General features: G+C 35.5%; 3 protein-coding genes, 1 non-coding gene and 1 pseudogene across 4 annotated transcripts; 1 reads left to right on the plus strand and 4 right to left on the minus strand.

The window, feature by feature from the left end:
- The first annotated feature begins 3759 nt into the window (after positions 1-3759).
- On the plus strand, positions 3760-23535 carry LOC107894048 (thioredoxin-like protein YLS8; annotated as a pseudogene).
- Positions 23536-27350: 3815 nt separating this feature from the next.
- LOC121213433 (small nucleolar RNA R71) lies at positions 27351-27457 on the minus strand. Its single transcript, XR_005908815.1, has one exon. It is a non-coding gene; the product is annotated as a small nucleolar RNA R71 (small nucleolar RNA).
- A 14874-nt stretch (positions 27458-42331) lies between these two features.
- LOC107894652 (receptor-like protein EIX2) lies at positions 42332-46252 on the minus strand. The gene is made up of 4 exons (XM_016819906.2): positions 44865-46252; positions 42926-43307; positions 42665-42868; positions 42332-42568 (listed from the first exon to the last, which is right to left on the minus strand). The coding sequence occupies exons 1-4, from the start codon at positions 46250-46252 to the stop codon at positions 42332-42334; spliced, it is 2211 nt and encodes a 736-aa protein (XP_016675395.2).
- Positions 46253-54620: 8368 nt separating this feature from the next.
- On the minus strand, positions 54621-57537 carry LOC107894653 (receptor-like protein 15). Its single transcript, XM_041084932.1, has 2 exons — positions 57115-57537; positions 54621-56407 (listed from the first exon to the last, which is right to left on the minus strand). The coding sequence occupies exons 1-2, from the start codon at positions 57473-57475 to the stop codon at positions 54657-54659; spliced, it is 2112 nt and encodes a 703-aa protein (XP_040940866.1). The 5' UTR covers positions 57476-57537; the 3' UTR covers positions 54621-54656.
- A 3776-nt stretch (positions 57538-61313) lies between these two features.
- Positions 61314-62354, minus strand: LOC107894654 (receptor-like protein 15). Its single transcript, XM_016819909.1, has one exon. It carries the CDS (start codon positions 62352-62354, stop codon positions 61314-61316), a length of 1041 nt encoding a protein of 346 aa, XP_016675398.1.
- Positions 62355-69235: the final 6881 nt, after the last annotated feature.

Raw genomic sequence — 69235 nt, forward strand, 5'->3', positions numbered from 1 at the left:
CGTCATCTTCCAATTTGGTATTACGAGAAGATTGGTCGGGAATATAGACACGATGTGGGCAAGTGGATCAGTTGCGGCCTGATGTTCGGCATACCATACACTGTTTAGGTTTGCTTGTCTCCCTGAGATCCATGTCATTTTGAATCCTCATTGATTGTGGTTGACCTTTAGGATATCTATAGAGACTGTGGTTCGGCAACATCTCAAAAGCAAGTGGCAGAGCTTCCCAGTTAGAGACATCTGGCATTACTGGAAATTTATTGCCTTAGATATGCAATGTGCGTTGTAGTGTGTAAACCTCGTCTATGAATTGTTTGACGTCTAGATTTGCACGCGCACACGCTGCATGAACATGCGCATACGAATGTCAAAGAGTCTAGAATAATCAGCACTCACAACGCCTATTTCACAGATCAACTGAATACGACTTAGGCAGAAGACTCGAGCGACGGCTGACGTGCTCTTGAACCCGGAAAGTCTCCAAGTCATGTGAATACAGTTCTGCGTTCATCCTCCGCGCCTTATTCACGTTGACTTTCATTGCCTTTTGGACGCCCTCAATGTACACGTGCCGGGCATCTATCTGCTTTACTTATCTTAGCTCCATCCTTGGCATTAACGTGGCCAACTTATACAATGTTACCAAGAAAACAACAAAAATTGACAAATGACGTATATGCCTCAAGACCGAGTTAACAGCCTCTACAAGGTTGGTCATCATCTAACCATACCGGAACCCATCATCGTAACTTTGACTCCATTGTCAGTTCTCTATACTGCCCAACCATTGGCGAAGAGGACGATTTTTGGGTAATGCTGACATCTGAGCTTCAAGCCTTACGAACCTTTGCCCAAATCTTTGCGGTTCTAACTCGTACCCTATGTATGCAATTTCGAACAAATATTTTAAAAAAATTACACCGTTATAAATTTAGAAAAAATAAATTTAAAAATACAAATTGATAAATCTTGAAAAAAATACCAACATATTCAAAAAATAAAATATGATCAGATCAATTTTGGAACAATATTTTTTACAAATTCTTACAATTTCTCTGCACTATTCTTTATTTTTTTACTCCTTATGGAAGTTTGACACGATGTGTCGAATACGATAAGCGGACCTCCACGGAACCCCTGAATGCCTTACTGTAGCAAGTAGTCCATTCGATCTATCCGAGATTAGGTAAATGTTGTCCTGCTTGACATCGTGCCTCTGCATGTTTGACAAGAAAAATTCCTAAGACTCGAAGTTCTTACTTTCCACAATGGCAAAAGCGATATGAAGTACATTCCGGTTGCCGTCTTGTGTAACTGCAATCAGGAGTATTTGCGTGTATCTGCCGTAAAGCCAAGTTCCGTCCACCTGCACCATCAGCTTGTAGTGAGGGAAGGCCCTAACACATGGCTCGAACGTACAAAAAAATCGATGGAAAACTAGTTTTCCCGGTACTATCTTGTCGTTCGGGCCTCTATGCAGCAGTGTTTGCAAATCAATCACTGTTCCCGGCACAAGCTCCGCATTGCGACTACCCACTCTTGAAGTTCATTTTGTGATGCATCAAAGTCACCATACAACTATTGCATAACCATTTGTTTTACCCACCATGCCTTCTTGTAGGAAACATTGTACTTGAATCGAGCTTGCATGCCTGCAATAAGCGTAGATTTAGGGATGGTGGCCGATTCATTCACCAACAGGATGATGTAGTTGCATATGGTTTTTGCATCTAACTTTCGATGGTCTTGCGACATACGAGCAACCGAGCATGTGTGAGGACCTTTTATTTTTCCGATTGTCTACATCTGTGTCCATTGTATTAATGTAGCTTGAACTCGTCACTTACAGCCACTTGGGGATTTCCAGCATTCTCCAACATATAAAGATTCCGTTGACTTCTTGACTTTGTAGTTGACAGACAGTTTCAAGTTGTACTGCTTTATTACATGCAAGCAGTCGTTCTTGTTACCGAATTGTTGTCCTATGAATAATTCTTCATCTTCCGATTCTTCATCCAGTAGGTGAGCCGGCATTATATCTGGATATTCTTAGAACTTGTGCGCAAGCGCATCAGGATCTATATCAGTTATTAAGGCCCCTGGATTATTAAGGATAACTATATCGGATCTCGTGTTCATGCTTGAATGGAAATGTATATCTTCACCCTCCATGGGGTATTTATCGTCTATATCTTCAGGGATGTCCTCCAAATCTGGGTCACTCAAATCTTCACTATCAGACCCTTCATTATCAGACTTTTCATCACCATCTCCTATGGTGGTCAATACCTCCGAAAGAATCTCTAGACGATGACACATGATTTGGATGTTATACAAACATCCATTGTAGTTTGGATTTTTGGGAGTTTGCAATGACCCTCTACAATCTGACTGATCTTCCTAATAGACATTAAGATCAAAATTAATTCCAGAATGTTGACTTACTGGAATTACAACTTGAACAGGTTTCGGTTCAACTATCTCTACAAACAACTCAACCAGGCTAGGATTATCCATATCAGGGGGCAATAAATTGTTATCATTGTCCTAAGATCATCATCATCATCTTCAAACTCCATTTCTGAGAGCTTAAGCGGATCTATTGAAATTAAAAATTTGTAAAATAGTCCCAACATTTGCTTCCCGCAACGGGTAGCTATCTTTATATTGATCTTCTGTTTTAAATTCGCCAGCAAAACACGCTTGTTGAATCTCATTCAGATTTTCTACCAACTTTGAAAGACACAACCTTCTATAACTGTATTTATCATTTCACCATCAAAATGAACATAAACAAACATAATTTGGGAACTCATCTTCAACAATTTCTACTTCATCCTCAACAAACAAAACTGATATTATTAGTATTGATTTTCAACTGATAAAGCAAACAAAAAGCTCAAATAGAGGACAAAACAACTCTATATGTTAAAGGCGTGCCAGCCATCAGTGTCCCAGCACCCCAATTGTTTTTTTCAAATTTAGTAAAAGGGTGTCGGCCATCAGTGTCTCAGCACCCAAAATTTTTTTTCAGTTCCTGAAATAGCTGATGTCAGCCATCTAGTTCCCTCACCCAATTTTTTTATCTAATAAAGTGGGTGTCGACAATTATTTTGCCAGCACAAAAAAATATTTTTCAATATGAAAAAGGTGATTCCGATCGTCTAATACCCCTAACCCAAAAATTTTTTATCTAACAAAGTGGGTGCTGGTCATCAATATGTCAATACTCAAAAAAATTATTTTTTTAATATTATAAAGTGATGTCGGCCACTTATCCCCCAACTATTTTTTTTCAAATACTAGTATAAATATATACCAGTGTGCTATTGTATGAAAAAGAATACTCAGGTGTTGACCATTAAGTCTTCCAACCCCAAAAAATAATTTTTTTTAGCTTGGCACAATCATCAGCCAATGATTGAGTTAAAAATCATGGTGGTGCCGGCCATTAAGTCCCCCAACCTTATTTTATTGTTCATTTCAGATCACTTGAGTAATTATTTTTAAACTTGAGTTATTTTTATAATAATTTTTTTAGATCATTTTAGTAAAATAACCCAATTTTAGGCTCACTGTGAAATCTTATTCTATTTTGATAAAAAAAGTATTATTTTTAATATTTATTTATATATATAAATTTGTATTATTGGGATAAAAAAACATTTTTTTTCTTTTTGCACCGAAGATGCATTACTATCCAAAGGTAGCCCCAGTGGCAGTTGGTAGCTTGTGGTCAACGCATTGTCAAAACGTGTGGTTTATAACATACCGTTTTGAGATCGAAATTTCGAGATTGCAAACCAGTTAAAAGAAAAAAAAAGGTACCAGCAGGCGGAGAGAAAGAGCGGGTAACGATGTAACGCTTTAAACGATGTCGTATCTGCTACCACACTTGCATTCAGGGTAGGCTGTAGATCAAGCGATCTTGGCAGAGGAAGAGCGTCTCGTCGTCATCCGATTCGGTCACGATTGGGATGAAACATGTATGCAGGTACCTCCACTTGTTCTTCTTCTATCTCCCTTCACTCTCTTTTTTTTCTTCCTTTTGTAACTTTTCTCTTTTTATTGGAACTTTCCTTTACCGTCTGGGGAGATTTTCCCACTCCAATGGCGTTAGTTATTTCAGTTTTATCGGCAGGTTTGGGAATAATATCAAATGAACCCTATATTTGCCGTCCTTTGTAAATTTGAAAATTATCGTCAATTTTGGCATCGATGGTGAATTCGATGATAATTGCCTCCTTCGAAAGACTTTTGTTAAAAAAAATGTTGAAATTGGCATAGATGGTTGTAACGGGCCTATTTTTCCCGGGGCTAAACCAATAACCCAAAAACAAAAATAAAACCAAAATAAGTTAAGAGTCTGAGTCCAATTACAAAAAGAGCCCGAATGTAAAACATACTAGACCCAAATTTATAATCCAAATATAAAACCCAAAATTTTATAGGCCCAAAGCTAAAAAAACCTAGCCCAAGAATAGCCCAAAACCTAAAATCATTCAACCAAAAAAAACCTAGGCGCCGTTCCCCCCTTTGCGTGCCTCAAGTGCGTCGTACCCCTCCATGTGCGCCCTCGGCGCACACATCGCCAGATGGCTGCTCCTTCGCACCAAAATGGCATGTTTTCACGCTCGTTGACCCTCTTAGCCCTGCAAAACAATCCAAAAATGAGCAAGAACACAACAAAAGGAAACACGCAAAGACAAACAGTAGAGAACAGAGGCTTAAACAAAAATAAAAAAAATAGATTGTATTTTGGCTATAAAGCCAAGAACGAACATATTGTATTCTTTTTACAGACCATTAAGCAATCAAAACACAAAATGTTGAATCTCATCTTTTCTTCCCTATTTTTCTGTTTTCATTTTTATTTTTGTTCTTTTGTTTTCAAATTGGTTTAAACAAAACCAAAAAGAATAGAGAAAAATAGACTTACCCCAACTCCGAAGTCGCATCATCAGAGCTCCTGCTCTATCGGTGAAACCGACTAAAAAGGGTGTCTTTTCTCTCGGATTCACGGGCTAAGGGAATAGGGCCTTTGGGTGCTCCAAAATCGGGGTCAAAAGACCCCTTTTGTGCAACCCCGATCACCACCTACGGTGGCTTCATGGCAGCGGCGATGATGGGTGCATAAACCCTAGCAGAGCACAAACAGGGGGCTGCTCTTTGTTTCTGAGAAGAGAAAGAAAAAATGAAAAGTTTTTTTAAAAAAATTTGGCTTTAACAGGCATGCAAAGCGGTGACATTTGCAATCCCCCCACACGCCTCAAAACGGCATCGTTTAGGGGGGAACCCGTGCGACCCGACCCGTTTAGCAGATGATCCGCGTGTTTTAAAGCCAAATGGGCTATTTGTGCTGTGGGTCCTCCTGCTTTGTCATTTGTTTACGATTCGATCCTTTTGCTCTTTCTTTTGGGTTTTTAATTTGACCCCATAACTTTGTTGAGTTTTTCAATCGGATCCTCCGACCCATTGGCACACTGCGAGCGAACACGTGTCCAGAGGCTAGATATTTTACCCATTTACTCCTCAAACCTTGCGCATATTTTCATTTTTACCCCGTTCTTTTATTTTGTTATAGTTTTCACTTCTAATTTCGTTTTTTATTCCAATATAACCCCTAATCACTTTGATTTTGATCTTTTTTATTTTTCTTTATTTATTCATGTTTTATACATTATTTATTTTAAAGGATATCGTATTTCATTTGTTAAATATTTTTAAAACTATTCTATTATTTATTCTAAATCATTTTGTTGTTACTTCTTTTTACCTATTATGTATTGCAAACTATTGACCATTTTATACTTTATATATATTATTTATTTTAAAATATTATACACATTATTCATTTTGATTTATATATATATATATCTTCTATTTTAAACCATTTTATATAGATATTATCTATTTTTAAATTTTCTACATTTTATTTGATTATACTGTTGTATATGTTAATAGTTTTAAATCCCTTTTATTATCATTTATTTTAAATTTTTTATATATATTATTTGTTTAAAAATATTTTTTTACATACTCTTTATTCTAAACTATTTTATACATTATCTATTCAAAATTTTCATATAGTATTTAAATTAAACTGTTTTATACTTTATTCATTTTAAAATTTTTATATTATTTATTTTAAGCTCTTTATTATTTATTTCAAGTTTATACATTATTCATTTGAAACTATTTTGTTATATTATTTATTTATAGTTGTTTCATTTATTACTTTTTTTAAAACCATTTTATTTATTTTAAAATTTTTCATAAATGATGTTGTTTCATTTTTATTATTATGAATATTGATATTAAAAATATTATACATCGTGTGAACATTGCCATTACATGTCCTAGAAATTATTTGTTAACATCTTCATATTATTGTCATTCACCAACATTGTATCTAATTCGTGTTATTATTCCATACTCTGTTATATTTTTGTTTTATTTCATTTAAATCGTATCATGTTTGAAGTTCGAACGTATTCATCCAATATAGATCGTTTCGTTTTAATGCACATCGTTAAATGTCACGCTCGTTATTATTCAAAAGAAAAATTTTGAAATAAGGCAATGTTTCGCGTTTTGGAACATCGAGGAATTGTGCCCTAACTTACGGGGTTTCAGTTCTCTCGTCGATTCTAAATAGCCAAATATCCTTTTGAGTTTTAAAATACATGGAATTCTAATTAAAATTAAAGATAAACTTACGCTCGAGAATCATTGGTATCGTGTCCTAATTTACGGGATGAGATACTTCGATATCTCGAGACGATGAAATCTTTAGCAATCGTTTTGGTCTAATTCAAGCACGTTTAAACTCAACATTAATAAAAAAGGGATCATATTTTAAAATCCATTCCCGATTTTCAATTTTCGACATTAAGACACTAACTAATCAATTCGGTACCAATTTTTGGGTGTGTCGAGGGTGCTAATCCTTCCTCGCACGTAACCGACTCCCGAACTTGTTTTCTTGAATTTCGTAGACCAAAAATGCCATTTTAGTAAACTAAAATGTTTTATTAAAACAAAGCTGATCCGATCACACCTAATAAAGATCGGTGGCGACTCCCGTTTTTTATTTTCATTTTCAAACATAGTCAATTCCTACTTCTCAAAAAAATGGTTTCAACAGCTTGGCGACTTCGCTGGGGACTTGAGAGTCAAGTCATAAATTTATTGATCTTTTTCCTTTGCTGAAATTTGAAAATTCGTTTTAAACTTATGATCCCTTCACTGCATTTCAACCGTTTTTCTTACGGTTTTCATCATTTTATTCTATTTTCTTTATTGCGTCAAGTTTTTATGCATATATCCTCGCACATTGCATTGCATGACCGTTGTGGTCACACCCTTTAAGTGGAAGTGAGAAACTATTCCTTCGTGAGGTCTTCACCTCCGTATAGGATAGTGGATCGCTTTCGGGATACATCTGTACCTGCGTCTTCGTAAGATTTTCATCTCCGTATAGCCGTAGGGTCCGTATAGCCATAAGGAAATGTATTCCCCTGAATCGAACTTGGTCTATATGAGCCTATAATAGGTGAGGATCGAGGAATCTGCTGGTTCAGGTACCTTTACTTTAGAACCGAACCACTTGTAATGAGCCCTAAGAGCCTACCCTAGGTGGAAACACACCAAACCCTAGTGGTTACCCGATTAGGTGCTTGATTATTTCCTGTTTGCTTTGAGTTCTATTCTTTGTTTTAATACTGACTTGTTGTGTTTTGCTATTATTGCGTGGCATCTCATCATAAAAAGGTATTGATTCACGTTCGGTTACTAGATAGAAAAGCTTAGCATGAAAAAAGGATTTTTTGATAGAGTGGAGGATAATGCGGCCATTCGAGTGTGGTCCGAGAGAACGCAACAAGAGAAGGGAGATAGTTTGACCGAGGGATATGAATCGGAGTTGTGGGATTTCACTCACATCAGTGTGACTCAGAACGACCTGCAAGAATTAAGGGATATATGGAATAGTTGGAATAACGAGGTCAAGAAACTCTTTTACTGTAACTACGGTAACCTACCCTATTTGCTCGATGTAAAGGTGGACAAGTACTTGTTTCGAGCCCTCGCGCAGTTTTGGAATCCCGCCTACAGTTGCTTCACCTTCGGAGGAGTTGATTTAGTGCCTATTGTAGAAGAATACATGGCGTTACATAATTGCCCGAAGATTCAAGCCGACAGGGCCTATTCAAGACCTGTTAATGTTTCAACTTTTTTGAAGAAATTGATGAAGATCACGGGGATGAGCGAACAATGGGTTGCAGCTCGGATCAAGCAGAAAGGGGATAGTAAGTGTATTCCTTGGAGAAATTTGAGGGATTTAATCTTAGCACATCTGTATATGAAAAAGAGGGTTGACGTTTTCGCCTTAAGCCTCTACGGTTTGATCATCATTCTTAAGGCATTAGGGCATGTAGATGAAGCCGTCTCAGATTTATTCGATCGCCTTGATAAAGGAACCCCACCTGTCCCGGTAATCCTAGCAGAAACTTTTAGATCCTTGAATGCATGTCGGAGAGCGGGTGAAAGAAGATTTATTGGTTGTGCATAGCTTCATTGGCTTGGTTCCATAGCAATTTTTGGAAGGTAGAAAAGGTCTCTTATCGGGTTTTCTCTAAGGACTATTCCCCATTAAGAGAGTTAGTGGCTACATCGAGGCGAGACGACATCTCAGAAGGGAAATGGATAACCATTCTCTAGAATTTACGAGTCGAAGATATTGAATGGAGGGCTCCATGGTTGATCCCCGACGAGATCTTATATCGGTGCGGTGATTTTGACTGGGTCCCTCTGGCAGGAATATGGGGAGCCGTTGGATACGCTCCATTACTAGTGTTATGGCAATATTGATCAAGGCAGTTTATACCGGTGACACAAAGGTTGGCACAATGTGAGTTTTCCTATAAAGATAACAATTATAAGAAGAAGGTTCGTGAGATATCGGATGCTTGGAACCAAACACGAAGAATGAAAGGATTCACTACGGGCCCGATGGCGACCCCCGAGTATGATTAGTGGTGGGGTATGAGAGTCAACGACAATATCCCTATGTCGAATCAAGGGAACACCCAACCGATAGAGAAGCATTTATGAGTCATCCCGTCTGAGTTAGAAATCATCAAGCAAGACTTCACGAAAAGGATCTCGGAATTGGGAAAGAAGATAGAGTAATTAGAGGAAGAGAAGATGAAGTAGGGCTTAGACGTTAATATCCACAAGCTAGAGGCCGAGAAGCTAAGGAAAGGGAAGAATAAAGCTGAAGATGACTTGGATAGTCTGAAGATTGATTGTAAGAAGCTGCGTACGTCAATAAGAACTGCCAGTTTGGGTAAGACGTCGGATCAGTGGCGTCAAGAAATTGAAAAAGAAAAGGCTAGAGCTGGCCACTGGGAGAAGAAGTTCCAAGATGTTTGAGTGCGGGAAGATGTTTTGAAAAAGAGTTTGTCAGAAAGGCAAAGCGAAAAAGAGAAATTACAAGCTCGGATAGCTGAATTGGAAAAGTCGCTACATCTGCATCGTAGCCATAACTCCGTAATTGAGTTGAAGACCAGCTTAAACAAAATCGAAGAGTTGAAAGGAAAAATAGAGGAACTCGAGATGACACTAAAAGAGAGCAAAAGTCGAGTGGAATTCCTTGAGGCAAACAATGAACATTGCAAAGAACAACTTCACTACTCTCAAGATCAAATCAGAAATAGAGATTATGTTATGGGCGAAGTTGTGGCTCAAGTTCGAGAAGTAGCCGATCATTTGCAAACCTTGATAGTTCAGGCTGATGTATTAAGCCTAAAATACGAGTCAGAACCAGATCGAGGCCGAAACTTAGCTTGGCTTCTTAGCAAAGTCATATATGTAATCATCTGTTCTATGTAAAGAAAATTTTCTTCTAGTAAAGTTCTTCTAATGAAATTGAATTAGAATCAACGTCCCTTTTTGCATTCATGCATTTGCATTACATTACATTATATGCATTAAAGGCCATGAAAAGATTCTAATTAATTAAAAATGTTTCAGTAATCTAGAAACCGACGAAAATCTCCCGAATACACATCCCTACGGTACAAGAAGGAAAATTGAAGCAATGGATAAAAAACTAGAGAGACTGGAGTAAATGTAGAAAGAAATACAGGAGCAGATGCAAGCGCAAGTACAAGAACAGTTAGCAAAAATCAGCAGGAAATGAGGGACCAGATGCTGGAATCCCAAAAAAATATGATGGAAGAGCCCCGACTATTGACTAGTAGGCCAGACAAAGAAAAGGGCCCTATGACCGATATGGGAAATAACAATGGAGATTCACTTTACCCCCTGGTTTTACCCCGAAAAACGCTCAAACGTAGCATAAGGCACACACGCAGAGGCCATCCATTACTGAAGATCCGCTCTACCCCCTGGTTTCACCCCGATGAATGCTCAAACGCAACCCGAGCTACACATGCGAAGACCGTCCGTTACGATCAGGCCTCAACAATTTTAGGCCGATATCTCGATGCCAATCAATTATCAAACAGGCTCAGGCTCTAATCCCAGGGATAACTCTATTAATCCCACAATCCCTGATCTGGATAATATGGCAGAAGAATAAAGAGTGAGAACGGGGCTCTCGAAAGAATTGAAAGATCGATGCAAGTGGTTGGAGGAAAAGTTCAGAATGATGGAAAGTACTGACTATCATTATGGGATCGACGCTAAAGACTTGAGCTTGGTCCCAGACCTAGTCTTCCCTCCTAAGGCTCACATCACCATGTTTTTTCGAAGAATGGTAGGGTATGTTCATAATGATCAATTATTAATCCATTGCTTTCAAGACAGTTTGGTCGGGTCTACGGCCAAATGGTACAACCAACTAAGTCACGGGCAAATCCATTCATAGAAAGACTTGGCACAAGCTTTCATGAAGCAATACGGCCACGTGACAGACATAGCACCTGATCGAATCACGTTACAAAACATGGAAAAGAAACAAAATGAGAGCTTCAGGCAGTACACCTAAAGATGGACAGAGGTGGTGACGCAAGTCCAACCACCTCTACTGGAGAAAAAAACGGCTATGCTCTTTGTCAACACTCTGAAAACTTCAATTAGCAACCACATGTTGGGAAGCGCTACTAAGAGCTTCTCAAACATAGTAATGTCAGGAGAGATGATAGAGAATGCGATAAGATGCGGAAATATCGAAACAGGGGAAAATGCCAAGAAATTAGCTCCGAGAAGGAAAGAAAATGAAGTGAACAACGCGAGCATATACAATAAGAGTTATTCCAAGCTAGTCACTGTGAGCCAACCAAAGACAGTGACTACCAGCCATCAAGGTTCTGCAAGACAATATTCAAACTCGAGGTCTAACACGGAGAGAGTCCAGTTTACGCCTATCCCAATGTCATACAGGGAGTTGTATCAGAGTTTATTCGATGCCCATGTGGTGTCACCTTACTACTTGAAACCCCTGCAGCCTCCATTCCCTAAATGGTATGACGCAAATGCTCAATGCGAATACCATACAGGAATCTCGGGACATACGATTGAGAACTGCATTGCCTTCAAAAAAGTAGCCGAAAGGCTCATAGGCATGGGCGTTGTGAAGTTTGATGAGCCCGCAGGACCTAATGTGGCGGGGAACCCACTACTTAGTCATTCAGACAAAAGGGTGAACGTGATAATTGAAAATGGAAAGAGAAGAACCAAGATGGATGTATCAGAGGTAAAAACCCCAATGAAATGGGTTTGGAAGAAGATGGTGGAAGGAGGTTTAATCACACAAGATTCAAAGGAATGGCCTAGAGAAGCAAAAAGATACTGCGAGTTTCATGCTGATGAAGGCCATGACATCCAAGAGTGCAATAAATTCAGGTCCATAATGCAAAGTTTGATTGACAATAAGGAGATAGAATTTTACAAAGAAATCGAGGGATCAGAAGAAAGAGAGGTTTACGCCTCAGAGGAAGGAATAACAGAAGGGGTCTAAAGAGTTAATCATCCTGTGGTGATAATTTCGCTACCAAAGAACAATGAAGCAGGAGTACAAATGGTGCTGAGAGTCATAATCCAGAAGCCGGTATCCTTCCCTTACAAGGATAGTAAAAAGGTTCACTGGGATTACGACTGTAATGTGACGATCCTAGGTGGGGGAAAATCAGCTAGTACTTCAAAAGAAAACCAAGATATAGGTTTCTATACACGCAGTGGGAGACGTTGTGATCTTGCCAATACAAGAATTGAAATTGTTAAGGAAAAGACCCCAATAGACAAGCGAAGACAATCATACTTGAATCACCAATCCATGAGCCGGTGACTGAAAAGGAGGCCAAGGAGTTTTTAAAGTTCTTAAAGCACAGCGAATTTAGCATTGTAGAATAGCTACATAAGTAACCAGCTCGCATTTCAGTGCTAGCCTTACTTCTAAGCTCAGAGACACATCGGAGCGCGTTAATGAAGGTATTAAATGAAACCTACGTCACGGATGATATCCCTGTCAACAAGCTGGACCATCTCGTCAACAATATTAGCACCGATAATTTCATATTATTCAATGACGATGAAATACTACCGGGGGAAATGGGGTCAACAAAGGCGCTACACATCACCACCCGCTGTAAAGGACATACACTACCGGGAGTATTGATTGACAATGGGTCTGCACTAAATGTCCTACCCCTATCCACGTTGAATAGGTTGCTAGTGGACAGTTCCCACATGATGACATGCCAAAATGTAGTAAGGGCATTTGATGGCACTGAAAGGAAAGTAATGGGGAGGATTGAAATACCCCTTTTAATCGGTCCAAGCACATACAAGATAGATTTCTTAGTAATGGACATTAAGCCATCTTACAACTGCTTATTAGGGAGGCCATGGATTCATTCAGTAGGGGCAGTACCGTCATCACTGCATCAAAAGCTCAAATTGGTAACGGAAGGCCGATTGGTGACCATAAACGCAGAAGAATATATTATTGCATCCGTTACCAGCGACGCACCATATGTGGGGACAGATGATGAAGCAATAGAATGCTCTTTCCGATCATTAGAATTTGTGAACGCAACCTTTATTGTCGAAGGGAACAAGGTCCTAGTGCCCAAAATATCCAAAACTACCAGGATGAGCTTACAAATGACAGTTGGGAAAGGAGCTTTGCCCGGAAAAAGACTTGAGAGAAGCCTACAAGAAAGGATCGAGGCACCCATGCTCATGGATAAATGAGACCGTTTTGGCTTAGGGTACAAGCCAAATGCAAGGCAGAAGAAGAATGAGTTAGAGAAGAAACAAGAAAGGAGAAGAGCGCGTTTAAATGGAGAAGAGGTCAAATGGGAGTCAATGACCTTTCCTCACATATCTAGAACACTCGTGTCAGGAGGGACTACTTACTCTGAAGAAAAATCGACCAGGAAAGGGTCTGCCAAAGAAATGTTGGAAAATTTGAGCATTAACGCCATATCCGAGGAAGAAACAAGAGACGAAGGTCATGTAGGCATTTGCCCATGCGTGCCCGGGAGCATTTTAAAACTAATTCTGAGTAATGTCTAAAACAAGCTAATTGCTCTAAACTTAGGGGTAATAAGAATCCTTTTGTGAAATAGGCTCTTATCCAGTCTCGTTATTTAAATAAAAATGCATCTTTGCGTATCATCTTGAGCAAATATTCTTTTATTCTTTTCATTTCATTCATAATCATACCACCAATAAATATTCTTAGATTCTTTTATTCTTTGGACTTTTCTTCATCTCTATAACAGGTCTCTAGATATCAAAGACATGAGTAATGCTGCTACTGACTCAGAGCCTCATTTTGAGCAAGATGTGTGTACGGAGGATTCTTAGGATTTTGAGGATGGTAGAACAAAATGAGAAACAAATCCTACCTCACAAGGAGCCAGTAGAAATCATGAGCGTAGGAGAGGGAAAAGAGGTGAAGATTGGAGTTCGTATCGCTATAGAAATAAGGCAAGACCTCATTAAATTACTATAAGAATTCAATGATGTCTTCGCATGGTCATATCAAGACATGCCCGGGTTGAATACTAATATAGTGGTACATCGGCTCCCCATAAAGGAAGGATGCAAGCCAGTGCAGCAAAAGCTCCGAAGGATGAAACCTGATGTTCTTTTGAAAATAAAAGAAGAGGTCAAGAAACAATTTGATGCCGGCTTCTTACAAGTGGTTAAATATTCAAAATGGGTAGCTAATATAGTCTCTGTCCCTAAGAAAGATGAAAAGGTGCGAATATGTGTGGACTATCGAGACCTGAACAAAGCCAGCCCAAAAGATAATTTTTCGTTGCCTCATATTGATATATTAGTGGATAACACGACAGGTTACTTGCTTTTCTCCTTCATGGATGGTTTCTCGGGATACAACCAGATAAAGATGCACCTCGGAGACATGGAAAAAACCACATTCGTAACCATGTGGGGAACGTTTTGTTATAAGGTGATACCATTCGGACTGAAGAACACAGGAGCGACATATCAGAGAGCCATAATAACTCTGTTTCATGATATGATGCACAAGGAGATCGAAGTTTACGTCGATGACATGATTGAAAAATTCAAGAAAAAAAAAGAGCACATACAAGTCTTGAAGAAATTGTTCTTAAGGTTAAGAAAATTTCAATTAAAACTCAATCCCGCAAAATGTACCTTCGGGGCCAGGTTAGGAAAGCTGTTAGGATTCGTAGTCAGTGAAAAGGGGATCGAAATTGACCTAGAAAAAGTCAAAGCCATATAAGAACTACCTCCACCATGCATTCAAAAAGAAGTTCGAGGTTTCCTAGGAAGGCTAAATTACATCACTTGGTTCATTTCACAACTAACGGAGAAATGTGACCTGATATTCCGCCTCCTTAGGAAACACAATCCAGGTGTATGGGATGAGGAGTGCCAAAGAACTTTTGATAAAGTCAAGCATTACCTGTCTAATGCCCCGGTGCTAATGCCACTTTACCCAGATAAACCACTGATACTGTATTTAGCAGTGTTCGAGAACTCCATGGGGTGTGTGTTAGGCCAACATGATAAGTCAGGAAGAAAAGAAAAGGCGATATACTATCTGAGCAAGAAGTTCACTAAATACGAGACAAGATATTCGCCAATCGAAAAATTGTGTTGTGCTTTGATCTGGACAACCCGAAGACTGAGGCAGTACATGTTGTACCATACAACGTGGCTCATCTTAAAACTAGACCCTCTGAAGTACATGATGGAGTCAAATGCTTTGAACGGAAGAATGGCTTCTTGGCAAATTCTGCTTTCTGAATTTGACATAGTCTACGTGAACCAGAAGGCTATAAAAGAGAGTGCGATAGCAGATTTTTTGGCCAGTAGAGCTTTAGAAGATTATGAGCCTTTGAGTTTTGATTTCCCAAATGAAGACTTAATGTACGTTGTGACCATGGAAGAAGACTCTCAAAAAGATCATCCTTGGAGACTGAATTTTGACGGAGCCTCAAATGTTGTGGGTAATGGAATCGGGGCAGTTCTGGTACCCCCAAATAGAGATCATTATCCCTTTACTAGTAAATTGGATTTTGATTGCACAAATAACATGCGGAGTATGAAACATGCATCATGGGTATCCGTGCGGCTATTAAATGCAAAATCAAGGTGTTAGAAGTATATGGAGATTCTGCATTAGTGATCTATCAGCTTAAAGGTGAATGGGAGATGAGAGACCCTAAATTAATCAATTACCGAAAGCTGGTTCTGGAACTAATTGAGGAGTTCGATGATATCACTTTTTGCTATCTCCCACGAGATGAAAACCAGATGGCTGACGCCTTGGCAACTTTAGCTTCTATGATCAAAATAAACAAGCAAGAGGATGTGAAGCCTATCCAGATGAGTATCTACGAGGCCCCGGCTCATTGCTACAACATTGATGAAGAAGAGGAAAAAGACAATCATCCTTGGTATCAGGATATATTACGATATGTAAGAAATCGTGAATACCCTGACCAAGCAACAGAAAATGATAAAAAGACATTGAGAAGGATAGCCAGTAACTATGTCTTAGACGGAGAGATCCAATATAAAAGAAGAAAGGATCAGGTGCTCTTAAGATGCGTGGATGTTGTCGAGTCTAAGCAAATCTTAGAAGAGGTCCATGAGGGTGTCTGCGGAACATACGTTAACGGTTTCACAATGGCTAGACAAATCATGAGGTTCAGATATTATTGGTCCACTATGAAGGGCGATTGCATCAACTATGCCAAGAAGTGCCATAAATGTAAAATTTATGGAGATAAGATTCATGTACCGCCTTTACCTCTTCATGCCATGACTTCCCCATGGCCTTTTTCTATGTTGGGCGTGGATGTCATAGGGCCGATCTCACCAAAAGCATCTAATGGGAACCGATTCATCTTTGTGGTCATCGATTACTTCACCAAGTGGGTAGAAGCCACTTCTTATGCCAACGTCACGAAATCAGTAGTCAGCAAGTTCTTAAAAAAAGAGATCATATGTCGATATGGAGTGCCTGAGAGGATCATATCAGACAATGAGCTGAACTTGAATAACAGTACGATAGCGGAAGTCTGTAGCTAATTCAAGATCAAACACCATAACTCGTCGCCGTATCGCCCAAAAATGAATGGTGCAGTGGAAGCTGCCAATAACAAAATCAAGAAGATCGTGGGAAAAATGATTGAGACTTATAAAGATTGGCATGAGAAGTTACCATTCGCCCTTTACGCCTACCGAACATTAGTCAGAACCTCTATTGGGGCAACGCCTTTCTCCTTAGTCTACGGAATGGAAGCGGTTTTGCAAATCGAAGTTGAGATCCTGTCCCTTCGAGTGTTGTCAGAGTTAAAGTTAGATGAAGCAGAATGGATCCAGTTCTGATATGATCAGCTGAACTTAATTGAAGAAAAGAGGCTGAAAGCTATTCGTCATGGTCAAATGGACCAAAAGCGAATGATGCAGGCTTATAACAAGAAGGTTCATACTAGAGAATTTTATGAAGGAGACCTTGTTTTAAAAAGATTCTCCCCATACAAAAGGATTTCAGAGGAAAATGAATGCCAAATTGGGAAAGACCTTATGTGGTAAAGAAAGCCTTCTCTGGAGGGGCTTTGATTTTGACTGAGATGGATGGAAAAAGTTTGCCTAACCCCATGAATTCAGATTCGGTCAAGAGGTACTTTACTTATAAAAAAAAATAGGGAGAGGCTAAGGCGAAAACTCGCAAAAGGGCACTTTTAGACCAAAGGGGTTTTGAGTTGAAAACCCAGGAATGGGCAATTCAAATTTTGCTTGAAAATGAGGCATACAGTAATTTTGTCTTCTCTGAATTAAAAAGGAGGGATGCTACATATTGGGGCATCAACAAAGTACTCTTGGTCTTCTAAACATATATCAAGTTCAAAGGGTCCTCAAGAAGTTTTGGGCAAAGAAGCTCATGCTATGATATCTAGGGCACCTATTTTTATTCTTTTGTATCTTAGAAAAATTTGCTATATTGATTATCTTATTCATTTCGAGACTTTTCTCAATAGAATTCCATCTTGTCCATTGCGATAATCTTCTTCAAGCACTTTTCATTGAAATAACAATTAATGGACTAATGATATTCAAAAGAAGTTTTACATATTACTCTGAAATGATTTTAAAATGATACAAGGACCTGAAATGGGACTAATTAGTTTGAATTACCCAAATTTAAAGAAACATTGGAAAAGAATACCCCAAATTGTTATTATTCTTTAAAAGATACCAGCGAAAGGAAAAAGGAGTAATATGTCATTGATAAAACCTCGATGAACAGCGAATAATATCAAATTAGGCATTAAAAATAACATTTTTGCATTCACACTAACGTCATCCATGCGCATCTAGTTAGGAGCATTTGATTCATTCATAACATCCTAATCATTTAGCATATGCATAGGCTCAAGAAATCGATTCTACAGGTCATGTCCTTCAGAGGACGGTGTAGCAAGATCGATTGTAATTACAAATTTTGGCGAATCTTATCTTCCTGAAGTTGTAGTGAAGCAGATCGAAGCCACTAACCTTATCTCCCTAAAGTTGCAGTGGAGCAGACTGAAGATGACGAATCTTATCTTCCTGAAGTTGCAGTGAAGCAGATCGAAGTAACTAACCTTATCTCCCTGAAGTTGCAGTGGAGCAGACTAAAGATAGCAAGTCTTATTTCTCTGAAGTTGTAGTGGAACAGATTGAAGCTATGAATAAACAGATCTTATCTCTTTGAAGTTGCAGTAGAGTAGATCAAAACAAACCTTATCTCCCTAAAGTTGCAGTAGAGCAAGTTGAAGTAGCAAGTCTTATCTCCCTGAAGTTGCAGTGGAACAAACTAAAAATAGTGAATCTTATTTCCCTGAAGTTGCAGTGGAATAGATGGAAGCTGTGAATTACAGATCTTATCTATCTGAAGTTGCAGTAGAGTAGGTCAAAACAAGCCTTATTTCCCTGAAGTTACAGTGAAACAGATTGAAACTGTAGATCTTATCCCTCTGAAGTTGCAATAGAGCAGATCAAAACAAGTCTTATCTCCCTGAAGTTGCAGTGGAACAAATTGAAGCCATAAATTACAGATCTTATCTCTCTGAAGTTGCAGTAGAACAGATCAAAACAAACCTTGTCTCCCTGAAGTTGCAGTGGAGCAGATCGAAGTTACAAATCTTACCCCCTGAAGTTGCAATGGAGTAAATCGAAGCTATAGATCACAAACCTTGCCTCCCTGAAGTTGCAGTGGAACAGGTTGAAATAACAAGTCTTATCTCCCTGGAGTTGTAGTAGAGCCGATTGGAATGAGGCATATTGAAGCTACTCGAAGAAAAGAAGCGCCAGGAGAAGTCGAGACTCAGCAAGCCTAGGCAAAATTGGCCCTTTCATAGTCTTTGCTTTATTTTCGTTACACGACAATAAGCAAAGAGGGGCAGCTGTAACGGGCCTATTTTGCCCTGGGCTAAACCAATAACCCAAAAACAAAAATAAAACCAAAATAAGTTAAGAGTCTGAGTCCAATTACAAAAAGAGCCTGAATGTAAAACATACCAGACCCAAATTTACAATCCAAATATAAAACCCAAAATTTTATAGGCCCAAAGCTAAAAAAACCTAGCCCAAGAATAGCCCAAAACCTAAACTCATTCAGCCAAAAAAAACCTAGGCGCCGTTCCCCCCTTTGTGTGCCTCGAGTGCATCGTACCCCTCCATGTGTACCCTTGGCGCACACATCGCCTGATGGCTACTCCTTTGCACCAAAATGGCATGTTTTCACCCTTGTTGACCCTCTTAGCCCTGCAAAACAATCCAGAAACGAGCAAGAACACAACAAAAGGCAACACGCGAAGACAAACAGTGGAGAATAAAGGCTTAAACAAAAACAAAAAAAAAATAGATTGTATTTCGGCTATAAAGCCAAGAAAGAACATATTGTATTTTTTTTACAGACCATTAAGCAATCAAAAAACAAAAGGTTGAATCTCATCTTTTCTTCCCTATTTTTCTGTTTTCATTTTTATTTTTGTTCTTCTGTTTTCAAATTGGTTTAAACAAAAACAAAAAGAATAGAGAAAAAGAGACTTACCCCAAATCCGAAGTCGCATCATCGGAGCTCCTGCTCTATCGGTGAAACCGACTAAAAAGGGTGTCTTTTCTCTCGGATTCATGGGCTAAGGGAATAGGGCCTTCGGGCGCTCTAAAATCGAGGTCAAAAGACCCCTTTCGCGCAACCCCGATCACCACCTACGATGGCTTCATGGCGGCAGCGATGATGGGTGCATAAACGCTAGAAGAGCACAAACAGGGGGCTACTCTTTGTTTCTGAGAAGAGAAAGAAAAAATGAATTTTTTTAAAAAAAATTTAGCTTTAATAGGCTTGCAAAATGGTGACGTTTTGCAATCCCCCCACACACCTCAAAAAGGCGTCGTTTAGGGAGGAACCCGTGCGACCCGACCCGTTTAGCAGATGATCCGCGCGTTTTAAAGCCAAATGGGCTATTTTCGCTGTGGATCCTCCCACTTTGTCATTTGTTTACGATTTGATCCTTTTGCTCTTTCTTTTGGGTTTTTAATTTGACCCCATGACTTTGTTGAGTTTTTCAATTGGATCCTCCGACCCATTGGCACGCTGCGAGTGAACACGTGTCCAGAGGCTGGATATTTTACCCATTTAATCCTCAAACCTTGCGCATATTTTCATTTTTACCCCGTTGTTTTATTTTTTTATAGTTTTCACTTCTAATTTCGTTTTTACTCCAATATAACCCCTAATCAGTTTGATTTTGATCCTTTTTTATTTTTCTTTATTTATTCATGTTTTATACAGTATTTATTTTAAAGGATATCGTATTTCATTTATTAAATATTTTTAAAACTGTTCTATTATTTATTCTAAATCATTTTGTTGTTACTTTTTTTTTACCTATTATGTATTGCAAACTATTGACCATTTTAAACTTTATATATATTATTTATTTTAAAATATTATACACATTATTCATTTTGATTTATATATATATATATATCTTCTATTTTAAACCATTTTATATAGATATTATCTATTTTTAAATTTTCTACGTTTTATTTGATTATACTGTTGTATATGTTAATAGTTTTAAATCCCTTTTATTATCATTTATTTTAAATTTTTTATATATATTATTTGTTTAAAAATATTTTTTTACATATTCTTTATTCTAAACTATTTTATACATTATCTATTCAAAATTTTCATATAGTATTTAAACTAAACTGTTTTATACTTTATTCATTTTAAAATTTTCATATTATTTATTTTAAGCTCTTTATTATTTATTTTAAATTTTCATACATTATTCATTTGAAACTATTTTGTTATATTATTTATTTATAGTTGTTTCATTTATTACTTTTTTTTAAAACCGTTTTATTTATTTTAAAATTTTTCATATATGATGTTGTTTTCATTTTTTATTATTATGAATATTGATATTAAAAATATTATACATCGTGTGAACATTGCCATTACATGTCCTAGAAATTATTTGTTAACATCTTCATATTATTGTCATTCACCAACTTTGTATCTAATTCGTGTTATTATTCCATACTCTATGTTATATTTTTGTTTTATTTCATTTAAATCGTATAATGTGTGAAGTTCGAACGTATTCATCCAATATAGATCGTTCCGTTTTAGTTCAAACAAATAATGCACATCGTTAAATGTCACGCTCGTTATTATTCAAAAGATAAATTTTGAAATAAGGCAATGTTTCGCATTTTGGAACATCGAGGAATTGTGCCCTAACTTACGGGGTTTCGGTTCTCTCGTCGATTCTAAATAGTCAAATATCCTTTTGAGTTTTAAAATACATGGAATTCCAATTAAAATTAAAGATAAACTTACGCTCGAGAATCATTGGTATCGTGTCCTAATTTACGGGATGTGATACTTCGATATCTCAAGACGATGAAATCTTTAGCAATCGTTTCGGTCTAATTCAAGCACTTTTAAACTCAACATTAATAAAAAAGGGATCGTATTTTAAAATCTATTCCCGATTTTTAATTTTCGACATTAAGACACTAATTAATCAATTCGGTACCAATTTTTGGGCGTGTCGAGGGTGTTAATCCTTCCTCGCACGTAACCGACTCCCAAACTTGTTCTCTTGAATTTCGTAGACTAAAAATGTTGTTTTAGTAAACTAAAATGTTTTATTAAAACAAAGGTGATCCGATCACACCTAATAAAGATCGGTGGTGACTCCCGTTTTTATTTTCATTTTCAAACATAGTCGATTCCCGCTTCTCAAAAAAATGGTTTCGACAATGGTGATCGGAAATCCGATTATGATTGACTCCTCCGAAAGACTTAATTTTTTTTTTTGAAAATTCTCGTCTAATTTGGCATAGATGGTGATCGACATTCGATGATGATTGGCTCTTTCAAAAGGCCTTTTTTTTTTAAAAAAATGAAAATTATCCTCAAATTTGGCATAGATGGTGATTGACATTCGATGATAGGTGATTCATTCGATGATAATTCTCTTCCAAATAAGCAAAAAAAAAAAAATTCTTATTATTTGCTGAGATTAAATGGCACCGAAAGAGCACTTAGAAACCAGAAAGTTCAGTTTTCGGTCACTTTTAAGTATTTCCTTAGTCTTGCTTATGCTGGATTTGAAGGTGAATGTTTGACATAGTGTATTTTTTGAATACGGGGTATATTCAATTTTTTTCATTTATTTGGAGGATAATAGTAATACCCTCAGTTTCATATCCAGATGTATGCGGGTTTCGAATACTTATAGACATGAAGAGTCCTGGTGGTAACAGAGAGTATAGGGTAAAAGAACACAATTTGGTGCCCTAATTCGGGCATCTTATATATAGAGTTGTATTTGCGGGATGATTCTAAATGGTCTCTTATATAACCGAGAAACAGGTTCTTCATTTTGCTAATAGTTATGCTGTTACGTGTTACCTTTAGATGTCTATCGATTTTCGGGGCTCAAATGGCATTCTGAAAGGATTTTCTATCGATATGTTTCTTTTCTGAAAATAATTTACTTTTAAGCCCACATTTTCGTAACTGTATTCTTTTTTCATTATTTATTGTATATGAAATGAGTATCTTCATATGGATTTTCTCTGTTCTTATTTAATTTGATTAATCTTTTCAGATGGATGAAGTGCTTGCTTCTGTTGCTGAAACCATAAAGAACTTCGCCGTGATATATCTGGTGGACATAACAGAAGTGCCCGACTTCAACACAATGTATGAGTTGTATGATCCGTCAACTGTCATGTTTTTTCTTCAGAAACAAGCACATTATGGTTGATCTTAGCACCGGAAACAACAACAAAATCAATTGGGCTCTCAAGGACAAGCAGGAGTTCATCGACATTGTTGAGACTGTGTACCGTGGGGCTAGAAAGGGTCGTGGTCTGGTAATTGCTCCTAAAGATTACTCCACCAAATACCGCTACTGAGTAATCATTGTTATGAATGTAGCCAATTGAAAGATATTGAAGATCTTCAAGTAAGTGATTTGGAGTCTCAACTGCCCTAGTATATACTTTTTTCCCTTTTAATTCGAACTTGTCGTTCTAATAAGAACCTTCAAACTTAGATTGAAAATGTGTTATACATTGTGTATTGTTCGTTGCTCGTATGTTGCATGCTAGTATAAGCATTTGCGCATTTTTTATGTCTGTTTAAATCCGATGGTATATACTCTTGAAGGGCCTCTTTTCTAATCAATGTTTGGGTTGAAAAGCACCTTTCGACCTCAATGCTAAACAAAGCCTAAGTAGCAACTAGCAAGTTACAAATGTGAGTGAGCTAAAGTTCTGTTGCTGCAGGATTAGTCAAATGCAACATATGCATAGAAGAGCATTGTCTGTAGCATAGCGTCCTCTCAACGAACATGTTGCCATGTTTTTGAGGATGTCTTTTATATATGTATGTATGTATGTATGTATATTTCTGCAAGAAAACTTGGTTATGACTTGCCACACACACACATATCCATGTGTATATATATTGCCACGAGTCTCGGGACTTTTTTACGAAACATGGTTCTGAACCTCAAAGACTGTCGGTGACAGTTGCTTCAGTTTTGTAAGTATTTTTCCATTGGTAGGTGCATTTTGCTGTAATAGAACTGTAATATATAGTAGATAACTAAGTGTTCATCAGATTTTGAAGTTTTAAACATGTTCTTGATAAATATTTTCAATGTTCGTGTATCAGAACCAAAACGCTGGGAGATTCTTTTATAGCAGCGTAGATAGGCATAATTTTCTTCCTCCTGAATGGTTCTTACTTCTTAGGACTTCCATAGATGGATCTAATTCCAATATGCCTTTTCATTGTGCATGTTGCATGGAGAAATGTGGGCAAGAACCAGAAGACAAAACTTGGAACCTATAATTCGGTCTTTAAACAAAATAATTGTAGTAAAATGAAAGACATGCCAAAACAGCGAATTATACAACTTATATTTGACTTTATCTGTGCTTGTGGTGTCTTTGCACTGCCATTCATTTGATTTCAAGTGGAGCTCCAGAGGCCGGAATCACCAAAGTAACTGTAAGTATCCACATAGGCTAGGATTTCAAGTAGGATTTTTTAGATTTTATATAAAAATAAAAATATCCTTAAAATAATATTTTTTATTTATCATTTTTTTTCTTTAAACTTAAAATTAATCAAAATCATTTTATAAAATAATCATGCCATTATTGATGAATATTTTTTATTTTATCATTTTTTCCCCTAAACTTAAAATTAATCAAAATCATTTTATAAAATAATCATGCCATTATTGATGAAATCAGAAGTAATATCCGGATTCCCGAGCAAGAAGCAAGTATATAGTGTGCCAATACTGCAAATGTCCAAAAATGAGGTAAAGAATGTCTTTTTTGGCTTAATAGGTCATTTGTATTAATGAATTTTTTATGACTCAATCCTCTGGCTCCACAACCTCTGCCACATACTGTGCCTACCTCGACACCCTCTAGTCCTCAAAGTTTCACTCTCGTATGTGTACATAGACCTCCTATAGATAAGATTCGTAAATGTGGTGCCAATGAGTTCAGAGGCAAGACATATGACGATCCAGTTAGAACTGAATTTGATGTTTAAATAACTAAACCGTTGGGTCAGAAAGTAGTCAGTTCAATTTGTAAAAAGTGTCTACTAAGAATTTAGGGTTGTGATTTTTTTCCCGGCTGATCTGATGTTATTATCATTCCACGAGCTTGATGTAGTATTGAGTAATGGCTGGTTGACTCTGCATGATGCTGTAGTAAACTGTAGTCAGAAACAAATCGATTTGAGATATCAAATTTAGCAAGTTGATTGCTGTTGAGTCAGACAAAACTGATTGAATTAGAAATGTTACATCTGCGATTTCTACTCAAAGAATGGTTTGTAAATGATGTAAAGCATTATTAGTTTACATTCTACATACATAAGCATAAGAGTCGAAAATTGATCAATTACTGACACACAGAGAATTCATTGTATGTTACTGAAAAACTACTCGGATTATCATTAGAACAAGAAGTTGAATTTACTATTGAGATAATGTCGAGACTACTCTGATATCAATTGATATCAATTGCTCTGTATTAAATGGCTTCGACAGAATTAAAAGAGTTAAGAGTTGGTGGATAAGGATTTCATACAACCAAGTGTGTCATTTGGAAAAATTATATTGTGCTTATGAAAAAAAAAGAAGGGATTTATATAATGATTACAAATAGCAAATCAGAGACCCCATGAAGAACCAGTGTTTGTTATGCCATGGGGATTCCCTCCTTGGAATCGATTGTCTAATAAGTCTGATAAACCGTAATTTATACATATTTTTATCCCATGCTTAGCATAATTTTGGATGAATTATCCTTAGATTTGGTAAATTCGATGCTCCTAATCCTTTAATTTTATATTTTATACTTAGGAGAGCATAGGAGAGTAAAAAGAGCGAGAAATGGGCTAAAAACGGAGAAAATGGGTCAACATGTGAAATCAACACGGCCTGGACTTCCTCACACTGGTAGTTCACACGCTCGTGTCCATTCAACAGACTCGAACACGGTTTCAAGCAATTGCACACGGGCGTGTCCCTGTCGAGCCCAAGTCTAGTTCTATTCGGAAAATGCCACTCTTGAGGGTTTTGAAGCATTCTAAAGCCTATATAAACACCTCAGGAGGTACCTATAACGAACACACAAAGTATGAGGCAAGGAATTACTCGAAGGAAGCCGATTGATCCATCTCAGAAGCTGGATTCACCTTCAAGACTGAAGATCTCCCTTCAATTCCCTTCAAGAGTTCTTAGGTTTTCTTTATGTTTTGTTATCATTATTCTTTTGAGATGTTTACTTTCATAAATATGAACTAAACCCCCTAAACACCTAAGGGGAATGAAACTTAAGATGGATCTTGTTATTATTATTTGAATTATATGATAAATATTTAATTTGTTCTTAATAATGTGTTCTTAATTCTTGCTTTGGCATTCTATGATATTAATTCAAGTTTTGATGTGCTTATTTAGATGAGCAAAAGTTCCTGTCTAAGAGTAGATCTAACATAATTAAGCGGAGTTGATTGCACGCCTAGAGATAGGGTGACATAATTTTGCCGGATTAGGGTTAAACCTAATAAGGGAATCTATAAATCTAGTTAATGCAACACTAAGGGTTTTAATTAGAAAGAGATTTCAATTAATCAACCTAGGGTTAGACGTTGTTAGTCTCGAGAGAGATAATAATATACATTAGGGCTTTCTATTGATCAAGTCAAATGAATAAATCGTCTAATTCAGAGTCAATAACAAGTGAAGTCTAGGTGGATTTTTTCTTAGGTATTGTCCAAATCATTCAGTTTTCCCAAAAGTTATTTCCCCAATTCACTTTCTGTGCATTCTTAGTTTAGTAATTAGTTTAGATAAAACAAACCCCTTTATTTTTAGGCTAGATAATAAAAAGAAAGTTAATACTAATACTTTTAGTTCTTTTGGGTTCGACATCCCGGTCTTGCTATAAGCTATACTACTGTTTAATAAGGTACGCTTGCCTTTGTCGTGATAATAGTTAGTTTTCAAGAATGGACATTCATAAATTATAAAACTTATCACGATTCACATCACATCAAATTTTTGGCGCCGTTGTCGGGGAATTAAGGTATTAGGAACACTTAATTTTTATTACTTTAGCCATTTACTTAATTGTAATTTAAATTTTTTTTTATTTTTGTTACTAAATTTTCTTTTTTCTTATAGTAGATTTTTATAGTTTATGACTAGAATAAACCCGTCAAGACCATTACTTTTTAATAGTGAGATCGATCGTATAGCTCGCAAAAATCAAAGAGAAATAAGGTAAAGCCTAAGATACACAGAGGAAGAGCAAGAGGACGATATTTCCACCACAACCGAGGAGATGGCTGAAAATAAGGAAAATCCGCTACCTCCTGCAATTGCTGCTGATCCAATAAATCAGAATCCTACTCCACGCACTATGTATGATTATGCTAAACCTACTTTAACAGGAACTGAGCTAAGTATAGTTAGACCTACTGTTGCTGCAAATAATTTTGAACTGAAACCTAACACAATTCAAATGATCCAACAGTTTGTTCAGTTTGATGGTTTGCAAGATGAGGACCCAAACGCTCATTTGGCGAATTTCTTAGAGTTTTGCGACAGTTTTAAGATCAATGGCGTTTCTGATGATGCCATTCACCTTCGGTTGTTTCCCTTTTTGTTGAGGAACAAAGCTAAACAGTGGTTGAACTCGTTACCACGAGGGTCAATAATGAAAAATTCTTACTTAAATATTTCCCACCGGCTAAAACGGCTAAGTTGAGGAATGATATCTCTTCTTTTGTACAGATAAATCTAGAAATACTCTATGATGCATGGGAGAGATACAAGGATCTATTGAGAAGGTGCCCTCACTATGAGTTACCTTTATGGTTGCAGGTTCAAACGTTTTACAACGGTGTAAACCCTTCAATAAGGCAACTTATCGACACAGCTGCTGGTGGGACTATAAATAACAAAACACCTGAAGTGACTTACGAATTTATTGAAGAGATGTCACTGAATAACTATCAATGGAAAGTCATGAGAGCAAAGCCGACAAAAGCAGTCAGTGTTTTCAACATCGATGCGGTTACTATGCTATCTAACCAGATAGAACTTTTAAATAAAAAGATTGACGGTTTATGTGGTTCTACTTAAGTACGTCCCGTGATGATGTGCGATTCTAATGGAGGAGGAGTACACACAGAATATCAATCCTTCAACCCTAACATCGAGGAGGAACAAGTCCAATATATGGGTAACAATAATTTTAGATCTCAAAATAACCCATATAGTAACACAGATAATGCAAGTTGGAGGAACCATCCCAATTTCTCGTGGGGTGGTCAAGGGAATCAAAGGCCACAACATCCTCCGGGTTTTCAACAACCATCTTACTAACAGGAAAAAAAGTCGAACCTTGAGGAGATGCTAACAAAATTTATCTCGGTGTCAGAAACTCGCTTTCAGAATACCGAAATAGCACTTAAGAATCAACAAGCATCGATCTAAGGGATCGAAACTCAGATAGGACAGCTCGTTAAACTAATTTCTAAACGACCACAAGGTAGCCTGCCAAGTAACACTGAATCTAACCCAAGGGAACAACTCAACGCGATTACCGTTCAAGATAAGGAAGGGTTAGTTGAACTTGAACCAGAACTGAGGTACGAAATTGTGGTAAGTAAAGGTAAAGGTGAGGTAGTCCACAGTGAGCAAAAATCGGTAAGTAAAGAGTACAAACCACGGGTGTCATACCTCAATGCGACAAGGAAAGACCGCACAGATAAATAATTTGGTAAATTTCTTAAACAGTTGCATATTAACTTACCATTTATTGAAGCTCTTTCACAGATGCCAAACGCAGTTAAATTTTTAAAGGAGCTTCTAGCAAATAAGCGAAAGTTGGATGAGGCGTCGCATGTGGAGATAAATGTAGTTTGTTCAGCCATTTTGCAGAATAAGCTGGCCAACAAATTGAAAGATTCAAAGAGTTTTACGATTCCTTGTTTAATTGGTAGCTTAGACATTAGTAACGCTTTGGCTGATTTATGGGCTAGCATTAATGTCATGCCCTACAAAATGTTTAAACAACTAGGTCTTGGGAAACCCAAACAAACTAGGATGAGCATTCAGTTAGCAGATAAAACAGTTAGACTTCCTAAGGGCATTATTGAAGATGTACTCGTTAAAATTAATAAATTTATATTCCCAATCGATTTTGTTATTCTAGACATAGAAGAGGATAGTGACGTGCCTTTAATTTTAGGAAGGCTCTTTTTAGCAACTGCTGGATCCATAATTGATGTTGATACGGGTGAACTCACACTTCATGTGGGTAACAAAACAATCACTCTTCAAGCTCGAAATTCTACTAATACTGATCATGGGGTGCAAATTTCTTTGCAGGAAATACGTTTGAAAAGTATACATGAGCCTTGTTTAAGTAACAACAAAGAGCTCATCTATGAAGAACAAAGGCTATAAATTGAGGAACTAGATGAATGGCGGACACAGAAATTGAAAGCACACGATAGACCAAAACCACGCCATGACGAGCTTAATGTTTCACCAAATCAACTTAAGGTTTGAGACAAAGTATTACTAGATGCAGCAGACCCTCGTATTGCCATTTCTGAACCTAATGGAGCAATCCCTCTTACAGTACTCAACATTTTTCTATATGGGACAGTCGAGGTAATCCATCCTAAACTTGGCACCTTTAAGGTAAATCGTACCTATCTAAAACCTTATTTTGAGTTTGATAGTAGGAATGAGGTGTGTAAACTCCTCGCACCACCATGACCACGCAACAGAGAGGTAAGTCGAGCTTAGACTATAAATAAGCGCTTCTCGGAGGCAACCCGAGCACTAACAGTGTTAACTTCTTTGAATTTTAGTTTTTAACATCTAATTCACTAATTGAGTCCTTGAACACAGATTTTCCAAATCCACATGGCCAGGCACACGGGCGTGCCTTAGGTCGTGCTCATACCACGGGTGGCGACAAGGCCGTGCGATACGACCATGTGAAAATAGAGCGAAAGATTTTTCTAACACGGGACTCGATACTTTGCCAAGGTCATGCGACATGGCTGTAGACGAAACTGTCAAAACAATACAGGCATGCGCCACGCCCGTGTCTAGAAGCCGTGGTTGAAACTAAAAAATTAACATGGGCGTGCGACACGTCCGTGCCCACCACCCGTGCTCGAGAATGTGAAATTAACACGGGCGTGTGCATCCATACATGACCGTGAGAGAAGCGAACGAAGTAGGACACAGCCGTGTGCACCAACACGCCCAAAGAACACGGGCGTGGGCTGAATTTAAAACGTGCCTAACTTTGAAAATCACGGAACACACGGGCACTTCTTTCTCTTCTTCCATTTTTCTTCTCTCTTCCTCTCTTTCATCCCCTTTTCTCCCCTTACGCGATCCATACGACCCCACCACTCATGCCCGTGGCCAACCCCAACCCTACCCAACCTTCACGCCATCGCTCCTCCGACTACTGGTTCTCTTCTAACGATTTTTTCTTTTCTTTTACTTTCTTTTGATGCTTACTAACATGATTTTTTTACCCTATTATTTTGCTACTAATTGTTTATCATCCTCATTCTTAGGATTTAGTTCACATACTTTGTACCATATCCTTACCATGCTTAGCTACTTTCATCCAATTTGTTTTGTAATTTAGTCATGCTATCACTTTGCCTTTTGCCATAAAATCTCTGTTAAGTTTGATTGCTTTTGGTTGAGTTTTGTTAGTGTTAGTAATTTTTTATTACATTTGTTAGTTTAATTCATGATTAATTCCTTTTTGAATTTGTTGATATCTTTTACATTCATCAAGATAGAAGAGTAGTTCTTCTTGCAAGTATATCATGTCAAATCCACGAGGCAAAAAGACTGTCGTTCCCGCATCGAAAAAATGCAAATGAGCAGCATCCTCCTCATGTCCTTCCGCCGAGATCAGGCACCTATTCCTCTAATTTTCACCGGGACCACAGGAGTAGATATTTCAGATATTACGGGCTCGACCCCTAGCGTGAGCCGTTGCATTGACTGGGCCGCACTAGAACAAATCCAAATGGCTGACGATGTTCGGGCCCTCCTAACGACTGACTTATGTGGGCTATTCTTTGAGATCGTCGAGCCAACGTACCTCGAGCTCACACTCGAACTTTGTTTGACCTTCCACCTTCAAGTTGTTATGATAGAGTTCGATAATCCTGGAATGATCCAGTTCTGTCTCGGCGGTTTAGTCCGCCAGTTGAGCGTACCTGAGTTCGGAGTCCCGTTAGGACTATACATGGAGGAGTTCATGGACAACGACAAATTCGCGAGTCTCCATCGCCACATCCACTACTCACCTTTAAACTGCTGGAGGGCCCCCATCCCTTCTTCGGCCACCTATGACCTGAGTCGTTCCAAAGCATTGGCTCTCGCCCCATTCCTACGGTACCTACACGCCATCCTAGCCCACATTCTGATAGGACGACGAGAGAGCATCGGCGTCGTCAACACTAACGACTTATATTTCTTATGGAGCATGACGAATGGGCACACATTCAACCTCACCTATTTCATTGCCCGCGCCATTCGCCATCAGACGGAGCAGTATAGGAAGGGAGTCATCTCCATCGGCCTTTATGTGACTCGCCTGGCATGGTACTTCGGTTTCCTCAAGACGATAGCGCAAGTATCCTCCCTTACTCGTATCGGTCAGATGTCCCCACAGGGTATCCCGAATATGCTACATATGAGAATGATCGAGCGACGACGTGGATTTGATCTTCCCCAATACAGTCTAGTCCAGTCAGTCGAGTAGGAGAACCTAGAAGACATTGCCGATGATGTCCCTCCACCTCACGAGAATCCAGCCTCTCAACCACCACCTATTCATCGTCCAGTTCATGCTGCGGCTTCACTGTCTGACATCTCTAAACGCCTCACTCGATTCGAGCAGCAATGTTTTCAGCGCTTTGATCACATTGATACAACTCTTCATTAGATTTGTCAGCACCTTCACATCCCATCGCCGCCCCTACCTCGCGAACCATTTAGCAATGAAGATGTTTAAAAATTTTTATTATTATTTCTATTTTAACTTTTATCTTTATTTATATCTTTAAAGTACTTTTTATTTTACTTCCCTTTAATACTATTTCATTTTTAGGTTTTATAATGAATATCAGATAATCTATGTTTTCAGCTATTTCTTTATGAGTAATTATGTTTTTTTATATTTCCTAATGAGTTAGTGATTTTATTGCAATTATAAAGAGCTCCAAAACTCACTATTACTTAGGAATTTGAAAGTCCACTGGAAAAAGTTTTCCACGACTGCCATGTCCTGCTCGACCACGACCATAGCTACCACCAGATATAATATTCTTTTGGCGCAGGACTTATGGACTAACGAACCTTTACCACCACCGGAGTATCCTCCTCCACTCTCATCATTGCCTTGGACGATTATTTTCCATAACTCCAATTCAAGGAATTCATCTACAAATTCAGGAAGTTTCAGTTCTCTCTCTCTCTTATATCTATATTTTTCAGTGAATCTATCTTTATACATTGAGGACAATGTACATCTTAAGTGTGGGGGGGTCATTTATATCATTATCGGAAAAATCCTTGAATTTTTTCCTATTCTCACGTGAATCACTCATATCATTATTAGAATAAATTTTGATTAATTTATGATTTTTATTGATAAATCTTGAATTAAAACATAGGCATTTATGCATTGATTGTTTAAACTTTAAGAAATTAGAGAATCAAGCATAATAAGTTGATTTTTGAGAAGTAAAATGTTTAGGTTGTTCCCCTAAGTTTAGGTATTATCTTGAGTTGAAATTCACAGGTTAAACATCAAAAAGCCATAATTTTTGTGAGATCTTGAGCCTTTAAATCATATATTATTTCTTTCATGCTGACTTTTATTATTGCTTTGAATGCTTCAATATCGAATTGTTATTCTAGAACTTGCTTGATTATGCATGTCAAGACCACACCATTTGAATTGATATGTCGAGATGATAAAGACACTTAGGTTTAACCCACTCACTCCATAAAAGCCTACCTTTATAATTAACCCTTAGTGAAGCCCCTTGAGCCTAACAAGCCATTATTGACTTACCCTCAATATTAACCCATAGCTCATTATTGTTGAAATCCCCTCATTTGATCCCTATTTTTATCGAGATTTAATTTGAATAAATTGCTTAGCTATGTTTTCTTTTTGATAATTAGTAAAGTTCTATGTTATTTTTGACTTGTTCTTAAAAAAAACATACATATATAGTAGTAGTAATTCTTTGTTTTTGAGCTTAAGTATTTAGTTCCTTATTCCATGCAGAAAAGCTCAATTATAGGATCTTCTAATTAGAAATGTAATTTGTCAGTCGTAGTATTTTTCTAGTTAGGTAATTTTTCAATTCAATCTCGATTCTAACCTTCTTTTTCAGCTTTGAACCACACCCCCTAACCAAAGACACGTTACAACCCTCTAAAGCCCTTTTGATTGATGTATCATCTCAATATATAGTGGTAGAGATGTGATTGTCACGCAAGCCTATGGTAATAACTTTTCATATTGACTGTTGAGTGCTAAATTTCTTGTCCTTAAACACCTCGAATGATTTGAGTGAATTCTTAGTGAAGATGTGAAACTCTGTAATATTTTGAATCAAATGTGATTACTTAGATGAGGGGAGACACCTATGTTTTCGTGATAAAATGCTCAACTTGGAATGTTTAAAACTTTGATATCCTTCAAGTTGAATTTTCAATGTATGATTACTTATGGATTATTTTGAGATACTATTGATGAGAATTATAAGATGAGAATAATTTATTTTTATTGTGAGTTGAGGATTTTGCTTGAGAACAAGCAAACGCTTAAGTGTGGGGGTATTTGATAAACCGTAATTTATACATATTTTTATCTCATGCTTAGCATAATTTTGGATGAATTATCCTTAAATTTGGTGAATTCGATGCTCCTAATCCTTTCATTTCATGTTTTATACTTAGAAGAGTATAGGAAAGTAAAAGGAGCAAGAAACCGGCCAAAAACGGAGAAAATGGGTCAACATGGGAAATCAACACGGCCTGGACTTCCTCACACGGGTAGTTCACACGCCTGTGTCTATTCAACAGACTCAAACACGGTTTAAAGCAATTGTACAGAGACGTGTCCCTGTCGAGCTCAAGTCTAGTCCTATTCGGAAAAGGTCACTCTTAAGGGTTTTCAAGCATTTTAAAGCCTATATAAACACCCCAGGAGGTACTTAGAATGAACACACGAAGTAGGAGGAAGGGAATTACTCGAAAGAAGCCGATTGATCCATCTCAGAAGTCAGATTCACCTTCAAAACTGAAGATCTCCCTTCAATTCCCTTCAAGAGTTCTTGGGTTTTCTTTATGTTTTGTTATCATTATTCTTTTGAGATGTTTTCTTTCATAAATATGAACTAAACCCCCTAAATACCTAAGGGGAATGAAACCTAAGACGGATCTTGTTATTACTATCTGAATTATATGATAAATATTTGATTTGTTCTTAATTATGTGTTCTTAATTCTTGCTTTGATAATCCAGGATACTAATTCAAGTTTTGATGTGCTTATTCAAAGGAGCAAAAGTTCCTGTCTAAGAGTAGACCTAACATAACTAAGCGGAGTTGATTGCACGCCTAAATAGGGTGACATAATTTTGCCGGATTAGGGTTAAACTTAATAAGGGAATTCATAAATCTAGTTAATGTAACACTAGGGATTTTAATTAGAAAGAGATTTCAATTAATCAACCTAGGGTTAGACACTGTTAATCTCGAGAGAGATAATAATATAAATTAGGGATTTCTACGGATCAAGTCAAATGAATAAATCGTCTAATTCAGAGTCAATAACAAGTGAAGTCTAGGTGAATTTTTCCTTAGGTATTGTCCAAATCATTCAGTTTTCCCAAAATTTATTTCTCTGATTCACTTTCTGTGCATTCTTAGTTTAGTAATTAGTTTAGATAAAACAAACCCCTTTATTTTTAAGCCAGATAATAAAAAGAAAGTTAATACTAGTACTTTTAGTTCCTTGCCACAAGCTATACTACTGTTTGATAAGCTGTGCTTGCCTTTGTCGTGATAATAGTTAGTTTTCAAGAACGGGCATTCATAAATTATAAAACTTATTACGATTCACATCACATCAAAGTCCAATATCTAAAGTTGGTCACTAAAGAACATGGGGAGGTTGCTATTGAAGCTATTATTGGAAAGATTTAAATGGCGCAACTCTGGAAAATTCAAGTTGATATCTTCGAGTAGTGTCCTGTGTAAGAAATTATCAAAAATGTTAAGAAGAGTAAGCTTTTAGGTTATGTTCTGAAAATTGCTAAGGAAGGGACCAATCAAGTTATTACCACTTAGCCATAATTTTGAAGTGATAATGTGAAGCATCAAAGGAGAAATTTTCTTGACATTAGAAGCACTTAAATACAGAGTACTTAGTTTGAAGGATGGAGAAAAACTTGGTGACATCATCTATGTTTCAACTTCCAAGTGATTAAAAGAAATATCAAGTTTACTTAGCCTCGACAAATTAGCAAAAACACAAAGCAAAATCTTGCCTTAGAGCTCATTGCTTGCTAGAACAAGTGACTCAATATTTGTTAGGTTGCTAATTAGTAAGGAAGGAAAAGAGCCACTAAATTGATTGTTAGAAAGATCCAAGAGGCGGAGTGAGACCATATTTCCAAAGCATGAATAGATGCTTCCAAAGAAACGTTAATACAAATCTCTGGTGAAGAAAATCTCGAACACGCGAACGGAACTCGAACAGAAAAAGAAAAATAGGATAAGGCTCCAAGGCGTGTATCAAACTACTATCTTTAAGGTTATATTTGCCCCCACCTATCTTCGGTGTGCAAATAAGTTCCAAGCAAATTAACCTCGATGATAATGAAGCCAATGACTATTTGCCATTTTGCACTAACAAGAATAGTCCACTAAGCACTAAGTAATGTATAACAACAAATTCAATTTCTATAAAGAATTTCTGCAGTAACTCTTTATAGAACAATCTAATAATATTAGAAAATGAGGAATGATAGAAAGAACTTTTAGAACTTGTTGGTGTGATTTTCAAATGAAATCTCATTCCTATTTATAGGAATTTTCATGTTTCTTCATAGATACATCTTTCAATAGGTGTCTTTATGAACAATTAAACAATAAATAATCAGTCATTTAATTTTATAACTATTCAAGTAATATTGTTTGAACGGTTATAATTCTTTTTCAAAAATCAAATGATATATCTTTTGACCAATGATCTGATTAATTACATCCATTCATTTATAGTTATTGGAATACTATAAATATTTAAAAATGTTCCAATAAGATATTGTTATGAGACAAAATCAGTTCTTCTAGAAACAAATTTTCACATAAGCAGTCTGAAAGATTGCCTTGTAACTCGTTACCGGACAAATCCAAGTTATAAAACGAAAGATATTTGCCCCAACAAATATTGGAGTCATTTTGTATGGAATTGTTACGGAAATTCAACTTTTGAAGCTGATTTAGTTTTTTGAAAACTGCATAGATTTTATCAAAGAAATCTTAGCAGTTATTTGATTTTTATATTAAGTAGCATATAAACATGTTAAGAAAAGCTATTTCATAATAAGTATGAACTATATCACATCTGCCTCAGTCTAACCAAATTGAGAGGATCTAGAATGTTTATAAAAAATTTCACACTTAGAATGAATATAAACAAATAATTATCTAAATAATAGTTTTAGTAACTAAAATAATTAAAATGCATTAATTTATAAAAAATATATATAAATATTATTTCACGTTGAATGAAAATAGACAAAAAGTTGATCTTATTCATTTCAAACATGCTTTTTTTAGTGATTCTATATATTATTAATTTTTCATAAAATATTAGATTTTTATATTATTATTTTGAAATTAAAAATATATACCATCTAAAATTTAAAAAAATATATTTATAAAAAATATAAAAATTAACACCATTTAAGTTTAAAGATAATTTAATAAGATTAACTAATTAAGGGTAATTTAAAAATACATAGAATTATAATCAAATATAAAAATTAAGACTATTAGAATAAGATGATTGCATTTAAATTAAGACCATTTGGACTAGGAAGGTAAATAATATTAGATAATAAACCATTTCCTAAAGGTTTCCACTTCCAAGAAATCAAATAGCCCCAGAAAATAAAAGATAGGAACCCCACACATAATCTTTTAACTTAGCTTTACAATCCTCAAAACCATATTACAGAGTCAAGTCAAGCCATCCGATCTGCAAATCACTTCTCGGTAATATCGACTCGCATTGTTGAGGCATTATTGAGATTTCACAGTTGGGTTCTAGACAACCCACCACAATATGTTCTCATCCTTCAATTTCGCCGCGATGTGTCGTCGAATGCAATCGAAACAGAAACGATGATCGCAACAATTTTTTATATTTTTTTGAATAATCCATATTTTAAATTTTAACTCAAATACAAACACAACTCTTATAAATTTAAATACATATAGCACAACTATTTCCACTTCTAGAATTTTTAAAATAAACTCAATCACGATTGAATTAGAGAATAATATATATTTAATACAAAGTTTCAATATAGATATTACAAAACAAAAATCATATATATATATATTTTGGTGAGAAAAGATAACACTAAAAATTACAAGATTAACGCTTAATCGAAAGAACTGCCTGAAAACTTATCCCTGCCAATTAAAGTACGAGCCATCTCGGGTGGAACGTCAAGAACTTGCAAATTTGCTTTCTCGATCAAAGCTTGTTTAACTAAACAATTTGCAACCTGATTTTGTTCCCTCGGAATATACTGCAAAGACCATTAATTTTCTTGAGACAAAAATATTATGGATTTGCCTAATCAAAGCGAATTTGAGACATTTAAAGAGCTTCCGAGAATGCCTTTAACAACTTCCAAGCTATTAGAATGAATGATAACGTGGTCATAGCCCCTACGTTGAATAAGTTTAAGACCATAAAGAATGCCCCAAAGCTCTGCATCAAAAACTGAATATTTACCAAGAAATCAATGAAAGCCAATGATCCAATGTCCCTCCTTATCACGAACAACTCCCTCAGCTGCAGCAAGTCCAGAATCCAATTGCATTACCCCATCAGTATAAAGATGAACCTATTCTTCAGAGGTGTGAACTTCAACAGAGTGATCAAGACATCCGGAAAGGACCTCTTGAGAGGAAGAGAAGAAATGTATCACCCAACTATGAGATCATTGAACTATTTCTTTTGAGCTCCAAGGTTTGCCTTGAAAGATGTATAAATTTCAATTTTTCTATATGCACCAAATAAGCAATCCAAAAAAAACAAGCCCAACTACTTTCCCCCTCATCAATCAACCTATTCCCCTACAAATTAAGAAGAAACCAATCTTGAAAAAGAAAAGAGAAAAAAATTTGGAATGTACTTACCTGGTTGACCTGAGCCCAAACATCATTGGTTACCGGACAATCTCATAAGATGTGCAGAATATCTTCTGAGTGAAATCCACAAATGAGACAAGAAGGATCATCCGAAAGACCTCTCCTAACTCTTTCAACGTTACTAAGAACTCTTCATTGTAAAATCCTCCAAACAAAGATACGAATCCGTTGAGGACCAGGAAACTTCCAAGCAATCTTCCATTTCTTATCTTCCAGATTCCAGTCTCCTCCTTTAATGGCCTTATAAGCAGATTTAACAGTAAAAGCACCAGATGAAGTGTGACTCTAGGAAATTTTGTCAGGACTTTCAGAAGGATGTGGAGGAGGAATACCCTTAATAGCCTGAATCACATCTTCTAATAGCTAAACTCGGAAGAGATCTAAGTTCCAAGAGCTATCATCAGTAATCATTTCGTGTAGTGGGCAATCATAATTCAGATTAACATCAGGAGAAATGTGTCTAAACAGAGGTCCAATATCAGGAATCCATTTGTCCTTCCAGCACTGGATTTTGTGACCATCTCCAACAGACCAGTGTAAGTTTTCATGAAATAATGACCAAATTTTGGAAAGAGGCTTCCAAAGAAAGGAACTTCTATCTCTATCAATAAAAACAAGTGACTCATCCTTCACTCGATATTTCGATCTAAGCATACGAACCTAAAAAACTTCCTTGTCAGACACTATTTTAAACCCCAACTTCATCAAAAAAGATATATTCTGATAACAAAGATTCCTCAAACCAAGATCGCCACACCTTTGGTTGACAAATGGAATCTCATCCAACCAGAGTCATCTTCTTTTTCCTTTCGGACGATCCCTAGATAAACTGTTTAACTAACCTTTCAATTTCATCATGGGTTTTCCTAGGTATCATCATGGACTACATTAAATAATTAGGAATATACAAGAGAACTGATTGAGCTAAAGTGATTTGCCCTGCTAAAGAGAGTTTTTTGGCTTCCCAACTTTGAAGCTTACCACGTACATTTTCCACCACGAACTGAAGAGTGCCACTAGTAACCCTTTGGTGCAGGAGAGGGACTCTCAAGTAGTGACCAAGTTTATGAACTCGCTGAAAACCGAACATAGTGCTAATCTATCTACTGAAGACTCATCCACGCCTTTAGAAAAGAAAATGTTAGTTTTCCTAGCGTTGATTTTATGCCCAGATAGCGCACAAAATCTACCCAAAATATCTTTCAAAACTCTGCAATGCTTCGAATCTACTTTACTAAAGAAAACCAAATCATCAGCAAAAACAAATGCGAAATATCGGGCCCATCCCTAAAGAGACAAATACGGTTCCATTTTCCTTCCAAAATAGCAGCCAGAATTAAATGTCCGAGCCACTTAATACAAAGCACAAAAACTCCATTCCACATAACCTGCATAATAGAATTAGAAATAGAGAACATAATAACATTCACGAGATACTCGGGGATACCTGCCGCTTGGAGAGAAGCGTCAATAAAGTCTCAACTTACTCTATCATAGGCCTTCTCCAAATCGATTTTAATCGCCATCCATTTCCTCTTTTCTTGACATTTCATAGAATGAATTACCTCTTAAGTTAGAATGATTTTCTCGTTGATATTTCTTCCTGTAATAAAGCAAGTTTGTTCCTGCGCAATAATTTTAAGAAAAATGTGTTTAAAACAATTAGCAATTACCTTCATCGTCAACTTGTAAAGGACCAAGCGGATACTTATTGGTCAGAATTGACAAACACTTCCAGATTAGGCTCAATAGAATTTCAATCAAAAATCTTCCTAACCCAATCACTAACTGTTTCCCAATAGTGCCCCACTGCTTTTGGAAAAAAAGGGCATGAAAACCATCACTGTTTGGTGCTTTAAGGGGGGCCATATCAAAAAAGGGGCCTCCTTAATCTCATTATTAGAGACCGGTTTCCCCAAAAAACTAATATCCACTAGGTCAAGTTGAGGAAAATTGCTAAGAGGTAAAATGCCCAAAGGCGCGAGAATTTCTTTATACAATCTTTGAAAAAACTCATCCACCTCTCCTTTAATGGCCTCAAGGTCATAAATCCAATTACTATCAGAATTGCAAATAGCATAAATACGATTACTTTTCCTCCTTTGCAAAGTGCGAGTATGAAAAAATTTGGCGTTCCTATCTCCCAATTTTAACCAGTCACACCTCGCTTTTTGCCTCCAAAGTAGTTCTTCATTATGAAGAGCATTCTCAAGTTCTTGGCAAAGAGACAAATCCACCTGATTAAAGTGGTGAGAACCAGAGTAATCACTTTTCCTCTGAATGCTGGTAATTTTTTTATAAGATCTTTTTTGCAAGTGGTAATATTACCATAAGCTTGTTTATTCCATTCCTTGAATTTATGAGTGAGCATACCAAGAGAATTAGAAATATTACCGGAGCATTCCCAATTTTCCTTCAAAAAACCATCAAAATCTAGATGTTCAACCCATCTAGTTAAAAATCTAAAAAGTCTTCCCCGAATGAGAGAAATACTCAGATTCAAAACCAAAAGAAGAGGCCGATGATCCGATTTATTTTTTCGGGAGATAGGAAACCATGCAATTAGGAAAATTACATATCCAAGCTTCATTCCTCAAAGCACGGTCTAATCTCTTAAACAAAAAACCCCTATGCCAAGTGAATGGTGGTCCTCTGAACCCTAAATCATGTAGCTCAACAAAGTCAAGAAAATCACCAAAATATGGGCATCGCCTTAGTAAGGCTTCCAGATTTCTCAGAGGAGGAGAGGATCGCATTGAAATCACCAATACCCATCCAAGGAATCTGCCCAATCATATTTGTAATCCTCAAATCATTCCAAAGAAATTGATGTGTTTGCCTATTGGGACTACCATAGACAAAAGAAATAAGAATAGGATGCGGTGAAGGCATCTACCAAACCTGAGTCAAAATAAATTGCGGATGATTATGAACCACCTCAAGATGAATGAAATCTTTCCATCCTAGCAAAATACCCTCAGAAAAGTCAATCGCCTCCACACGGTGAGAAAACTAGAAACCTAGCTTAGCAATAATTCTGTCAGCCTTGGCCCCACTTACTCTCAATTCAAGTAAACTAACAATATCAGGTTTGTGTTCTATATTATATTCCCGAAAAATTCTAGGAAATTTAACATTTGCAAAGCCTTGGCAATTCCACGAAAAGACAGTAATATTCATAAAAAATACTAATAATAAAGAAAAGAGATCAAACCTAGCTTTCAAGGCCATTATTGCCTTCCAAGTTAGAACTAACTCCATCTAGCTCAGCATTCGAATTCTTGCTGAGAATTTGAGGAGATAAGAGCATCGTTATCGTCTCCATAGACTCAACTAAAGGAATGCATGTGTTTCCAGAAGGTTTAAACCGATTCTTTCTATCTCGTAAAGCAAAAGAGGTCTTGCGATTACTTTGACTACTGCCGCTTCTTTTGTCTTTAGAACTGTTTAAAATAGGACTCGAAGCCAAATCCAAGAGCTCCATCGACCGCGAATCTGATTTAGCCTGTTGATTAGAAAGAATATTTTTTTTAAAAGTAACTGCTAAATACTTACCTGGATCAAGAGTGTTATCAGATATAGGAACAATAAAACCTTCAGACTTGTTAAACACGGGATTATAATGTGCTTTAATTTTTTCCAAATCTTCGGCATCAATATTGATCTGATCATTAGAAGCCAAAATACCTTGAGTGCCTGCTATATCAAAATGGCTATCATTTTGTGAACCTGCAGGCTTCGAATCTGCTGAAACAGAATAAGAAAATTTTGAAATGGGTAATTTAGTCGAAGAGTCCCCATTATTGTTAAACAAACTATCCAAACCCATAGGCCTTTTCCCCAAAGATTTATCCAAAACATCTTTAGGCATTCGGCCCATACTTTCTAAACTCTCACTACCCAATCCCTTCTTCATAATAGCCCCACTAGGTGAGCCCAACCCCTCATCAGCCCCATGATTGGTATTATCAAAAGAACCCCCAACATCATTGTTACTAACCCTAGGTTTAAAACCCCTTAGTTTAACAACCACCTCCCTATTTTCACTTTCCCTTAAAATTCCTCCATCAGATGATCTCCCATCACCATTTATATCATTCTTCCCCATCAACGCTAAAAATCTAGTCCCTAACTGTTGTTTTGGTTGTTTCGCCATAACCTCAGTCGAGAAATCCCTCTTCCACTATCGTGAATATCTCTTTTCCACCAACATCTATGGCCCAAACTCCAATTCCTTCTTCCTGTTTTTGGAAACCGTTGAATCATTGTCTGATTTGCCTCTGTTTGAAACATCCACCCCGATAGACGATTTACCTTGAGGTACCGCCAGACTTTGATTTGTCACAACTGTTGGGCACGTTTCTTTAACATGCTCATACTTACCACAGGCGAAGCAAACGGTCGGAAGGGCCTCGTACTCGACGCGTTGGACGACTCCATCAGTAATGACCTATGAAATCAATGGTTTTTCCAGGTTAATGTAAACAACCAAATGAGCAAATCTCTCTTTGGTCTGGTTTTCGGTCTGAACATCGAGTTTGACCACCTTCCTGATGAGACCCCTAATGGCTTCTATTATTTTCCGTTTATATATGTATCCCGTAAGATTCGGCAGACGGATCCAAGCCAGCACCATACTAAGATAAGATTGTGAGGGACTAAAGTGTTTAGTCCACGGTTGAACAGTCAGGTACTGGCCATAGACAATCCAAAGGCTTTGCGACAATACTCTGTTGTAATCCTCAACAGCCTAAAATATAACCAAAAAATATATGTTAGCAATGTCCATTAAACGAATAGAATTCACTGGGTTCCAAAGAGAAAGAATGCAATTATGCAAGGCGTTGTAACCAATGTTACGCCCTAGTAGTTTAACGGTGACCATTAATTCTATTTCTTTGAAAAGAATATCCTTCATACGATCTGAAAAAGTGATAGCGGGGACACCGTCAATAATGGTCGTATTCACATCTCCTTCAAGTAACTCAAAATCATTATCGCTCCCTTCAGTAATAACAGTACGGTCCGAGGCAGATTCAACAGTAAGGCCCCTCAAAAGTTTGTCTTTCCATGACATAATCGGTTTTGGATTCAGATCCCCATCCATAGTGATGTCTTCTTCAACTAAGTTGTCATTAAACTTCACTTTTTTAGTATTCCAATCACTTTTAGGGTGAGGATCATCATCCCTATCGTTGCCGAAAAATTGCGGATTGGAGAGTATTCTTTTTTTGTATTTTGTTTTCCTAAAAATCATATATTTTAAGTTTTGAATTTGAGGGGTTCATTAAACTTATAAATTATGGAAAATATAAATTAATAAATGAGTGCATTTTGATAAATTCTCTTTAAAATAAACTTTCTCAAATAGAAAAAACATTTTGTAACCAATTTCTTAATTCAAGGGCGAGGCAAGTAAGACCTTTGACACCCCTAAAATAATTTTTTTTCTTTAAACTCTTTAAAATCTATATTTAATTTTAATAGTGAACATTTAATGGAAGGAAGATTTTATTTTTTTTAAATATAAAAAATAATACTATTTTTTTATAAATAACTATTTTTATTAATATTTAATTTGATGTTAATTATTTATTTATTTTTAATAATTTAAATAAAATATTTAAATTATTTTTATTAAATTTAATTTAAATTAAAATTGAAGAGTAAATTTAATCAAAAATCAAACTTTAGTTTCAAAATTTATTCTAATAAAAGTTAAGAACAAAATTCAATATAGAGTTTAAGTAGAGTGAGAAATTTACCATTAATTTAAAATCTCAATGGCAAGTATAAAAAAATTAAAATATAATGACATTTTAATTTCTAACTAAAGTATAGAAAGCAAATTTGTACATTAGCCCAAACAATTATGTAATATATTTATAAAAAAAATTGGCATAAAAACTAAAGAGGAAAGTATAACAACGGTCAACAAGTATTCAGTTTTTTCTATTTTGTCACCAAACTATTAATTTTTTTCTTTAATCAGTGAATTTTTAAAGATTAAATATTTTAATCACTATTGCCGTCAACTTAGTAACGAGAGTCCAATGTGTCAGAATCCTACTAGTGGCCAAATCACATCTTGCCTTCTTCTAGGAGTGACAATGTGATCCCATAGTTCTCTAACGTGACATTTTAAGACAGCTGAGCAATCAATAGGTGTGAGGTTGGATGTGCTCAAGATGAAAGTAAACCACAGCGAAGGTCTATTAGATGAGAGATCCGCTCGGTGTCAAGAGATTCACACAAAGGTGGACATATGCAGTTTGTAGAAGTGGTATAACATGATGCATGAAATATAAATTTTAAATGCTTTTTAAACAATTAACATTAATTATTTGTAAAATTTAATTTAACATATACACCATATCTTAAATTTTAAATTCAAATACAAACATAACTCTTATAAATTCAAATATATATATAGCACAATTGTTTGGTGGTTTATAATTGTAAACTTGAAATTAATGATTTTTGTTTTGTAATATTGATTATTATCTAATATAAACCATATTGACTTGCTATCTTCTCATTTTATGTAATTAAGTTAGTTGATTTGATTGATATTTTTAGGATAGGTGATTTGCTTGCTTCTATATACTACGATAATTTTGGGAGATTCTCTTATGACAGTGTAAAATGGCATCACTTCCTTCCTCTTGAGTGATAAGTTCACTATACATGGTTCTTATTCTAAACAAATAACTATGAAAAAAAGACATATCAAAATCGCAAAATACATAATTGAAACAGATTTCTCTGCTGTAGAGTAAATTGGTGATGTCTCTACACTGTCATTGCATTTGATTTTAAGTGGGAGTCCACAAAGGCGGGGATTGCCTAAATAACTGTCATCTTCGAATGTCCCGAATTGTTCCCCTATTGGTATCATACCTGATAGATTGTTGAATGATACATCAAAAACTTCGAGAGACAAAATACCAACTAATTCCTGGGGTAATACACCAGACAAATTGTTATGTGAAAGATCTAGGCTTTCTAGAATTGTCATGTTTCCCAAGGAAGAAGGTATTTGACCTGTGAGAAGGTTGTTCGACACATTTAGAAAATTAATACCCTTCAATCGTGTCATTTGGATGGGAATTTTACCTGTTAGTCTATTGCAGGAGACATCTATTCCATTCAAAAATAGCGAAGTATCGCTGTTCCAAGAAGTAACATTGCCAACGTAGTCGGGCATGTCACCAGAAAGATCATTTTTTGAAAGATCTAAAATAGACAGATCCCTCATTTGGCAAATTTGCATCAGTATTTTCCCTTCAAACCGGTTCCTGTCGAGGACTAGAACCTTTAACTTTGGGAGGACAGGCAAGTATGATGAAAGCTCACCTGACAAGTCATTATTCCGAATGTCAATAATTCCTAACTCCATGCTCTTTGACAAGGCATATGGGAATGTTTCAGACAAGTGTTTGTTGTTGAGATAAAGCCCTCTAAGGTTAGGCAAACTCGAGTTTTTAGGAAACAAATCACCTGTCAAATTGTTTCCAAATAACCTCAAATATAGAAGACAACTCATATTACTTGTCATGCCATGGGGAATCCCTCCATGGAATTGATTGTCTGATAAGTCCAGCATCTGAAGTAATTCACTAAAGAATATGGGGAGGTTGCCATTGAAGCTATTATTGGAAAGACCTAAATGACGCGGCTCTGGAAAATTCAAGTTGATATCTTCGGGTAGTGTCCCATGTAGGAAATTGTCAGAAATGTCAACAAGAGTAAGCTTTGAGGTTATGTTCTGAAAATTGCTACTGAAGAGACCAGTCAAATTATTGCCACTTAGCCATAATTCTGAAGTGATATTGTGAAGCATCCAAGGAGAAATTTTCTTGACATTACAACCACCTAAAGAGAGAGTACTTAGTTTGAAAGATGGAAAGCAACTTGGTGACATCATCTCTGTTTCAACTTCCAAGTGATTAAAGGAAATATCAAGTTCACTTAGCCTTGACAAATTAGCAAAAACACAAAGTGAAATCATGCCTTGGAGCTCATTGCTTGATAGAAAAAGTGACTCAATATTTGTTAGGTTGCTAATTATCAAGAAAGGAAAATAGCCACTAAATTGATTGCCAGAGAGATCCAAGAGGCGGAGTGAGGTCATATTTCCTAAGCACGAATTGATGCTTCCAAAAAGATTGTTACTGGACAAATCCAAATTATAAAGCGAAAGATATTTGCCCCAACAGAGATTGGAGCCATTTTGTATGGAATTATTACGAAGATTCAACTTTCGAAGATATTTCAACTTTCTGAAAGCTGCATAGATTTTTTATCGAAGAAATCTTGTCACTTATTTGATTTTTATTTAAAGTAACAGATAAACATGTCAAGAAAAGTTATTTCATAATAAGTAAGTTTAGTTCAAATTTATCACATCTGTCTCAATCTAACCAAATTGAAAGGGTCTAGAATGTTTATAAAAGTTTTCATGCTCAGGATCAATATGAGCAAATGATTATCCAAATAATAATTTTAGTAACTAAAATAATTAAAAATGCATGAATTTATAAAAAAATATAAATACTATTTCACGTTGGAATGAAAATAGACAAATGGTTGCCCTATTCATTTCAAACATGCCATTTTTAGTGATTCTATATATTATTAATTTTTCTTTTTATATTATTAGTTTAAAATTAAAAATATATACCATCTAATTTTTTAAAAACTTTATTTATAAAAATATAAAAAATTAACACCATTTAAGTTTAAAAATAATATAAATAAGGTTAGTTAATTAAAGATAATTTAAAAATACACAATCAAATATAAAAATTAATACAATTATAAAATTAAAGATAATTTCATTCGAATTAAAACAGTTTGTAGCAACTAAATACAAATAAAAAATTCATATATAACTTTTTATAAATTTCTAACAAATAAAATATAATGTAGAGATGTAAATTAAGAGAGTTTAGAATATTTACCATGAAATGAGATGAATCCTCCGATATTATTTCTTGGCAGTTCAAGCTCTTGCAAATCTCTGAACTGAGCAAACAAAGTAGCGTTTGGAAACCATGGCTCGGAATCACTTCTCAAGTGGTAAAAAAAATCTTTTGGATACGAGTATGAAAAGGGTCACACTCAACTCCCTCCCAATCGCAACATTCTTCTACATACCAGTTTGAGAAAGCTGACGATTCAGAGCTGTTCATGGAATCTTTGATTTAGAGAAGAGCTGCTCTTTCTTCTTCTAAGCACCCTTGGCTTTGGAACCAAAGAAGAGCAAGTATGAAGCACCTACAGCAACTGGTAATCCCCATCCCAAGCTTATGCTTAACCATATATGATCTATTTTTTATTTCATCAATTAATGTATAAAGTTTGTCAGTATTTATAGTTGTTGCCCTTGGATGTTTTTGTTGAAAAGTCAATTAAAGGGTGAGTTGAAAAGTCAAAAATAGGAGGTGCAAGTGGCACCGAAAGGAAAAATGGTAGGCAAGTTGTTTAAAATTGAATGGGATAATTGCAATTTTGGTCCCTAATTTTTTAGGCCATTTGCAAGTTAGTCCCTGAACCTCAACTATAAATAGGCCTAACCATTTCTCATTTCAACCATCCCAACCAATCTTTCTCTCTTAGTTTTCTCTCTTCTCCCATTTGAGAATTCTTAAGGAATTCTATTTGTTTGTAATATTTTGGAGATAGTAAAGTTATCATCTGGTGTTAGTGCCCGAGGATGTAGGTATAATTTACCGAACCTCGTTAAAACTCTTGTGTTCTTTTTTGTCCTATTTTTCTTTCAATATTTGAGGGTATAATAGTAGTATTTAATTGTGCTATTAAATTACTATAGAAGGGATATTCTGACTAAGGAAAGACTTGGTATTTAAGAGATCATTGTGACCCTCCTCTCTTCCCTGGGAATTGAACTTTGTGTGATTTTTTAGTACAATAATTTACACGCTTCCGACCCTACTGGAACAACAAGTGGTATCAAGAGCCGAAGGTTAATCGTAGTATGCTCTGTGGTTGCATTTTAAACTGATCTTCCACATCAGAAAAGATTTCCTTAGGTATATTGAAAGATTATGGAGAAAACGGTCAGTGTAGGAGCTTCAACATCGTCCATATGGACAAGACCGACAATTGCAAATGCAAGATTGGCCGTGGAGATCTTTGATGGCATAGGCCATTTTGGTATGTGGCAAAGTGAGGTTCTAGATGCCCTTTTTCAGCAAGGTCTAGACATTGCCATTGATGAAGAGAAACCAGATGATGTACAGGAGAAAGATTGGAAGGCGATCAATCGGTTGGCATGTGGCACAATTCGATCATGCCTTTCTCGAGAGCAGAGGTATGCTTTTTCAAAGGAGACTTCTGCAAATAAGTTGTGGGTGGCACTTGAAGAAAAATTTTTGAAGAAAAACAGTCAAAATAAGCTCCACTTGAAAAAAAGACTGTTTCGCTTCACTTACGTCCCAAGTACCACAATGAATGATCACATCACCAAATTTAATCAGTTAGTCACTGATTTGCTAAATATGGATGAGACATTCAAAAATGAAGATTTGGCTTTGATGCTGTTGGGGTCACTTCCTGAGGAGTTTGAGTTCCTAGAAACTACTCTACTTCATGGCAGGAGTGATATATCTCTGAGCAAAGTCTGTGCGGCCTTATACAGTTATGAACAGAGAAAGAAGGACAAACAGAAAAACTCAATCAGAGATACAGAAGCTTTAGTAGTCCGAGGTCGTTCATACACTCGGAAGAAAACTCAGAAGGGGAGATCAAAGTCAAAGTCCAGACTCGGGAAAGATGAATGTGCCTTTTGTCATGAGAAAGGCCACTGGAAGAAAAATTGTCCAAAGCTGAAGAATAAGGGAAAAGCTGCTGTAGATGCTTGTGTTGTAAAGTATGATACTTGTGACTCTGAACTACCACTGGTTGCATCATCATCGTCGTTCCATTCAGATGAGTGGATATTGGATTCGGGTTGTACCTATCATATGTCCCCTAACTGGGAGTGGTTCTTTGATTTAGTTGAGCTAAATGGAGGAGTTGTTTATATGGGTAATGACAATGCCTGTAAAACTGTTGGGATAGGTTCAATCCAATTAAAGAATCAAGAAGGATCAACTAGAGTTCTGACTGATGTTCGGTACGTGCCCAGTTTGAAGAAAAATCTCATCTCATTGAGAGCCTTGGAATCCAATGGTTCAGTTGTTACTATGAGAGATGGGGTTCTGAAAGTGACATCTGGCGCACTTGTGATATTGAAGGGCATCAGGAAAAATAACTTGTATTACTACCAATGTAGTACAATTATTGGCGCAGTCACTGCAGCTTCCGGTAACAAAGAATTGGACTCAATGCAGTTGTGGCATATGAAGTTGGGACATGCCAGCGAAAAATCCTTGCAAATTCTAGCAAAGCAAGGATTTTTGAAAGGTGCAAAGGCTTGCAAATTAAAATTTTGCGAGCATTGTGTTCTGGGAAAGCAAAAGAGAGTGAAATTCGGCACTGCTATCCATAATACAAAAGGTATTTTGGAATATGTTCACTCAGATGTGTGAGGGCCTTCCAAAACACCTTCGTTGGGAGGAAAACACTACTTTGTTACTTTTGTTGATGACTTTTCCAGAAGAGTTTGGGTGTATACCATGAAAACTAAGGATGAAGTGCTTGGAGTTTTTCTTAAATGGAAAACTATGATCGAAAACCAGACTGGCAAGAAAATCAAGCGGCTTAGGACGGACAATGGAGGGGAATATAGAAGTGATCCGTTCTTCGATGTATGCCAAGAGTATGGTATTGTTCAACACTTCACAGTTAGGGACACACCGCAACAGAATGGAGTGGCAGAGCGTATGAATCGAACGTTGCTAGAGAAAGTTCGATGTATGTTATCCAATGCTGGGTTGGGCAAGCAATTTTGGGCTGAGGCTGTGACATACGCTGGCCATCTTGTTAATCGTTTGCCATCATCTGCATTAGAAAGAAAAATTCCTATGGAGGTATGGTCTGGAAAACCGGCTACAGATTATGATTCCTTACATGTGTTTGGATCCACTGCATATTACCATGTGAAGGAGTCAAAGTTAGATCCGAGGGCAAAGAAAGCTCTCTTTATGGGAATCACTTCTGGAGTGAAGGGATTTCGTCTTTGGTGCTTAGACACAAAAAAAATGATCTGTAGCAGAGATGTTACCTTTGATGAATCTGGCACATTGAAAAAGGTAGCAGGTAAAGATATTCAGACGAGCGATACTCCACAGTAGGTGGAGTGTACTCCAAAACAGGTGGAGTTTGAGCAGATGGGGATTTGCCCTGTTAATAAGTCTAATTCTCCAGCCACAATGGAGGAATTAGAGGTTGAAGAGGTTCTGACCCAAGAACCGTTAAAGACACCAGAACCAGTTGCAGTTGCAAGGCCACGGAGAGAAATTCGTAGACCTGCTCGATTTACTGATATGGTGGCCTACGCCCTTCCCGTTGTTGATGATGATATTCCTATCACTTATCAAGAAGCAATGCAAAGCTTAGAAAGTGATAAATGGAAAAGCGCCATGGATGAAGAAATGCAGTCTCTCCGGAAGAACAATACTTGGGAGTTGACGCAATTACCGAAAGGTAAAAGGGAAATCGGATGCAAGTGGGTATTCGCAAAGAAAGATGGATCTCCTAGCAAGAAAGATATTCGCTACAAGGCAAGATTGGTAGCTAAAGGCTACGCTCAGAAGGATGGAATTGACTACAATGATGTATTTTCCCCTGTTGTGAAGCATTCCTCCATTAGAATTTTGTTGGCCTTGGTAGCACAGTTGAATTTGGAGCTAGCTCAACTTGATGTTAAGACGGCTTTCTTGCATGGTGAGTTAGAAGAGGAGATCTATATGACTCAGCCCGAAGGATACACAAATACTGGTGGTAGAAATTGGGTTTGTAAGCTGAACAAATCGTTATATGGATTGAAGTAATCCTCGAGGCAATGGTACAAGCGATTTGATAGCTTTATGAAAAGGCAGAAGTATACAAGAAGCAAATATGACAATTGTGTGTATTTGCAGAAGCTGCATGACGGATCTTTCATTTATCTACTCTTGTATGTTGATGATATGTTAATCGCTTCGAAGAGCCAAAAGGAGATAGATAAGCTGAAGGCTCAGTTGAATCAAGAGTTCGAGATGAAAGATCTAGGTGAGGCCAAGAAGATTCTCGGCATGGAGATAAGTAGAGATAGACAGAGAGGCAAGCTTTGTTTAAATCAGAAGCAATATCTGAAAAAGATATTACAATGTTTTGGTGTAAATGAAAACACAAAACATGTAAGTACCCCACTTGCTTCTCATTTGAAACTCAGTGCTCAATTATCTCCGAAGACTGAAGATGAAAGAGAATATTTGGCGAAAGTCCCATATGCTAATGCAGTTAGGAGTTTGATGTATGTGATGGTGTGTACGCGGCCTGACATTTCACAAGCTGTTGGAGTTGTGAGCAGGTATATGCATGATCCTGGAAAAGGACATTGGCAAGCTGTGAAATGGATTCTACGGTATCTTCGAAAAACCGTAGACGTTGGTTTAATTTTTGAGCAGGATGAGCACTTGGTCAGTTTGTAGTTGGATATGTTGATTCCGACTTTGCTGGTGATTTAGATAAACGTTGTTCAACTACGGGGTATCTGTTTACTCTTGCGAAAGCCCCAGTGAGTTGGAAGTCTACCTTACAGTATACAGTAGTTGTGTCTACTACAGAAGCGGAATATATGGCAATTACAGAAACTGTTAAGGAGGCTATTTGGCTTAATGGATTGTTGAAAGACTTGGGAGTTGTTCAAAGTCACATTAATCTATATTGTGACAGTCAGAGCGCTATTCATTTAGCGAAAAATCAAGTCTATCATTCAAGAACCAAGCATATCGACGTAAGATATCACTTTGTGCGGGAAGTCTTTGAAAAAGGAAAAATTCTACTTCAGAAGATTCCGACCGCAGATAATCCCGCAGATATGATGACCAAGGTGGTAACAACAATCAAGTTTAATCATTGTTTGAACTTGATTAACATCCTAAAAATTTGAGCACCTTCAGGTGTATGGCGCTCGAGAGCGCATTTGGAGGCACTACAAAAGATAGCTTTATCGAATTTGGGGAGTTGAAGGAAGTATGTGAAGATGTGATTATCCTAATCAAATCTTCAAGGTGGAGATTGTTGAAAAGTCAATTAAAGGGTGAGTTGGAAAGTCAAAAATGGGAGGTGCAAGTGGCACCGAAAGGAAAAATGGTAGGCAAGTTGTTTAAAATTGAATGGGATAATTGCAATTTTGGTCCCTAATTTTTTAGGCCATTTGCAAGTTAGTCCCTGAACCTCAACTATAAATAGGCCTAACCATTTCTCATTTCAACCATCCCAACCAATCTTTCTTTCTTAGTTTTCTCTCTTCTCCCATTTGAGAATTCTTAAGGAATTCTATTTGTTTGTAATATTTTGGAGATAGTAAAGTTATCATCTAGTGTTAGTGCCCGAGGACGTAGGTATAATTTACCGAACCTCATTAAAACTCTTGTGTTCTTTTTTGTCCTATTTTTCTTTCAATATTTGAGGGTATAATAGTAGTATTTAATCGTGCTATTAAATTACTATAGAAGGGATATTCTGACTAAGGAAAGACTTGGTATTTAAGAGATCCTTGTGATCCACCTCTCTTCCCTGGGAATTGAATTTTGTGTGATTTTTTAGTACAATAATTTACACGCTTCCGACCCTATTGGAACAACAGTTTTTTCACAGTGGAATTTCATTTCTAGCCCTTCACCCAATTCATGGTCGCTTTGCAATAAAACTGAAGTTTCAGTAGTTAGAATGAGATGCAGGAGATGAAGAAAGCAAAGACCGTGTTGGAGATTGTGGTCAACATGGCAGTTCCAACACGGCAAAATAAAGGAAGTTTGGTGCTTATATTTATGCTTAACATATTATTTGGTATCCGAATTTGATATTTTATTTTAATTGAATTTGATATTTATATTTAAAAAAAATTATTTTATTTTAATTAAATTTGATATTTATATTTAATAAAAGTTTATATACTCTGATATCTAAAGATAATGGTGTTAATTTTTTTAGTATTTAACTTAGGTTTTAGCGTTAATTTGATGAAAATTAATTGCTAATATTATTAGTTAGTTTATGAATTTTTATCAAATCAATATTAAAACTCGAATTAAACACTAAAAAATTAACTCTGTTATTAAATATCAAATATGGATATCAAATTAGATTAAAAAAACACATATATCATATTAAAAAAAGGTCTAACTCAGATACCAAATTATATGTTAAACTTAATATAAAATTATATAGTATTAGTTGATGAAATATAAAGTAATATGGAAAAATGAGGAAAAAAAAAGAAGGTGATAGTGTTTTTCCACAAAATCAACACAGAAAATACATCTCTACTTCCTGGAAGCTGTAAGTTGGAGTTGGCAAATTTCTTGGTAAATCGGGGAGATGTTGTCCATTAGTAGGACAATGTTATAAGTACGTCATTAACACGTTTAAGCACTATTGTATTTAGATGCTGATTTGAAGATACCACAATTACTTTCTTTAATGAATTTTATCTACATTACCTTTCATATTTTTCTGCTTTCTTTTTTAATTCCCTAGCTATTACAGTAATAAGTAAACTTCCTTACTTCTTAAATTCCCACTTTAGAAGTCTAATAAAACCTTTAGACAAATCTCAAATGAATTTGACATATGAAAATTTTCATGTTAGATAAAATCAACATTGGTATTCTTTGTTTTCTCCTTAGATCATGAAGGTCTTACGGTCATGAATATGGCAAAGATAAACCAACGATTGATTTGGTAACGCAAAATCAGAACAAATAAAGTACTTCGTTCGCTCTCACTATAATTTTTAATCCAGTTCGAGATTTATTTTTTTTATTTTAATTTCGCGTAATTTAAGTTTTAATTATACATTTATATTAAATTATGGCATACTGAAAATAATTATTGTGTAATTTTACCCCTAAAATATAAGTAAGTATTGAAATTTGTCACTTTATTTTATTTTGATTTATGTTAGTCATTATACTTTAAGAATATGGATAAATTTATCACTCAACTTTTATGTGATTGAAATTCAGCAATAAACTTTAAATTTTCCCATCATCTTTGACTTTTTCAAAATAAATTTTTACCATTAGATATTGATTTTAATCATTTGAAAAACAAAATTTGATGGGAAAATATTATTTCAACTATTTTAATTTTAATAGTAAACATTTAATGGAAGGAAGATTTGAATTTTTTAAAAATATATATAAAATAAGAATACTATATTTTTCATAAATAACCATTTTTATTAATATTTAATATTATGTTAATTAATTAGTTCTTTTTAATTATTTAAATAATATATTTAAAATATTTTTATTAAATTAAAATTGAAGAGTAAATTTAACCAAAAATCAAATTTTAGCTTCAAAGTTCATTCAAAATAAAAGTTAAGTGAAAATATTATTTTTATTAATATTCAATTCTCATCCTAAACAAATAACTATGAAAAAAGGACATATCAAAACCGCAAAATACATAATTGAAACAGATTTCTCTGCTCTAGCGTAAATTGGTGGTGTCTCTGCACTGTCATTGCATTTGATTTGAAGTGGATGTCCACAAAGGTTAGGATTGCCTAAATAACTGTCACTTTCGAATGTCCCGAGTTGTTTCTCTATTGGTATCATGCCTGATAGATTGTTGAATGATACGTTAAAAGCTGAGAGAGACACAAGACCAACTAATTCATGGGGTAATACACCGGTCAAATTGTTATGTGAAAGATCTAGGCTTTCTAGGTTTATCAAGTTTCCCAATGAAGAAGGTATTTGACCTATGAGAAGGTTGTTCGACACGTTTAGAGAATGAATCCCCTTCAATCGTGTCATTTGGATGGGAATTTTACCTGTTAGTCTATTGCAAGAGACATCTATTACCCTTAAATATGCCAAAGGAGGGGCACTATAAATGTATCTTGAACCTTTGAACGTCAAATCAATTTTGTTCCAAGAGTCATAAAGAAAATAACCACCATAAGAACTATCCAACCAAGAAGTAACATTGTCAACACAGTCGGGAATGTCTCCAGAAAGATCATTTTCTGAAAGATCTAAAACATGCAAATCCCTCATTTGGCAAATTTGCACTGGTAATTGTCCTCCAAACTGGTTCCCCCCGAGGAGTAGAATCTTTAACTTTGGGAGGACAGGCAAGTATGATGAAAGCTCACCTGACAAGTCATTATTCTGAATGTCAATAATTCCTAACTCCATGCTCTTCGTCAAGGCATATGGAAATATTCCAGACAAGTGATTGTTGTTGAGATAAATCCATCTTAGGTTAGGTAAACTCGAGTTTTTTGGAAACAAATCACCTGTCAAATTGTTTCGGGATAACCTCAAATATAGAAGACAACTCATATTACTTGTCATGCCATGGGGAATCCCTCCTTGGAATTGATTGTCTGATAAGTCCAGCATCTGAAGTTGGACACTGAAGAATATGGGGAGGTTGCCATTGAAGCTATTATTGGAAAGATCTAAATGCCGCAGCTCTGGAAAATTCAAGTTGATACCTTCGGGTAGTGTCCCGTGTAAGAAATTGTCAGAAATGTCAAGAAGAGTCAGCTTTGAGGTTATGTTCTGAAAATTGCTAATGAAGAGACCAGTCAAATTATTGCCACTTAGCCATAATTCTGAAGTGATATTGTGAAGCATCCAAGGAGAAATTTTCTTGACATTACAACCACCTAAAGACAAAGTACTTAGTTTGAAAGATGGAAAACAACTTGGTGACATCATCTCTGTTTCAACTTCCAAGTGATTAAATGAAATATCAAGTTCACTTAGCCTTGACAAATTAGCAAAAACACAAAGTGAAATCTTGCCTTGGAGCTCATTTCTTGATAGAAAAAGCGACTCGATATTTGTTAGGTTGCTAATTATCAAAGAAGGAAAATAACCACTAAATTGATTGTCAGAGAGATCCAAGAGGCGGAGTGAGGTCATATTTCCCAAGCATGAATTGATGCTTCCAAAAAGATTGTTATGGGACAAAATCAGTTCTTTTAAAAACAGGTTGTCACACAAGCATTCTGGAAGATTGCCTTGTAACTTGTTACCGGACAAATCCAAGTTATAAAGCAAAAGATATTTGCCCCAACAGAGATTGGAGCCATTTTGTATGAAATTGTCACGAAGATTCAATTTTCGAAGATGCTTCAGTTTTCTAAAAGCTGCATAGATTTTTTATCAAAGAAATCTTGTTAGTTATTTCATTTTTATATTAAGTAAAAGATAAACATGTCAAGAAAAGCTATTTCATAATAAGTAAGTTTGGTTTAAATTTATCACATCTGTCTCAGTCTAACCAAATTGAGAGGGTCTAGAATGTTTATAAAAATTTTCACGCTTGGAATCAATATGAAAAAATGATTATCCAAATAATAATTTTGAATTTATAAAAAAAATATAAATATTATTTCACATTGGAATGAACATAGACAAATGATTGTCCCTATTCATTTCAAACATGCCTTTTTTTAGTGATTCTATATATTATTAATTTTTCGTAAAATATTAATTTTTATATTATTAGTTTAAAATTAAAAATATATACCATCTCATTTTTAAAATATATATTTATAAAAAATATAAAAATTAACACCATTTAAGTTTAAAGATAATTTAAATAAGATTAATTAATTAAAGATAATTTAAAAATACACAAAATTATAATCAAATATAAAAATTAATACAATTATAAAATTAAAGATAATTTCATTCGAATTAAAACTATTTGTACCAACTAAATAAAAATAAAAAATTCGTATATAACTTTTTTATAAATTTCCAACAAACAAAATATAAGGTAGAGATGTAATTCACAAATATATATATATATATAATGTAGAGATGTAAATTGAGAGTTTAGAATGTTTACCATGAATTGAGATGAATCCTCCTATATAATTTCCTGGCAGTTCAAGCTCTTGCAAATCTTTGAACCGAGCAAATAAAGTAGCGTTTGGAAACCAAGGTTCGGAATCACTTCTCAAGTGGGGAAAGAAAATCTTGTGAATACGAGTATGAGAAGGGTCACACTCAACTCCCTCCCAATCGCAACATTCTTCTACATACCAGTTTGAGAAAGCTGACGATTCGTAGCTGCTCATGGAATCTTTGATTTGGAGAAGAGCTGCTCTTTCTTCTTCTAAGCACCCTTGGCTTTGGAACCAAAGAAGCACAAGTACGAAGCACCTACAGCAACTGGTAATCGCCGTCACAAGCTTATGCTTAGCCATATATGATCTATTTTTTATTTCATCAATTAATGTATGAAGTTTGTCAATATTTATAGTTGCCCTTGGATGCTTTTTCCACAGTGGAATTTCATTTCTAGCCCTTCACCCACTTCATGGGTTGTTTTGCAATAGTATTGAAGTTTAAGTTGTCAGAATCGGAGGTAGAAGATAAAGAAAGCAAAGACCTTGTTGGAGATTGTAGTCAACATGGAAGTTCCAACACGGCAAAATAGAGGAAGTTTGGTGCTTATATTTATGCTTAATATATTATTTGATATCCAAATTTGATATTTTATTTTAATTGAATTTAGTATTTATATTTAACAAAAGATATATATATTTTGATATCTAAAGATAATGGTGTTAATTTTTTAATATGTAATTTAGGTTTTAATGTTGATTTGATAAAAATTAATTGTTAATATTATTAGTTAATTTATGAATTTTTATCAAATTAATATTAAAACTTGAATTAAACACTAAAAAATTAACACTATTACTTTTGGGTACCAAATATAAATTTCTTATCAAATACGAGTACCAGAAACAACATATATATCAGATTAAAAAAGTGTCAAACTCAAATACCAAGTTATATATTAAACTTAATATAAAATGATATAGCATTAGTTGATGAAATATAAAGTCATATGGAAAAAAGAGAAAGAAAAAAAAAAGGTGGTAGTGTTCCACAAAATCAACACAGAAAATACATCTCTACTTCCTGGAAGCTGTAAGTTGGAGTTGGCAAGTTTTCGGGTAAATCCGGGGATGTTGTCCATTAGTAGGACAATGTTATAAGTACGTCATTAACACGTTTAAGCACTATTGTATTTAGATGCTGATTTGAAGATACCACAATTACTTTCTTTAATGAATTTTATCTACATTACCTTTCATATTTTTCTGCTTTCTTTTTTAATTCCCTAGCTATTACAGTAATAAGTAAACTTCCTTACTTCTTAAATTCCCACTTTAGAAGTCTAATAAAACCTTTAGACAAATCTCAAATGAATTTCATGAATCACGCAAACATTAAACAATCAAAATAAACCAGTAATCATGTAATATTCAACACAATAGTAAATTAAACACACAGTTCTCCTTTCATAACATCATAAAATAAATACTCCTATTAGTAGTAACCATGCTAAGAACATCGTTTAACGACGGACCGAGCTTCTACAAAACCAACCCGATCAAGTTTGATTACCACTTGAAATTCAAACAGTAACAGAGTGAGTTATGAACTCAATGCATCAAAAGGAATGTAATACAACATTGGTAACTTATAGAGGATTTTCCAGTTCAGAGATTCGGTTCAACACAGAGACGTGTTCGTTCTAAGTCCAGAGCAGAGACTTTACATATATACATTGTTTCAGTTCAAAAATAATTTAGATCAGATTCAAATGCAATGTCCTTATTCCATCCGCTACACATCAACTTCAGCCATCCCAGCACACCACTATGAACAATTAATGCTCATCCATCCCTGCATACCTTAACAGTGTTCAATGACACTTTCACATAAACCCAGTTTAGCTGCTAGTTCGATAAGCGACAAGCGCCCGAATCAGAGTAACATTTATTATGGCATAGCCACGATTTCAGTACAGACTCCCATCTTCTTCCCAATCTCCCACCACATGATAACTCAGAATACAATAGTTTATATAACATGTTCAGTTATACCAATACATTACATAACTAATAAAGCAGTTCAATAACAAAATAATATCACAGTGTACTTTCAAATATGTGACCCATAGTTCAGTGTCATGTAAGTGAATTCAGTCATTCGTATATCGAGGAAACCAACACCAAAGTGGAGCAACCACCTTAGCCCCAAAATAGTTCTCGGGCCCAACATATTGCCACACGGCCTGGGCACATGCCCATGTTCTTTGGCTGTGTAGAGTTTAAGCACAAATAGAGAGTCACACGACTTGGGCATACGCCCGTGACCCTGGCCGTGTGGTTTTCTACTATGAACAGTGAGTTACACGGCCTGGGCACATGCCCATGTTCCTGGCCGTGTGATTTTATACAATGAACAGTGAGTTACACAGCCTGGACACACACCTGTGTCCCTGGCCGTGTGGTTCTTACACCCCAAACAGGCTTGTGCCCAGGCCGTGTGAACCCTGCACCAGAATGGTCACATACAGCGTAATCCCACGCCCATGTGGCCCTAATTTAGTAAATAATGAGTTACATAGCCGTTCGCACGGCCTACCACATGCTTGTGTGACGCATGCTGCCTAACCACACACCCATGTGCCTGGCCGTGTGTCCTTGACAGCCTCCATTTTTAACGATCTGAAACTTGAAAAGCAGAGTTTCTGATACGCACCTGTTCTGGTTTCGATGGAGAAACGATATGGAGACTACCTGGAACCTAATTATCCATTCCACAAACAATTACATCATCAATTCCAACGTTCAACAAAACCCCACTTATCGTTAACATACGTCGAAAGGTTCGACACCATTCTAATCCAATTCGCACTCTTACCTCGTACGACACAAGAGGAATCAGCCTCACACGGCGTATTACTGTCTTTGACAACACCTTTGCCTAAACAAAGTAGTAAATCGAGCGTTTAACAGTAAGTTAACTAAACGGAAAAGTCCTATTTTGACAGAAAACGATAACAGAACGAAAAGTATAACGACAGAAAGTTACAACGAATTAAACTGAATTGTCACTATATTTTATTTTAATTGATGTTAGTCATTATACTTTAAGAATATGGATAAATTTATCCCTCAACTTTTATGTGATTGAAATTCAGCACTAAACTTTAAATTTTATTTAATTTTCCCATCATCTTTGATTTTTTTTAAAATAAATTTTTACCATTAGATATTGATTTTAATAATTTGAAAACAAAATATGATGGGAAAATATTATTTCAACTATTTTAATTTTAATAGTGAACAGGAAAATTTGAATTTTTAAAAAATATATATAAAATAAGAATACTATATTTTTCATAAATAACCATTTTTATTAATATTTAATATTATGTTAATTAATTAGTTATTTTTAATTATTTAAATAATATATTTAAATTATTTTTATTAAATTAAAATTGAAGAGTAAATTTAATCAAAAATCAAATTTGAGCTTCAAAGTTCAGTCAAAATAAAAGTTAAGTGAAAAATATTATTTTTATTAATATGCAAATCTCATTCTAAACAAATAACTATGAAAAAAAGACATACCAAAACCGCAAAATACATAATTGAAATAGACTTCTCTGCTCTAGCTTAAACTGGTGGTGTCTCTGCACCGTCATTGCATTTAGTTGAAAGTGGGAGTCCACAAAGGTCAGCATTGCCTAAATAACTGTCATTTGAAAATATCGCAAATTGCACCCTTTGTTGTATCATGCCAGATAGATTGTTGAATGCTACGTCAAAAGCTGAGAGAGACACAAGACCAACTAATTCATGGGTAATACACCGATCAATTTGTTATGTGAAAGATCTAGGCTTTCAAGAACTGCCATGTTTCCCAAGGAAGAAGGTATTTGACCTGTGAGAAGGTTGTTCGACACGTTCAGAAAATGAATCCCCTTCAATAGTGTCATTTGGATGGGAATTTTACCTCTTAGTCTATTGCAAGAGACATCTATTCCCCTTATATAAGGCAAAATACTACCCTTAAAAATGTATCTTGAACCTTTGGTCGTCAAAGCAATTTTGTTCCAAGAGTCAACTGGAAGATAACCACCATAAGAACTATCCAACCAAGAAGAAACATTGTCAACACAATGGGGAATGTCACCAGAAAAATCATTTTCTGAAAGATCTAAAACATGCAAATCTCTCATTTGGCAAACTTGCACCGGTATTTGCCCTCCAAATCGATTCCCGGAAGGAGTAGAATCTTTAACTTTGGGAGGACAGGCAAGTATGATGAAAGCTCACCTGACAAGTCATTATTCTGAATGTCAATAATTCCTAACTCCATGCTCTTCGTCAAGGCATATGGAAATATTCCAGACAAGTGATTGTTGTTGAGATAAATCCATCTTAGGTTAGGTAAACTCGAGTTTTTTGGAAACAAATCACCTGTCAAATTGTTTCGGGATAACCTCAAATATACAAAACTCATATTACTTGTCATGCCATGGGGAATCCCTCCTTGGAATTGATTGTCTAATAAGTCCAGCGTCTGAAGTTGGTCACTGAAGAATATGGGGAGGTTGCCATTGAAGCTATTCTTGGAAAGATCTAAATGGCGCAGCTCTGGAAAATTCAAGTTGATATCTTCGAGTAGTGTCACGTGTAAGAAATTGTCAGAAATATCAAGAAGAGTAAGCTTTGAGGTTATGTTCTGAAAATTGCTAATGAAGGGACCAGTCAAATTATTGCCACTTTGCCATAATTCTGAAGTGATATTGTGAAGCATCCAAGGAGAAATTTTCTTGACACTACAACCACTTAAAGACAGAATACTTAGTTTGAAAGATGGAGAACAACTTGGTGACATCATCTCTGTTTCAACATCCAAGTGATTAAAAGAAATATCAAACTCACTTAACCTCGACAAATTAGCAAAAACACAGAGCGAAATCATGCCTTGGAACTCATTGCTTGATAGAATGAGTGACTCAATATTTGTTAGGTTGCTAATTATCAAGGAAGGAAAAAAGCCATTGAATTGATTGTTAGAGAGATCTAAGAGGCGCAGTGAGTTCATATTTCCCAAGCATGAATTGATGCTTCCAAAGAGATTGTTATAAGACAAAATCAATTCCTTTAGAGTTTTCACACAAGCAGTCTGGAAGATTGCCTTGTAACTTGTTACCAGACAAATCCAAGTTATAAAGCGAGAGATATTTGCCCCAACAGAAATTGGAGCCATTTTGTATGGAATTGTCACGTAAATTCAATTTTCGAAGATGCTTCAATTTTTTGAAAGCTGCATAGATTTTATCAAAGAAATCATGGAGGCTGAATTTATCACATCTGATTCAGTCTAACCAAATTGAGAGAGTCTAGAATGTTTACCGTGAGTTGAAAGGAACCCCCCAATCTGATTCCCAGGCAGTTCTAGTAGTTGCAAGTCCTTAAACTGAGCAAACAAGGTAGCGTTTGGGAACCAAGGTTCAACCTCGATATTTCTTTGATCCCTCAATTGGTAAAAGAGGATCTTATGAATGCGAGTACGAGAAGGATCACATTCAACTCCGTCCCAATCACAGCATTCTTCTCCGTACCAGTTTGAGAAACCAGACGATTCTGAAATGTTCATGGAATCTTTTATTTGTAAAAGAGCTGCCCTTTCTTCCTCTAAACACCCTTGGCAACCGAAGTGAATGAGCAAAACCATAAAGCACCTATAGAAACTTGTAATCTCCATCACAAGCTTAGGTGTACCCATATTTTTTTGGTTATTTCATCAATGAATGATCTTTGTCAGTGTTTATGATGGCCGTTTTGCTGCTTTTTCCTCAGGCCAGAGTGGAATATCATTTCCAACCCTTCACCAAATCCGTGGGTCGTTTTGCAACAGCATTGAAGTTTCGTTTGTCAGGATCAGAGGTAGAAGACAAAGATAAAAAGACACTAAGAGTCTAAGACAGTGTTGAGGATTGTAGCCAACATGGCAAAATAGAGGATGTCGATAGATCATTAAACAAATTCATATGTCTTAATTTATGATAATGTACCATCAATAACGAGGAAAAATGAAGAATATATATATATATTCTTTTGCATACTCTTCCCACAAAATCAACACAGAAAATAGGACCACTTCCAAGTCGTAAGGAACTGGCGAAGCTGTAAGTTCAACCAGGCAAGTTTCCAGGTGAATCCCAGCTATGTTGTCATTATTAAGACCACGTTATAACTAAATCTTTGACTTTAACACGTAAATATTAGTACGTCTTTAACATGTTTATGCTCTCATATTTATATATGTTAGAGTTAGTAATATTTGATTTGCTAAAGAAATTTAGCATTGCCACATCAAAGGATGGAGAATGGATGGTGGGCATGGAGACTTTCTTTAGCCTTTGCATGCTATTCCTGCAACCATGATCACCCATCATATCTTGCTTCTTATGAAACCGTATGTTACTCGAATTTTTGTGTGAATTGTCAAATGCGGATATATAACAGAGGCTGATAGGGACTCAGCCCCTAAAATAAAAAATTACAGTTTACCCCTTTAAAATTTATAAATTAGTAACCTCTTAAAAAAGATAAATTTATTATTTAATTAGTTCAAAATTATAAAAATATAAATTTATTAAAATAATAAAATTTTATTTTAATTCATATAAAAATATATCAAAAAAAAATTCGTTTTACCGCTGTAATATAGGTATCATAGTTAGATTTTTTTGAAAAGTCTGCGTAATCTAGGTATCATGGTTAGATTTTTTTGAAAAGTCTTTCATAAATGTGGAGGGTTTTCGAAAATTATATCTCATATTATATATATACATCCATATGTAGGAGATGAGTACAAATAAAAGTGAAGAGTCTAAGAATTATAGCGGAGACACTTTTTCACTAATAAGGTCCATCACAAAAATTCCGCCACTATAATTTTTGAATTGGGCAGCTGCCCGTTACCATATTCCGTCATCGGACTTCTACTTTTTTCACTTTTACCAACACCGAATTCTCATAATTTTAGATTTTATCACAAAATTCCATCGCAATTTGTTGCCTCTATAAATTTTCTTTCTTTTTGGTCACTAAAATGGTCACATTTTAAAATCTTCACAATATTTCTGAAAGGCTAATCTAAATAAAAAAAATTAGAATATTCAATAAAATTAAAAATTATTATTAAATCAAATATCAAGTAATTTACATTGTCAAAATTATAATAATAATATGTTTAAATAAATAGTGCATTCTAATATCTATGGATATGCAAAAATAAATACTCAATGCAAAGTGTACACTTGTCATATATGAACAAAGAACAAACAAACGATCCAACCCTTGTGTCAATCAACTCCTATTTTGCCGTTGGAATAGATTTCAGTAACTCCCCAATTCATCTAAATAACGTCTCAGTTTTTGAGGTAACCACCTGGAGACACAAATCCTATAACAAATAAACTGAAGCATAAAAAGTGTTTACTTGTCTACTCATGTAAATTTCCTGCATAAAATCTAGAAGACCATTCAACTGGAATTACATGGTCCCAAACATTTCTCAAAGTAGTACAATCCCTAATCGCATGAAGCACATCTTGGCAACCATGGCCACAAACCCCACAAACTGTATCATGCCCTATTCCCCTCCAAACTAGTTTCACCTTAGTAAGCAAACATTAATTGAATGCAAGCCAAAGAAAAAGTCTAACCCTTTGGGGCCCTTAAAATTTCCAAAGGATGCACCATATCGACTCTTTCAAATTCCACGACCCTTCTCGAAGCATCTCATAAGCATTTTTGAGGGAAAAATTTTAGACCGCGGTACCTCCCCAAATGATCCTATCAACCCCTGTTGACTGGTGGGGTGGGGGAATCCCAACAATCTTCCGGATCACCTTCTTCAGGAGCCAAAGACGAAATATATCTAAGTTCCAATCGCCATCCTTAGTTAACATATCACTAAGAAGGCAATCTGTAACAACTCGATTTTCAGTGGTGTCAGAAATAGTGGTTTTGGGATCACAAGTCCAACGAGCAAGTTTGAATAATTAGTATTTAAATTATACGAGTCAATAATAATTTTTATATTGAATTTTGATTTGAGGATTTTAACTAGTTGAATTAAAAGTTAGTATAAGTGGTTCGGTTCAAAAGGCAAGTGGTTATTGAAAATGAGGTATTAGGACCCCGTTTCCGTAATTTAAAGCCATAAATATTTAATAAAAATATTTACAGAGTGAAGTTTGGGCTAGTAATTTTGATGATTTGTGGCTTAATTATAGTAAAATAATTAAATTGTAAAAAATGTATAAGTTAATTGCTTTTGATTTAAAATAGTAAAGGGACCAAAATGGTAATTAAACCATGGTAAAAAAGTCCAAGCGGTGGGGACATGATTAAATCCACTAACTTTTGGACTATTTCCTCATTTAATTCTAATTAGTTTAGGATTAAATTGATATTAAGCTTATTTAGTTAAAATTTAAGATAATTGAAGGACCAATTATGCAATTTAAACCTCCTTAATTGGTAATTATACCATTTGAATAGATAGTGGACGGTTTGCAAGGCTAATTGCATAAAATTTTATTGAAATTGTAAGGTTATAATAGTAATTTATGAAATTAGGTAAAATGTTAAATAAAATAAAAAAGCAAAAATTGTTATAATCTTTTTATTTCTTCCTTCAAAACCCGATTCCATCATTTTTGAGAAGAGAAACCTTTGGCCAAGCTAGGATTCGTCGATTAAGTAGGTAAATCTTGCCATTTTTAGTAATTTTTATGCTTTTGAACTCGTAATAGCTTAATCTAGCTAACTCGGAGACTAATTTGTAAAACTATCAAATGTTATGGATTGTGCCATTGATGAATTTGAGTTGTTCTTGAAGTTTTATGGTAGATTATTAATCTTGGTTGCTAAATAGGAATATTTGTAAAGTAGTTTTTGTTGATTTTAATATTTAGGGACTAAAATGTGAAAATAGTAAAAGTAGAAGGACTTGATGCAAAATAACAAGTATGGGAAAGTATGGGCAGTAATGATGGGTTTAATAGATCGGACAAGCTTGGATTTAATAGAAAATGGTTAAATTGCATGATTTGGACGTAGGGACTAAATTGCATAAAAATTAAATGTTGGGGTAATTTCATAAAAATATCAAAAAAGACTTAATTGAATAAAATGATTTAATTTTATTGTTGGAATTAGTTAATTGAATGAAAATATTATTTTTAGATCAAGAACGTGAGGAAAACCGAGGAAATGAGAAAATTATCGAATAGTCTCTATAACTTTGTCATTGTTGCAATTTAGTCAAGTAAGTTCGTTCGATTTTATTTTAGTACATTTATAAATGTATTATATGAACCTAATTGCATAATGTTGGATTATATTAATGTGTTTAATTGAAAATGTAAATAATGAATTGGAATAACGTCGATCACTAATTGAGATACTCTGAGCCATTACTGTAAATCAATCCTATTAGTTTGTATGTTTATTTATACTTCTAATGATTTTGTATTCTTTGTTAATATAATTTTCTTAAATGTTATATTGTATAATAGTATGATCTTGAAAAAGAAAAATGGAATACTGAATGGTCTCAAAGGAGCAATGTCTACTAATTATACTGAATGTGCTCAAACGAACAATATCTACTAAATCTATTGAACGTGCTCAAAAGAGCAATGTCTATTGATTATACTAAAAGTTGATCAAATGAGTGATATCTGTTGATTATACTGAATGTGCTCAAACAAGCAATATCTACTGAATCTACTGAACGTGCTCAAAAGAGCAATGTCTACTAATTATACTGAAAGTTGCTTAAACGAGTGATATCCATTAATTATACTGAATGGGCTCAAACGAGCAATATCTACAGAATATACTGAACATGCTTAAAAGAACAATGTCTACTGATTATACTGAAAGTTGCTCAAACAAGCGATATCCACTAATTATACTGAATCAGCTCAAACGAGCGATATCTACTGATTATACGAAATGCATGCTCAAACAAGCTTTATCCATTGATAACGCGAAATGAGGTCTCACTATACTGATTCAAAAATAAATACCGAAATAATGTTCTGATCACTATTTGTCTATTGAAAGTGGTGATTGATAGGAGCTCTGTTCCCTAATCATTATTTGAATTATTATTTATGTTGATTTGATAAGTTTTACTGTTCAATCGACGGACTTACTAAGCTTTATGAAAACTTACTCGTATTAATTGTCTTATTTCTTGTAGATACATTTTGTGGATCGGGAGATCGAATCAGCACGAAGAAATCACATTATCCAGGGATCATTTGGTAGCTTTTGAATACATCTTGGCTTATATGGCATGTAATATGAACAATTGGTCATGATTATAATGGTTCATAAGTATTTTGTAATGAGTATGTGATGTACTTTGATGTTGTGGTATGAGTAACTAATGTGGTATGCATGTTAGTCTCAAGTTAAAGTAAATGGATGAACATGAAATGGTAAGTTAGTATGAATTAGATATGGTAGGAGAAATTGAGTGCAAAGTATTTTGGGAGTGTAATGATGCATAATTTCTTATGTTATATAACTTGATATGCTTATGTCCTTGATGTATTTATAACTACCTGATGCATGAATGTATGGTACCAACTTCGGTGTAAATGATATGGTTGTGTGATGTAATATGGCAAATGGCATATTAAGTAAGTTTGTGTAAAGGGTCATGAAGTAGAAGTAACATGTTAAGTTGATATGGTTTATAAATGGTTGCTTTGGTAATGAATAGCATGAACTTTATAATGTGATTAGTATGTGATACTTTAGTGTATTTTGATGAATAAAATGACATATTTTAGTTGTCTTAAAGTGTATTTATAGACTTGTGAACCTGTGAGATAAATTGGGTTAGATACTTATGCATTTGTGAGATACAAGAATGAATTTGGACATTTTTGGGCACACATGGCCTGGGACACGTGTGTGTGCCTTGAACATGTTTAGGTAAAGTTTTCACACGGGCTGACACATGACCTGCGACATGCCTGTGTGAGGGTATTTCGAATGTTACACAGGCTAGCACACGACCTGTGACACAACCGTGTGGAATTGTTTCGAAAGGTACACGGTCGGCCACACGGGCATACCCCTACACCACATGGCCGTGTGAACCCTGTCTTTTTAAATTTTTTAGTTTTTCTTGAACTTTTTGATTTGCTTTGAAATGGCCCCTGATTGTTCTTAAACTATTTTTAAGGTCTCGTAGGCTTGATTTAAGGCCCATAAGTATATGTATGCTTCGATCTGAATTATTTAAAAATATATACTATTAATTATTCTAGGGAACTTGATGTTATTATTACTAAATGTTCTAAAACGTGCAATAATATTCCATACCCTAATCCGCTGACAGAAACTGTTATGGATGTTACATTTAGTGGTATGAGCGTCATGGTTTAGTTAATTCTCAGACTGAACGTAGTGTGTTTGAAGTCTAGAAATTTCATGTCATATAAATTGTTAATAATATTTAAAGAAAAAAATTTAAACATCGTCTTACACATTAAGTGGTCCACATTTTATTTCAATCTCATCCACAAGTTATTGTACTCTCTTGTTTAAATTACACTTCTAATCCTTCCTCTCTTTTTTCCATCAATCTAATCCAATCATTTTTATTTTTAATTTTCACACTTTTGCCCCAACATTTTTCACGCTATTGCGATTTAGTCAATACCTCAATTTATTTGCTCTAAATTCAAAAGTCTTTTTAATTCCCTGCAATACACAACTACCTTCTCTACTAATACTCATAATTCCTATTTTATTTACTTCAAAAATTTTAACATATGCAAGTTCCGAAATAGCACTATTCTCACCTTAGAGTAGGGTGAGCGTTCGATCGAATCGAATAAAATCGAATAAAAAAATTTCAAGTTAATCGAGTTTACAAATCCTATTTTATCATACTCGATTTGAAATTTTCTCGAATCTTGTCGAGTGAGATGGAATTCGAATCGAATATATTTATTCGAGTTAAATTAAAAAATAATTTTGGTTTTTTTTATTTTTATGTATTCTTTTTAAAATATTTTTCTTTAAATTTTTTTTAAAATGATCATA

This window comes from Gossypium hirsutum, chromosome A13 (genome assembly GCF_007990345.1).
Source record: "Gossypium hirsutum isolate 1008001.06 chromosome A13, Gossypium_hirsutum_v2.1, whole genome shotgun sequence".
NCBI lineage: Eukaryota > Viridiplantae > Streptophyta > Magnoliopsida > Malvales > Malvaceae > Gossypium > Gossypium hirsutum.

Excerpts from the sequence above, each read along its gene's own strand:
- LOC107894652 (XM_016819906.2), bottom strand. The coding sequence starts at position 46,252 with ATGACCTCACTCCGCCTCTTGGATCTCTCTGGCAATCAATTTAGTGGC. Across the intron at positions 43,308-44,864 it reads GAGAAATCTGTTTCAATTAT|GGATGATGATCCTCACCCTA; the intron begins GTATTTTGCGAT and ends CGGCAACGATAG. Across the intron at positions 42,569-42,664 it reads TTAGGGGTCTCATCAGGAAG|GTCATTACTGATGGAGTCGT; the intron begins GTGGTCAAACTC and ends TTGATTTCATAG.
- LOC107894653 (XM_041084932.1), bottom strand. The coding sequence starts at position 57,475 with ATGGCTAAGCATAAGCTTGTGACGGCGATTACCAGTTGCTGTAGGTGC. Across the intron at positions 56,408-57,114 it reads AGGATTCATCTCAATTCATG|CTTTTAGAAAACTGAAGCAT; the intron begins GTAAACATTCTA and ends AAATCTATGCAG.
- LOC107894654 (XM_016819909.1), bottom strand. The coding sequence starts at position 62,354 with ATGGCTCCAATTTCTGTTGGGGCAAATATCTCTCGCTTTATAACTTGG.